The 71,727-nt window shown below is 42.8% G+C and overlaps 1 protein-coding gene and 13 non-coding genes across 14 annotated transcripts; 1 reads left to right on the top strand and 13 right to left on the bottom strand.

Moving 5' to 3' along the window:
* Nucleotides 1-25,312: 25,312 nt before the first annotated feature.
* Nucleotides 25,313-25,388, bottom strand: TRNAT-UGU (transfer RNA threonine (anticodon UGU)). The gene has a single exon. It is a non-coding gene; the product is annotated as a tRNA-Thr (tRNA).
* A 4,982-nt stretch (nucleotides 25,389-30,370) lies between these two features.
* TRNAT-UGU (transfer RNA threonine (anticodon UGU)) lies at nucleotides 30,371-30,446 on the bottom strand. The gene has a single exon. It is a non-coding gene; the product is annotated as a tRNA-Thr (tRNA).
* Nucleotides 30,447-32,639: 2,193 nt separating this feature from the next.
* TRNAT-UGU (transfer RNA threonine (anticodon UGU)) lies at nucleotides 32,640-32,715 on the bottom strand. The gene has a single exon. It is a non-coding gene; the product is annotated as a tRNA-Thr (tRNA).
* Nucleotides 32,716-34,903: 2,188 nt separating this feature from the next.
* Nucleotides 34,904-34,979, bottom strand: TRNAT-UGU (transfer RNA threonine (anticodon UGU)). Its single transcript has one exon. It is a non-coding gene; the product is annotated as a tRNA-Thr (tRNA).
* Nucleotides 34,980-38,533: 3,554 nt separating this feature from the next.
* TRNAT-UGU (transfer RNA threonine (anticodon UGU)) lies at nucleotides 38,534-38,609 on the bottom strand. Its single transcript has one exon. It is a non-coding gene; the product is annotated as a tRNA-Thr (tRNA).
* A 2,193-nt stretch (nucleotides 38,610-40,802) lies between these two features.
* Nucleotides 40,803-40,878, bottom strand: TRNAT-UGU (transfer RNA threonine (anticodon UGU)). The gene has a single exon. It is a non-coding gene; the product is annotated as a tRNA-Thr (tRNA).
* A 2,188-nt stretch (nucleotides 40,879-43,066) lies between these two features.
* On the bottom strand, nucleotides 43,067-43,142 carry TRNAT-UGU (transfer RNA threonine (anticodon UGU)). Its single transcript has one exon. It is a non-coding gene; the product is annotated as a tRNA-Thr (tRNA).
* A 2,649-nt stretch (nucleotides 43,143-45,791) lies between these two features.
* Nucleotides 45,792-45,867, bottom strand: TRNAT-UGU (transfer RNA threonine (anticodon UGU)). The gene has a single exon. It is a non-coding gene; the product is annotated as a tRNA-Thr (tRNA).
* An 829-nt stretch (nucleotides 45,868-46,696) lies between these two features.
* On the bottom strand, nucleotides 46,697-46,772 carry TRNAT-UGU (transfer RNA threonine (anticodon UGU)). Its single transcript has one exon. It is a non-coding gene; the product is annotated as a tRNA-Thr (tRNA).
* Nucleotides 46,773-48,965: 2,193 nt separating this feature from the next.
* On the bottom strand, nucleotides 48,966-49,041 carry TRNAT-UGU (transfer RNA threonine (anticodon UGU)). Its single transcript has one exon. It is a non-coding gene; the product is annotated as a tRNA-Thr (tRNA).
* A 2,187-nt stretch (nucleotides 49,042-51,228) lies between these two features.
* TRNAT-UGU (transfer RNA threonine (anticodon UGU)) lies at nucleotides 51,229-51,304 on the bottom strand. The gene has a single exon. It is a non-coding gene; the product is annotated as a tRNA-Thr (tRNA).
* A 2,188-nt stretch (nucleotides 51,305-53,492) lies between these two features.
* Nucleotides 53,493-53,568, bottom strand: TRNAT-UGU (transfer RNA threonine (anticodon UGU)). The gene has a single exon. It is a non-coding gene; the product is annotated as a tRNA-Thr (tRNA).
* Nucleotides 53,569-54,850: 1,282 nt separating this feature from the next.
* Nucleotides 54,851-54,926, bottom strand: TRNAT-UGU (transfer RNA threonine (anticodon UGU)). Its single transcript has one exon. It is a non-coding gene; the product is annotated as a tRNA-Thr (tRNA).
* Nucleotides 54,927-66,898: 11,972 nt separating this feature from the next.
* On the top strand, nucleotides 66,899-68,447 carry LOC119184056 (uncharacterized). Its single transcript, XM_075865740.1, has 2 exons — nucleotides 66,899-68,283; nucleotides 68,421-68,447. The coding sequence occupies exons 1-2, from the start codon at nucleotides 67,141-67,143 to the stop codon at nucleotides 68,445-68,447; spliced, it is 1,170 nt and encodes a 389-aa protein (XP_075721855.1). The 5' UTR covers nucleotides 66,899-67,140.
* Nucleotides 68,448-71,727: the final 3,280 nt, after the last annotated feature.

Raw genomic sequence — 71,727 nt, 5'->3', positions numbered from 1 at the left:
CGGGCGGCTGACTAATAGTCCCTCGTATACAACCTAATGACACTAAGTCTGCAAGTTGGAGACCCTTGTTAATGGATAATGGAAAATAGTGTATACCTAAGGGCTTGTTTTTTTGTGTTTTGACACAATAATAATGAAATCTAACAGACAGTAATAACAAGGAATGTAAACGGGAAGTTATTAGAACAAGTGGAGTGTCGATGAGAAAAAAGAAGTGGGTGAAAAAACAACCAGCCGTGTGCAGGAATCGAACCTGCGACCTTCCACTACCGCGTTCGGTGCTCTGACCACTGATGTATTACAGCGGCCTTCCCTCACCCCACTTTTTTGTGTTAATATGTAAATTTAGAAGTAGGAGTGTCGTTCAGCGCCATCTATAAGCCAAGCAGCGAGTGTGAAACACTCTTTTATGCGTATGTGTGGCGTCACATAGCACGTGAAATTATTGAGAGCGGGAAACTGACTAATAGTCTCTCGTATACAACCTAATGACACCAGGTCTGCCAGTACGAGACCCTCGTTAATTGATTGATTGATATGTGAGGTTTAACGTCCCAAAACCACTATATGATTATGAGAGACGCCGAAGTGGAGGGCTCCGGAAATTTAGACCACCTGGGGTTCTTTAACGTGCACCCAAATCTGAGCACACGGGCCTACAACATTTCCACCTCCATCGGAAATGCAGCCGCCGCAGCCGGGATTCGAACCCGTGCCCTGCGGGTCAGCAGCCGAGTACCTTAGCCACTAGACCACCGCGGCGGGGCCAGAGACCCTCGTTAATGAATAAGAGAAAGAAGTGTATGCATGAGGGCTCGTTTTTCGTGTTTTGACACAATAATATTGAGAATTAACACACAGTAAAGCCAAAGAATGTATAGGTGAAGCTTTTAAAACAAATATAATGTATTAAGAGAAAGCAAAGTGTGAGAAAAAATAACCAGCCGTGAGCAGGAATCAAACCTACGACCTTCGAATAACGCGTTCGATGTTCTATTCACTGTGCGATCACAGCGGCCTTCCCTCACCCCACCTTCTTTTGAGTTTATATGTAAACTTAGAAGTAGGAGTGTCGGTCAGTGCCATTTATAAGCCAAGCAGCGAGTGTAACACACTCTTTTATGCGCATGTGTGGCGTCACGTAGCACGTGAACGTATTACGAGCGGGCAGCTGACTAACAGTCCTTCGTATACAACCAATGATACCATGTTTGCCAGTACGAGACAATCGTTAATGAATAAGAGAAAGAACTGTATACCGAAGGGCTTGTTTTTTGTGTTTTGACAAAATATTATTGAGATCTAACAGACAGTAATGCCAAGGATTGTATAGGGGAAGTTATTAGAACAAATGGAATGTCAATAAAAAGAAAGAAACGTGGGTGCAAAAATAATCAGCCGTGAGCAGAAGTCGAACCTACGACCTTCCAGTAATGCATTCGATGCTCTAACCTCAGAGCTAACACACCGGCCTTCCCTCACCGCACTTTTTTGGGTTTATATGTAAATTTCGAAGTAGGCGTGTCGGTCAGCGCCGTCTATAAGCCAAGCAGCGAGCGTGAAACACTCTTTCATGCGCATGTGTTGCGTCACGTAGCACGTGAACCTAATATAAGTGGGCAGCTGACTAATTGTTCCTCGAATACAACCTAATGACACCAAGTCTGGCAGTACGAGACCCTCGCTAATAAATAAGGGAAAGAGGTGTATACCTAAAATCTCGTTTTTTGGTGTTTTGACACAATAATAATGAGAACTAACAAACAGTAATGTCAAGGAATGTATAGAGGAAGTCATTAGAACAAATGGAATGTCAATGAGAAGAAAGAAATGTGGGTGAAAAAATAACAAGCCATGAGCAGGAATTGAATCTTCGACCTTCAAATAAGATGTTCGATGCTCTAACCACTGAGCTATCACAACGGCTTTCCCTCACCCCACTTTTTTGGGTTTATATGTAAATTTAGAAGTAGAAGTGCCGTTCAGCGCCATCTATAAGCCAAGCAGCGAGTGTGAAACACTCTTTTATGCGCAAGTGTGGCGTCACGTATCACGTGAACTTATTACGAGCGGGCAGCTGACTAATAGTACCTCGTATTTAACCTAATGACCCCAAGTCTACCAGTACGAGACCCTCATTATTGAATAAGGGAAGAAGTGTACACCTGAGGGCTCGTTTTTTCGTGTTTTGACACAATAATAATGCGATCAAACAGACAGTAATGCCAAAGAATGTATAGGGGGAATTATAAAACAAATTGAAGGTCAATAAGAAGAAAGAAAAGTGCGTAAAAAATAACCAGCTACGGGCAGAAATCAAACCTATGACCTTCGAATAACGCGTGCGATGCTTTAACCACTGAGCTATCAGAGCAGCCTTTCCTCACCCCACTTTTTGGGTGTATATGTATTTTAGAAGTAGGAGTGTCGGTCAGCGCCATCTACAAGACAAGCAGCTAGCTTGAGACACTCTTTTATGTGCATGTGTTGCGTCATGTAGCACGTGAACTTAATATGAGCGGGCAGCTGACTAATAGTTCCTCGAATGCAACCTAACGACACCAAGTCTGCCAGTACGAGACCCTCGTTAATGAATAAGGGAAAGAGGTGTATACCTAAGATCTCATTTTTTTGGTGTTTTGACACAATAATATTGAGATCTAACAGACAGTAATGCCAAGGAGTATATAGCGAGAATTATAAAACAAATGGAATGTCAATAAGAAGAAAAGTGCGCAAAAAATAACCAGCCGTGTGCAGAAATAAAACCTACGACCTTCGAATAAATCGTGCGATGCTTCAACCACTGAGATAACACAGCAGCCTTTCCTCACCCCACTTTTTTGGGTGTACATGTAAATTTAGAAGTAGCAGTGTCAGTCAGCGCCATCTATAAGAAAAGCAGAAAGTGTGAAACACTCTTTTATGTGCATGCGTGGCCTCACGTAGCACGTGTACTTAGTACGAGCAGGCGGCTGACTAATAATCCCTGGTATAACCCCTAATGACACTAAGACTGCCAGTACGAGACCCTCGTTAATGAATAAGGGAAAAAATGTATAAATAAGGGCTCGTTTTTTCTTGTTTTGACACAATAATAATGAGATCTAACAGACAGTAATACCAAGGATTGTAGAGAGGAAGTTATTATAACAAATGAAATGTCAATGAGAAAAAAGGAAAGTGGGTGAAAAAATAGCAAGCCATGAGCAGGAATTTAACATACGATCTTCGAATAACACGTTCGATTCTCTAACCACTGAGGTATTACAGAGGCCTTCCCTCACCCTACTTTTTGGGGTTTATATGTAAATTTAGATGTAGGAGGGTCGGTCAGCGCCATCTATAAGCCAAGCAGCGAGTGTGAAACACTCTTTCATGCGCATGTGTTGCGTCACGTAGCACGTGAACTTAATATGAGCGTGCAGCTGACGAATAGTCTCTCGTATACAACCTAATGACAACATGTCTGCCAGTACGAGACACTCATTAATGAATAGGGGAAAGAAGTGTACACCTAAGGGCTCGTTTTTTCGTGTTTTAACACAATAATAATGAGATCAAACAGACAGTAATTCCAAGGAATATAACGGGGGAATTAAGAACAAATGGAATATCAATAAGAGCAAACAAAAGTGCGCAAAAAATAACCAGCCTTGGGCAGAAATCAAACCTACGACCTTCGAATACCGCGTGCGATGCTTTAACCACTGAGCTATCACAGCAGCCTTTCCTCACCCCACTTTTTGGGGGTTTATATGTAAATTTAGAAGTAAGAGTGTCGGTCAGCGCCATCTATAAGCCAAGCAGCGAGTGTGGAACACCCTTTCATGCGCATGTGTGGTGTCACGTAGCACGTCAACTCATTACGAGTGGCGGCTGACTAATAGTCCCTTGTATACAACCTAATGACACTAAGTCTGCCAGTACGAGACCATTGTTAATGAATAATGAAAAAAATTGTATACCTAAGGGCTCATTTTTTCGTGTTTTGACCCAATACTAATGAGATTTACCAGACAGTAATACCAAGGAAAGTAAAAGGGAGGGAATGTCGCTGAGAAAAAAGAAGTCGGTGAAAAAATAACCATCCATAAGCAGGAATCGAACCTACGACCTTCGACACCCGCGTTCGATGCTCTAACCACTGAGGTATTACAGCGGCCTCCCCTCACCCCACCTTTCGGGGTTTATATGTAAATTTAGAAGTAGGAGTGTCGGTCAGCGCCATCTATAAGCCTAGCAGCGAGTGTGAAACACTCTTTCATGCGGATGTGTTGCGTCACGTAGCACGTGAACTTAATATGAGCGGGCAGCTTACTAATAGTTCCCCGAATGCAACCTAATGACACCAAGTCTGACAGTACGAGACCCTCGTTAATGAATAAGGGAAAGAGGTGTATACCTAAGATCTCGTTTTTTGGTGTTTTGACACAATAATAATGAGATCTAACAAACAGTAATCTCAAGGAATGTATAGGGAAAGTTATTAGAACAAATGAAATGTCAATAGGAAGAAAGAAAAGTGGGTGAAAAAATAGCAAGCCATGAGCAGGAATTTAACCTACGATCTTCGAATAACACGTTCGATTCTCTATCCACTGAGATATTACAGAGGCCTTCTCTCACCCTACGTTTTGGGGTTTATATGTAAATTTAGATGTAGGAGGGTCGGTCAGAGCCATCTATAAGCCAAGCAGCGAGTGTGAAACACTCTTTCATGCGCATGGGGGATTTGCAGCCAAAGCCTCAAGCTAATAACGTGCTGTTTTCTAGGTCATCGGACGCAGTTGCCACCGGACGCAGTTGCCACCGGACACGTGGCGTCCCCCTTTACCTTGCACCGTGACTGGCAATCACCACTTCATCTGAGGCAATCAGCACCACACCGGCGCTGCCATTGCTTACCGCTTCGACTGCTCATCGCTTCAAGCACCCTCAGTTCAGCCCCGCCGTAAAAAGGATCGCTCACGCCGACCGAGTGGGGATTTGCAGCCAAAGCCTCAAGCTAATAACGTGCTGTTTTCTAGGTCATCGGACGCAGTTGCCACCGGACGCAGTTGCCACCGGACACGTGGCGTCCCCCTTTACCTTGCACCGTGACTGGCAATCACCACTTCATCTGAGGCAATCAGCACCACACCGGCGCTGCCATTGCTTACCGCTTCGACTGCTCATCGCTTCAAGCACCCTCAGTTCAGCCCCGCCGTAAAAAGGATCGCTCACGCCGACCGAGTGGGGATTTGCAGCCAAAGCCTCAAGCTAATAACGTGCTGTTTTCTAGGTCATCGGACGCAGTTGCCACCGGACGCAGTTGCCACCGGACACGTGGCGTCCCCCTTTACCTTGCACCGTGACTGGCAATCACCACTTCATCTGAGGCAATCAGCACCACACCGGCGCTGCCATTGCTTACCGCTTCGACTGCTCATCGCTTCAAGCACCCTCAGTTCAGCCCCGCCGTAAAAAGGATCGCTCACGCCGACCGAGTGGGGATTTGCAGCCAAAGCCTCAAGCTAATAACGTGCTGTTTTCTAGGTGAGTGTGTAGCTACTTGCTTGCCCTTGCTGAACTTCTAACTGGCTGCATATCCCCCAATTGCACACTGTCTATGTATGACTAAGTATGGGTATTGATTTGTGCACTTACCGCGCCCGCATCGGCTGTTTCACCCAGCCGAGAAAAAATACGGGATCATGTAATCTTTTGTGGCTCCGTCCGTGTTCATTAGGTCGCCGTCACTTGCTGGGTGGACGCCTAGTGCTTGTGTTTTTTTCGCTTGCTCATTTGCTCATTTGTGCGGGCGACGTTGAGCGTAATCCAGGTCCTGACAAGGTTGACCAAGTGGTGGCACTGGTAAAGGAATTCACTGCTTCAAATGAACGTTTTCAAAAGGAAGTGACGAACAAGCTAAAAGACATTCACACTACTGTAACAGACCTCAAAAGGCGGCTCTCCAAAATAGAGGAGCGTCTTGAGAGCGTTGACAACTTAAGTGAAAGAGTCAAGGCTGTCGGCTCTGTTGTGCAAGAGTCTCAGGAACAGTTGAAAACCATTGAGCAAAAACAGACCCATCAAGCCAACCTTGTTGTAGATGACCTGAACAATCGAATGAGGCGCAATAATCTCGTGTTCAAGGGTGTTCCTGAGCAAGCCGCTGAAAAATGGAGCGATACAGAAAAACTCATTCATGAATTCGTCACGGAAAACTTGGGAATTCAACCAGGTGAAATTGAGCGAGCCCATCGGGTCGGGCAACGCAAACCCGATCGCACTCGACCTGTTGTTGTCAAATTCCTAAACTTCAAGGACAAAAGCAATATTCTGAAAAATGCGTTCAAGCTGAAAGACCTGGCAACCCCGCGAGTGTGGATCGAGGAGGATTTTTCACCTCGTGTGCAGCTAATTAGAAAAACGCTTCGTGATTTCGCGCGTGCGAAGCGACAGAAAAATGAGAAGTATAAGTTGCAGTTTGACAAGCTTATAATGGGCAACGTAATTTTCACCGTCGATTCCTCGAGCAATAAAGTGGTCCCCATCCCGAGACAAGACGCTCCCGCGATTTATGAATGACGCCCCATTGAAACCGAAGTTAAAAAGCTATCTATTATTATAGCTAATTTTAGAAGTATTTTTCGAAAACAAGATCACCTTTGTGCGTTTGTCGAATCCTGCTCGGCAGACATCATAGTGGGAACTGAAACATGGCTGACAAGTGACGTGTGTAACCATGAATTGTCTTTTACTAAAAACTTTATCCTGTTTCGAAAGGACAGAACGGAAACACGAGGAGGTGGTGTTATGATTGCAGTAAAAAAAGAACTTCAAGCGCGTCTGCTTGATACGGGTTCCTGTATTGAAATTTTGTGGGTATTGGTCCAGCTTTCATGTGTAACTTGTGCCGTTGGGGTTTGTTACCGTCCGCCTGACTCAAAAGAAACCTTCGTTAATTGCCTAAACGAATCATTGAGCCTCGTATATGACAGATTTCCTGGCTCTCCTGTGATTCTCGCGGGCGACTTTAACTATCCTGGAATAAACTGGCGGACGGGCACAGCCGATAGCGGCGCAAGGATAGCTGAATGTAAGGACTTTCTTGACGTGATTTCGTCTTACGGTTTAAGCCAAATAGTTTCTATGCCAACACGGGGGGATGCTATCTTGGATCTTGTGCTTACCACCGAACCGTCAAACATGTCTGTTAATGTGTTAGACTGCATCAGTGACCATAATGTCATCCATTGTGAATTCGAGTTAACGCGTAAAGAAAGCGTGAATGAAAAGAAAACAATTTATGATTACGCACGTGCAGATGTTGAAATGATCTATAGCGAACTCTCGTCCTTTTGCGTAGAATTTTTCAACGGCATGCAGCATCGCGACAGCAATGAGAACTGGATGATCGTCTGTCACAAGCTAATCGAACTCAAAGAAAAATACATTCCAAAAATACACATATCTGTGTCTACAGGGAGCGCTTGGTTTACCTCCCACGTGAAGCGATGCATTAACAAGAAGCGCTTTTATTCAAGAGCTAAAACCTTGCAATCTGACGATGCCTGGAAGGCTTATCGCGAACAGTCGCAGTTATGCAAAACCGAAATTGAGGCAGCAAAAGACAAATTTTTCAACCATGACATCTCCAACATGTTAACTGTCAACACAAAAAAATTCTGGAAAGTAATAAACCCCAAGCCGTCGTCTTCATGTTTCATATCGATAATGCAAGGCAACGAGTTCCTCCCGCCCTCTGAAGTCGCTACTGCGTTCAATTCCTTCTTTTGTTCTGTTTTTTCTCGTGAGCTTCCTATTACCGACAATATTCACCTCGGCTCCGTTACCTCCATCATGGAGGACATCGTGATCACTGAAAAGGGAATCGAAGCTGCTATTGATCGTCTTTCTAGCAGCTCTGCTCCTGGTCCAGATGGTATTTGTCCTAAACTGCTAAAGTTAACTAAACCTGTTATTTCTCCCATTTTTGCATGCCTTTTCCAGCAATCGATTCAGTCAGGATGCGTTCCTGACGGATGGAAAGTTTCTAAAATAGTGCCAATTTTTAAATCCGGAGACCCGTCATCTGTCACCAACTACAGACCAATCTCGCTGACCAGTATACCATGTAAATTATTAGAGCATATCATATCATCGGCAATCATGAAGTACCTAACAAAGCACAACCATCTTTTCAGCAACCAGCACGGCTTTCAACAGGGTCGCTCCTGCGAGACGCAGTTATTCGAGCTGGTCTCTGACATTTACGAAGCTGTAAATGACTCATCGCAAATAGATGCCATATTTATCGACTTCGCCAAGGCGTTCGATAAGGTTGCTCATAACCGTTTATTACAAAAACTTCGCTATTTTAATATACATAGTCAGGTTGTGAATTGGATAAGGAATTTCTTAACCGACAGGTACCAATTTGTAACTGCCAATAAATTTTCTTCCTCACGATCACTGGTCAAGTCAGGGGTGCCTCAGGGCTCTGTATTGGGGCCTATTTTATTCCTGTTGTATGTAAATGACATCAGCAATAGCATTTCATCTACAGTTCGATTATTCGCAGATGACTGCGTAATTTATAGACGAATAACTACCACCTCTGATAGTGACGCTTTGCAATCTGACCTTGCGAAAATTGCAGATTGGTGTGAACAGTGGCAAATGGAGATAAATACTTCGAAAACTAAGGCTGTAGCCTTCACTAGAGTGTCTAATCCTAAGCTTACTCATTATTTGATAAATGACTCAGTCATCGCGCGTGCGCATACAATAAAATACTTGGGAGTTCATTTATCTTCTAACATTTCATGGAGTGACCACATCGAAGCAATCTGTAGCAGTGCATGCAAAACTCTTGGTTTTATCAGGCGTAACCTTTATTTGGCAAACAAGTCTACTAAATTATTGGCCTATGCGACGTTGGTTCGCGCAAAACTAGAATATGCATCTTTTATTTGGAACCCGCACCAGTCTTATCTCATCAACAAACTCGAAGCAATTCAAAATAAAGCAACCCGCTTCATTACCAAAGATTATTCACGAACATCAAGCATAACTAACCTAAAAAAATCTCTGAATCTAAGCACCCTAGAGAATAGAAGAATCATAGCACTTCTATCTCATTTCCACAAACTTTATCACTCATCATCATTGTTCTGCGTACGCCACATCACGGCCGCCCATCGTATCTTTCCGCGCCTGGATCACCCCTTTAAAGTACAACCCGTTTTTGCTCGAACAAACTTCTTAAGTAAATCCCCCCTCTTTCTCGCAATATATCACTGGAACAAGCTACCTGCCGACGTCGTTTCTTCCCAAAATCATGAAGATTTCATGAATAAACTTAAAAGTTATTTTAATGAAAGTTAATATTGTTCCTGTGCATATCTGTTTTGTTGTAATTGTTGTCGTTGTTCTTGTACGCGGTATTTCAATGAACGTGAATTATCCTTTCTTTGCATCCTTTTGTTGTTTTGAACACTGCGAAAATTTTCCTTAGAGTTTTGTTGTCCTTTTTTTTTTTTTTTTTTTTAGTACTTTCTTTATTTTTCCACGTAGCATCTCTGTACTGTTAAGTAATAATATCTCTACATATGTATGTGCATATTTATATCAATCGTTTGTATTTGTTATTCAAATTATACACTGTAATTGTAACAGCTTTATTGTGCTACAACTCCCCTATGTAATGCCTACCCAGGCCTTTAGGGTACTTGAATAAAAAAAAAAAAAAAATGTGTTGCGTCACGTAGCACGTGAACTTAATATGAGCGTGCAGCTAACGAATAGTCCCTCGTATACAACCTAATGACAACATGTCTGCCAGTACGAGACCCTCATTAATGAATAGGGGAAAGAAGTGTACACTTAAGGGCTCGTTTTTCCGTGTTTTGACACAATAATATTTGAGATCAAACAGACAGTAATTTCAAGGAATATAACGGGGGAATTAAAAAACAAATGGATTATCAATAAGAACAAACAAAAGTGCGCAAAAAATAACCAGCCTTGGGCAGAAATCAAACCTACGACCTTCGAATAACGCGTTCGATGTTCTATTCACTGTGCGATCACAGCGGCCTTCCCTCACCCCACCTTCTTTTGAGTTTATATGTAAACTTAGAAGTAGGAGTGTCGGTCAGTGCCATTTATAAGCCAAGCAGCGAGTGTAACACACTCTTTTATGCGCATGTGTGGCGTCACGTAGCACGTGAACGTATTACGAGCGGGCAGCTGACTAACAGTCCTTCGTATACAACCAATGATACCATGTTTGCCAGTACGAGACAATCGTTAATGAATAAGAGAAAGAACTGTATACCGAAGGGCTTGTTTTTTGTGTTTTGACAAAATATTATTGAGATCTAACAGACAGTAATGCCAAGGATTGTATAGGGGAAGTTATTAGAACAAATGGAATGTCAATAAAAAGAAAGAAACGTGGGTGCAAAAATAATCAGCCGTGAGCAGAAGTCGAACCTACGACCTTCCAGTAATGCATTCGATGCTCTAACCTCAGAGCTAACACACCGGCCTTCCCTCACCGCACTTTTTTGGGTTTATATGTAAATTTCGAAGTAGGCGTGTCGGTCAGCGCCGTCTATAGGCCAAGCAGCGAGCGTGAAACACTCTTTCATGCGCATGTGTTGCGTCACGTAGCACGTGAACCTAATATAAGTGGGCAGCTGACTAATTGTTCCTCGAATACAACCTAATGACACCAAGTCTGGCAGTACGAGACCCTCGCTAATAAATAAGGGAAAGAGGTGTATACCTAAAATCTCGTTTTTTGGTGTTTTGACACAATAATAATGAGAACTAACAAACAGTAATGTCAAGGAATGTATAGAGGAAGTCATTAGAACAAATGGAATGTCAATGAGAAGAAAGAAATGTGGGTGAAAAAATAACAAGCCATGAGCAGGAATTGAATCTTCGACCTTCAAATAAGATGTTCGATGCTCTAACCACTGAGCTATCACAACGGCTTTCCCTCACCCCACTTTTTTGGGTTTATATGTAAATTTAGAAGTAGAAGTGCCGTTCAGCGCCATCTATAAGCCAAGCAGCGAGTGTGAAACACTCTTTTATGCGCAAGTGTGGCGTCACGTATCACGTGAACTTATTACGAGCGGGCAGCTGACTAATAGTACCTCGTATTTAACCTAATGACCCCAAGTCTACCAGTACGAGACCCTCATTATTGAATAAGGGAAGAAGTGTACACCTGAGGGCTCGTTTTTTCGTGTTTTGACACAATAATAATGCGATCAAACAGACAGTAATGCCAAAGAATGTATAGGGGGAATTATAAAACAAATTGAAGGTCAATAAGAAGAAAGAAAAGTGCGTAAAAAATAACCAGCTACGGGCAGAAATCAAACCTATGACCTTCGAATAACGCGTGCGATGCTTTAACCACTGAGCTATCAGAGCAGCCTTTCCTCACCCCACTTTTTGGGTGTATATGTATTTTAGAAGTAGGAGTGTCGGTCAGCGCCATCTACAAGACAAGCAGCTAGCTTGAGACACTCTTTTATGTGCATGTGTTGCGTCATGTAGCACGTGAACTTAATATGAGCGGGCAGCTGACTAATAGTTCCTCGAATGCAACCTAACGACACCAAGTCTGCCAGTACGAGACCCTCGTTAACGAATAAGGGAAAGAGGTGTATACCTAAGATCTCATTTTTTTGGTGTTTTGACACAATAATATTGAGATCTAACAGACAGTAATGCCAAGGAGTATATAGCGAGAATTATAAAACAAATGGAATGTCAATAAGAAGAAAAGTGCGCAAAAAATAACCAGCCGTGTGCAGAAATAAAACCTACGACCTTCGAATAAATCGTGCGATGCTTCAACCACTGAGATAACACAGCAGCCTTTCCTCACCCCACTTTTTTGGGTGTACATGTAAATTTAGAAGTAGCAGTGTCAGTCAGCGCCATCTATAAGAAAAGCAGAAAGTGTGAAACACTCTTTTATGTGCATGCGTGGCCTCACGTAGCACGTGTACTTAGTACGAGCAGGCGGCTGACTAATAATCCCTGGTATAACCCCTAATGACACTAAGACTGCCAGTACGAGACCCTCGTTAATGAATAAGGGAAAAAATGTATAAATAAGGGCTCGTTTTTTCTTGTTTTGACACAATAATAATGAGATCTAACAGACAGTAATACCAAGGATTGTAGAGAGGAAGTTATTATAACAAATGAAATGTCAATGAGAAAAAAGGAAAGTGGGTGAAAAAATAGCAAGCCATGAGCAGGAATTTAACATACGATCTTCGAATAACACGTTCGATTCTCTAACCACTGAGGTATTACAGAGGCCTTCCCTCACCCTACTTTTTGGGGTTTATATGTAAATTTAGATGTAGGAGGGTCGGTCAGCGCCATCTATAAGCCAAGCAGCGAGTGTGAAACACTCTTTCATGCGCATGTGTTGCGTCACGTAGCACGTGAACTTAATATGAGCGTGCAGCTGACGAATAGTCCCTCGTATACAACCTAACGACAACATGTCTGCCAGTACGAGACACTCATTAATGAATAGGGGAAAGAAGTGTACACCTAAGGGCTCGTTTTTTCGTGTTTTAACACAATAATAATGAGATCAAACAGACAGTAATTCCAAGGAATATAACGGGGGAATTAAGAACAAATGGAATATCAATAAGAGCAAACAAAAGTGCGCAAAAAATAACCAGCCTTGGGCAGAAATCAAACCTACGACCTTCGAATACCGCGTGCGATGCTTTAACCACTGAGCTATCACAGCAGCCTTTCCTCACCCCACTTTTTGGGGGTTTATATGTAAATTTAGAAGTAAGAGTGTCGGTCAGCGCCATCTATAAGCCAAGCAGCGAGTGTGGAACACCCTTTCATGCGCATGTGTGGTGTCACGTAGCACGTCAACTCATTACGAGTGGCGGCTGACTAATAGTCCCTTGTATACAACCTAATGACACTAAGTCTGCCAGTACGAGACCATTGTTAATGAATAATGAAAAAAATTGTATACCTAAGGGCTCATTTTTTCGTGTTTTGACCCAATACTAATGAGATTTACCAGACAGTAATACCAAGGAAAGTAAAAGGGAGGGAATGTCGCTGAGAAAAAAGAAGTCGGTGAAAAAATAACCATCCATAAGCAGGAATCGAACCTACGACCTTCGACACCCGCGTTCGATGCTCTAACCACTGAGGTATTACAGCGGCCTCCCCTCACCCCACCTTTCGGGGTTTATATGTAAATTTAGAAGTAGGAGTGTCGGTCAGCGCCATCTATAAGCCTAGCAGCGAGTGTGAAACACTCTTTCATGCGGATGTGTTGCGTCACGTAGCACGTGAACTTAATATGAGCGGGCAGCTTACTAATAGTTCCCCGAATGCAACCTAATGACACCAAGTCTGACAGTACGAGACCCTCGTTAATGAATAAGGGAAAGAGGTGTATACCTAAGATCTCGTTTTTTGGTGTTTTGACACAATAATAATGAGATCTAACAAACAGTAATCTCAAGGAATGTATAGGGAAAGTTATTAGAACAAATGAAATGTCAATAGGAAGAAAGAAAAGTGGGTGAAAAAATAGCAAGCCATGAGCAGGAATTTAACCTACGATCTTCGAATAACACGTTCGATTCTCTATCCACTGAGATATTACAGAGGCCTTCTCTCACCCTACGTTTTGGGGTTTATATGTAAATTTAGATGTAGGAGGGTCGGTCAGAGCCATCTATAAGCCAAGCAGCGAGTGTGAAACACTCTTTCATGCGCATGTGTTGCGTCACGTAGCACGTGAACTTAATATGAGCGTGCAGCTAACGAATAGTCCCTCGTATACAACCTAATGACAACATGTCTGCCAGTACGAGACCCTCATTAATGAATAGGGGAAAGAAGTGTACACTTAAGGGCTCGTTTTTCCGTGTTTTGACACAATAATATTTGAGATCAAACAGACAGTAATTTCAAGGAATATAACGGGGGAATTAAAAAACAAATGGATTATCAATAAGAACAAACAAAAGTGCGCAAAAAATAACCAGCCTTGGGCAGAAATCAAACCTACGACCTTCGAATAACGCGTGCCATGCTTTAACCACTGAGCTATCACAGCAGCCTTTCCTCACCCCACTTTTTGGGGGTTTATATGTAAATTTAGAAGTAGGAGTGTCGGTCAGCGCCATCTGTAAGCCAAGCAGCGAGTGTTAAACACCCTTTCAGGCGCATGTGTGGCGTCACGTAGCACGTGTACTTATTATGAGCGGGCGGCTGACTAATAATCCCTCGTATACAACCTAATAAACACTAAGTCTGCCAGTACGAGACCCTCGTTAATGAATAAGGGAAAAAGTGTATACCTAAGGGCTCGTTTTTTCGTGTTTTGACACAATAATAATGAGATCTAACAGACAGTAATGCCCAGGAGTGTAAACGGAAGTTATTAGAACAAATGGAATGTGAATAGGAAGAAAGAAAAGTGGGTGAAAAAATAACCAGGCGGGAGCAGTAATCGAACCTACAACCTTCGAATTACGCATTCGATGCTCTAACCACTGAGCTATCTCAGCGGCCTTTCCTCACCCCACTTTTTGTGGTTTATATGTAAACTTAGAAGTAGAAGTGTCAATCAGCATCATCTATAAGCCAAGCAGCGAGTGTGAAAACTCTTTCATGCGCGTGTGTTGCGTCACGTAGCACGTGAACTTAATATGAGAGGGCAGCTGACTAATAGTCCCTCGTATACAACCTAATGACACCAAGTCTGCCAGTACGAGACCCTCGTTAATGAATAAGGGAAAGAGGTGTATACCTAAGATCTCGTTTTTTTGGTGTTTTGACACAATAATAATGAGATCTAACAAACAGTAATGTCAAGGAATGTATAGGGAAAGTTATTAGAACAAATGAAATGTCAATAAGAAGAAAGAAAAGTGGGTAAAAAAATAACCAGCCATGAGCAGTAATCGAACCTACGACCTTCGAATATCGCGTTCGATGCTCTAACTACTGAGCTATCACAGCGGCCTTTCCTCACCCCACTTTTAGGGGGTTTATATGTAAATTTAGAAGTAGGAGTGTCAGTCAGCGCCATCTATAAGCCAAGCAGCGAGTGTTAAACACCCTTTCATGCGCATGTGTGGCGTCACGTAGCACGTGAACTTATTACGAGCGAGCAGCTGACTAATAGTCTTTGTATACAACCTAATGACACCATGTCTGCCAGTACGAGACCCTCATTAATGAAAAGGGGAAAGAAGTGTACACCTAAGGGCTCGTTTTTTCGTGTTTTGACACAATAATATGGAGATAAAACAGACAGTAATGCCAAGGAATATATAGCGAAAATTATAAAACAAATGGAATGTCAATAAGAAGAAAAGTGCGCAAAAAATAACCAGCCGTGTGCAGAAATCAAACATACGACCTTCGAATAAATCGTGCGATGCTTCAACCACTGAGATAACACAGCAGCCTTTCCTCACCCCACTTTTTTGGGTGTATATGTAAATTTAGAAGTAGGAGGGTCAGTCAGCGCCTTCTATAAGAAAAGCAGAAAGTGTGAAACACTCTTTTATGTGCATGCGTGGCCTCACGTAGCACGTGTACTTAGTACGAGCAGGCGGCTGACTAATAATTCCTCGTATACAACCTAATGACACTAAGTCTGCCAGTACGAGACCCTCGTTAATGAATAAGGGGAAAAAGTGTATACCTAAGGGCTCGTTTTTTCGTGTTTTGACACAATAAGAATGAGATCTAACAGACAGTAATACCAAGGAATGTAGAGAGGAGGTTATTATAACAAATGAAATGTCAATGAGAAAAAAGGAAAGTTGGTGAAAAAATAACCAGCCGTGTGCAGGAATCGAACCTACGACCTTCAAATACCAGGTTCGCTGCTCTACCCACTGAGGTATTACAGAGGCCTTCCCTAACCCCACTTTTTGGGGTTTATATGTAAATTTAGAAGTAGGAGTGTCGGTCAGCGCCATCTATAAGCCAAGCAGCGAGTGTGAAACACTCTTTCATGCACATGTGTTGCTTCACGTAGCACGTGAACTTAATATGAGCTTGCAGCTGACAAATGGTCCCTCGTATACAACCTAATGACACCAAGTCTGCCAGTACGAGACCCTCGTTAATGAATAAAGGAAAACGTGTATACCTAAGGGCTCGTTTTTTCGTGTTTTGACACAATAATAATGAGATCTAACAGACAGTAATACCAAGGAATGTGAAGGGGAAGTTATTAGAACAAATGTAATGTCAATAGGAAGAAAGAAAAGTGGGTGAAAAAATAGCAAGCCATGAGCAGGAATTTAACTTACGATCTTCGAATAACACGTTCGATTCTCTAACCACTGAGGTATTACAGAGGCCTTCCCGCACCCTACTTTTTGGGGTTTATATGTAAATTTAGATGTAGGAGGGTGGGTCAGCGCCATCTATAAGCCATGCAGCGAGTGTGAAACACTCTTTCATGCGCATGTGTTGCGTCACGTAGCACGTGAACTTAATATGAGCGTGCAGCTGACGAATAGTCCCTCGTATACAACCTAATGACAACATGTCTGCCAGTACGAGACCCTCATTAATGAATAGGGGAAAGAAGTGTACACCTATGGGCTCGTTTTTTCGTGTTTTGACACAATAATAATGAGATCAAACAGACAGTAGTTCCAAGGAATATAACGGGGGAATTAAAAAACAAATGGAATATCAATAAGAACAAACAAAAGTGCGCAAAAAATAACCAGCCTTGGGCAGAAATCAAACCTACGACCTTCGAATAACGCGTGCGATGCTTTAACCACTGAGCTATCACAGCAGCCTTTCCTCACCCCACTTTTTGGGGGTTTATATGTAAATTTAGAAGTAGGAGTGTCGGTCAGCGCCATCTGTAAGCCAAGCAGCGAGTGTTAAACACCCTTTCATGCGCATGTGTGGCTTCACGTAGCACGTGTACTTAGTATGAGCGGGCGGCTGACTAATAATGCCTCGTATACAACATAATGACACTAAGTCTGCCAGTACGAGACCCTCGTTAATGAATAGGGGAATAAGTGTATACCTAAGGGCTCGTTTTTTCGTGTTTTGCCACAATAATAATGAGATCTAACAGACAGTAATACCAAGGAATGTAGAGAGGAAGTTATTAGAACAAATGGAATGTCAATGAGAAAAAAAGGAAAGTTGGTGAAAAAATAACCAGCCGTGTGCAGGAATCGAACCTACGACCTTCAAATACCTGGTTCGATGCTCTACCCACTGAGGTATTACAGAGGCCTTCCCTCACCCCACTTTTTGGGGTTTATATGTACATTTAGAAGTAGGAGTGTCGGACAGCGCCATCTATAAGCCAAGCAGCGAGTGTGAAACACTCTTTCGTGCGCATGTGTTGCGTCACCTAGCACGTGAACTTATTACGATCGGGCAGTTCACTGATAGTCCCTCGTATACAACCTAATGACACCAAGTCTGCCTGTACGATACCTTTGTTAATAAATAACGGAAAGAAGTGTATACTTACAGCCTCAATTTTTCATTGTCTTGACACAATAATAATAAGATCTAACAGACAGTAATGCCCAGGAATGTAAACGGAAGTTATTAGAACAAATGGAATGTGAATAAGAAGAAAGAAAAGTGGGTGAAAAAATAACCAGGCGGGAGCAGTAATCGAACCTACAACCTTCGAATAACGCATTCGATGCTCTAACCACTGAGCTATCTCAGCGGCCTTTCCTCACCCCACTTTTTGTGGTTTATATGTAAACTTAGAAGTAGAAGTGTCAATCAGCATCATCTATAAGCCAAGCAGCGAGTGTGAAAACTTTTTCATGCGCGTGTGTTGCGTCACGTAGCACGTGAACTTAATATGAGAGGGCAGCTGACTAATAGTCCCTCGTATACAACCTAATGACACCAAGTCTGCCAGTACGAGACCCTCGTTATTGAATAAGGGAAAAAAGAGTGTACCTAAGTGCTCGTTTTTTTGTGTCAACAATATTAATGATATCCAACAGCGAGTAATGCCAAGGAATGTATAGGGGAAGTTATTAGAACAAACGGAATATCAATAGGAAGAAAAAAGAGTGGGTGAAAATATAACCAGCCGTGAGCAGGAATCAAACATACGAATTCGAAATAACGCATTCGATGCTCTAACCACTGAGGTATTACAGAGGCCTTCCCTCACCCCACTTTTTGGGGTTTATATGTAAATTTAGAAGTAGGAGTGTTGGTCAGCGCCATTTATACGCCAAGCAGTGAGTATGAAACACTCTTTCATTTATTTTCATTTTCATTTTCATTTATTTACTCTCAATGCCGTACGGCGTTACAGAGAGGTGGGGTACAATATTAAACAATCAAGAGAAAAGACAACAGCGGGGTGGTTACAAAAAATGATTGCTGACAGTGGACCTGAAGTGCGCAGTGGACCTGAAGTACTACTTGTTTCATGTTAGTGACACTAGATGACCGGGAATAATCAGAGAGAATGAAACGAGCAGCCCGTTTTTGGATAGGTTCAGCGTGGAGACAAGATTGGCAGATTGTGGATCCCATAAAGAAGAGGCATATTCAATCTTCGGCCGTACAAGGGTTTTGTAAAGCTGCAGTTTCAATGAAGTGGGAGCTCGAGAGAAATTTCGTAGAAGGAAGCCGAGCATGCGGTTCGCATTATTGCTAATATTTTCAATGTGCGAGTGCCACGAAAGATTATCTGAAATCTGAACGCCGAGGTATTTGTAGGTGGTAGCCGATAATAGAGGGGAGCCATTCAGGAAATGTGTGTTTACAGGGGTGTGCTTGATTGTTCGAGTTAACCTCGTATATTTGCACTTGTCGACGTTTAGTTTCATTGGCCAGGTGTTGCACCAGGCTGAAATTGTGTTAAGGTCGGTTTGAAGTTGCGAGGAATCAGAAAGTACACATATATTTCCATACATAACACAATCGCCAGCGAAAAGACGTATTGCTGAGGTTTTGGTATCAGGAAGATCATTAATATAAATTAGGAAGAGAAGAGGCCCCAATACTGATCCTTGAGGGACACCAGATGTAACAAGACATTGAGGAGATTCGTTATCATTAACGGCTACATATTGAAAGCGATTCTGCTGAAAACATTCAATCCACCTTAAAATGTTCGGGTCAGTGCTCAGTTTGCTAAGTGTTTAAAGTAGCAATGGGTGGGAGACGCAGTCAAATGCCTTCGCGAAATCTATGAAAATGCAATCGACTACTGACGCACGATCCAACAAAGAACAGAGATCATTTGTAAAGGTGATTAATTGAGTTTCACAGAAATGATTTTTGCAAAAAACCGTGTTGGTAGACTGTAAAAAATGAATTAGATTTTAAAAAGCTCAAGTTATTGTAAATGATGTGTTCGAGTAGTTTGCTTTGGATTGATGTAAGAGAGATGGGTCGATAGTTAAACGGGGAGAAACTTCACCATACTTGTACACTGGAATCACCTTTCCTCCCTTCCAGTCGTCGGGCAGTAAGGAACACTGTAAAGACTGTGAAAAAATATAGGAAAGGATCAATACGGAATACACATTGCTACTTTTCAGAAACTTATAGTTAATTCCATCTATTCCAGAAGTTGAAGAAATTTTAGCCCCCTGTATCAGCTTGAAAATTCCAGCACAGTCAATAAAAATGGGTTCTATTGGTTCAAGATGTAGGCTTTCTTTAACAGGAAAAGAAGAAGGAATTGTTTTAGTAAAAGATAAAGAAAACGTATTGTTGAGCAACACGCAGCACTGCTCTCGTGGAACAAGTGTTCCATCCGGTGTTTTTAATTTTACATCTTTAGATCTGCTCATATTAACAGCGCTCCAGAACTTGCGGGCATCAGTCGATAAGAGGGATGGGAGCGTTCGCTGATAAAACTCGGTTTTTGCACGAGAAAGGGCTTTTTTATATTCTGATGCGACGCGCGCATAAGCCGCCCACCTTTCAGCAGAACTTGATAGTCTACAGCGGTGAAAAATGCGCTTTTTTATTAAGCAGTCGTTTTAGTGAGACGTTGTACCACGGTTGGCGTTTATGACAGGGTAGTCATCTGAGCAGTATGTACTTATCAGTCAGCCATTGAACCTTGTTTCGAAATAAAGCCTATTTAACATTGAGCGGATGCTCCCAAAATTCAGGAAGGAAATAATCTATAAAAGCTTCCAGTTCCCTATTTATGGCTTGGAAATCAGCTTTAACGTACTCTCTAATTTGTTTATACTGTTTAGCGGGGCGCGATGAGGATGACGGTATAGTGAAATGGGCAACTAAGTGGTCACTCAAAGCAGGCAAAAGCGTTAAAGATGAAACAGACTCGGGAACAGTGGTCAGTAAAAGGTCGAGGGTGCTGGAAGACGACTGGGTAACGCGAGTAGGTCCTTTAACAAGTTGACTTAAGTTAAATATAGAGCAAACGTCAATAAAACTTGAGCATTCTTCAGAAGGACTGGTTGTTACAGGAAACGGCTCGTTCTACGAAATTGCCGGAAAGTTAAAATCAGCCAAAACAAACAAGGGGGCTCTAGGAAATTTAACGACGACTTGGTTGAGGCAATCGTGGAATTCATCGCAAAAAGTAGACAAACTGTTCGGCCGACGGTAGCAAGCACAGAACAACAAATCTGCGTAGTTTATCTTGATACAAACACAAAGAAATTCTAAATGTGATGCAATGCTGACGTCATAAGACGCAATCTCATCGGATACCGCAATAAGAATTCCACCTCCTTTCCGCTCAATTCTGTCGTGCCTGTATAGAGTGTAATCTTTTTTGCAATTCAGCAGTTCTTTATTATCCACTTGTTCATGCAGCCAAGTCCCTGCGAGCACAACAACATCAGCTGAGCACGCGTCAATCGCAGACGATAACTCATCACGTTTAGGAATCAAACTTCTGATGTTGGTGAACAGAAAAGAATAGTCGCGTTTGGATTTCGCCCGCACGGCTGAGGGTTGCTAGGTAGTGGTTTGGTGCGGTAACAGAGAGTTGGCTGTATCGCCAGTGGAAAGAGGGGCACTGTACATCCCAACTTCGCAGACACTATCGGTTACACTGCAATAAGCATAACATTGTTTGCCGACGTACAGCTTGTTATAGCGCAAACTGTGCTGTTTCCCTGTAGCCTTCCCAAAATCGTGAAGCTTTTTGCGCGAGTAGCGAGTGGCCTTACAAAAGTCTTCTTGGATTGTGATACCGGTGCCCTTAAGTTTAGCCCTTTGAGATAAAATTCGGTCTTTTGTTTTGGAAGACGCAACCTTGACAATTATAGGTCGGCACTTGTTCTCGACAAAGGAGCCTAATCTGTGTGCCCGAGCAATTCCATCAGTGGGCACTGGTTCAGAAAAGGTGGTGGATAAGAGCTTTTGTACTTTCTCTTCAGCTGACGCCCATGTATATGAATGACTATCGTCAAAGCCGTAAAAAAGGAAGTTGTCCCGCCGAGCCCTATCTTCTAAATCATCGAGGCGTGAGAGCACAGCCGAATTTTCGCAGTTGATAATTTCAGCTACTTTGCGGCAAGTGTCAGCGTCGTCAGTAAGGCGTTCCAGGATGGAAACCTTGATCTCAACCGCTGCTAATCTCTCGGTTACATCTGTTACTCAATCTTCGAGCAATTTCTGGCTGGCTCTTACTTCGTTCAGCGACGACATTACTTCGGCGTGGCGTGACTCCATTGTACCTGCGAGGGATTTTATAGCTTCCGTTACTTCACTATTGGTGATCTCGGCAACCGGTTTAGGAGGCCCAGGGTTAAGTTCTATATCCCCAGACATAATAAGCAATTGCATAGCATGAACACAGTGAATGCAAACCGTCAAAAGCACATGGGGGCATGGGACAAGCACCAGACAACGGTTGCTCGTTTTTTTTACAATGCAAGGAAGGTGAACAACTAACCTGTATGAAAAACAGGAAGGGCTTAAGCAACGCCATCTTTACTGCTGCTGCCACAAGCCCACTAATGGTAGCTTGTTCACGCTGGTTCTTTATATTGTCCGGATCCCCTGGAGGCTGTGATGCGGTGGTTCCTCCGGTGTAGGTGCGCAGTGGAGCAGCGTCCACGCATGGCCGCGCATAGTCGACTCGTTGAAGATAGCAGCTGGTCACCGGGGTTGACCAAGAACGCACAAAGCAGCCAGGCTGCGGCGTTGATTCCGAAGACGAGACAGCCAGTATCTGTATGAAAAACAGGAAGGGCTTAAGTAACGCCGTCTTTACTGCTGCTGCCACATGCCCACATGCGCATGTGGCAGCAGCAGGTTAGTTTCATGCGCATGTGTTGCGTCACGTAGCACGTGAACCTAATAGTGGGCAGCTGACTAATAGTCTTTGTATACAACTTAATGACACCAAGTCTGCCAGTACGAAGCCCTCATTAATGAATAAGGAAAAGAAGTGTACACCTAATGGCTCGTTTTTTTGTGTTTTGACACAATAATAATGAGATCAAACAGACAGTAATGCCAAGGAATATAGGGGGAATTATAAAACAAATGGAATGTCAATAAGAAGAAAGAAAAGTGCGTAAAAAATAAGCAGCCGTGGGCAGAAATCAAAGCTACGACCTTCGAATAACGCGTGCGATGCTTGTACCACTGAGCTATCATAGCAGCCTTTACTCACCCCAATTTTTCGGGTGTATATGTAAATTTGGAAGTAGGAGTGTCAGTCAGCGCCATCTATAGGAAAAGCAGGAAGTGTGAAACACTCTTTTATGTGCATGTGTGAGCTCACGTAGCACGTGTACTTAGTACGAGCGGGTGGCTGATGAATAGTCCCTCGTATACAACCTAATTTCACTAAGTCTGCCAGTACGAGACCCTTGGTAATGAATAAGGGAAAGAAGTGTATACCTAAGGGCTCATTGTTTCGTGTATTGACACAATAGTATTGAGATCGAACAGACAGTATTACCAAGGAATGTAAAGGGGAAGTTATTAGAACAAATGAAATGTCGATGAGAAAAAAGGAAAGTGGGTGAAAAAATAACAAGCCGTGTGCAGGAATCGAACCTACCACCTTCGACTACCGCGTTCGATGCTCTAACCACTGAGGTATTACAGCGGCCTTCCCTCACCCCACTTTTTGGGGTTTATATGTAAATTTAGAAGTAGGAGTGTCGGTCAGCGCCATGTATAAGCCAATCAGCGAGTGTGAAACACTCTTTTATGTCCATGTTTTGCGTCACGTAGCACGTGAACTTCTGACGAGCGGGCAGCTGACTAACAGTCCCTCGTACACAACCTAATGGCACCAAGTCTGCCAGTACGAGACCCTCGTAATGATTAAGGGAAAAAAGTGTATACCTAGGGGCTAGTTTTTTCGTGTTTTGACACAATAATAATGAGATCTAGCAAACAGTAATACCAAGGAATGTATAAGGGTTGGTATTAGAGCAAATGGAATGTCAATAGGAAGAAAGAAAAGTGGGTGGAAAAAATAACAAGGCATGAGCAGGAATTGAACCTACGACCTTCGAATAACACGTTCGATGCTCTAACCACTGAGCTATCAACGCGGCCTTCCCTAACCCCAATATTTGGGGTTGATATGTATATTCTTAAGTAGGAGTGCCAGTCAGCGCCATCTATAAGCCAAGCAGCGAGTGTGAAACACTCTATTATGCGCATGTGTGGCGGCACGTAACGCGTTAACTTCTAACGAGCGGGCAGCTGACTCATAGTCCATCGTATACAACGTAATTACACCTAGTCTGCCAGTGAGACACTCGTCAATGAATAAAGAAAAAAGTGTATACCGAAGGGCTTGTTTTTTCGAGATTTGACACAATAATAATGATATCTAACAGACAGTATTGTCAGGGAAAGTATAGGGGAAGTTATTAGAACAAATGGAATGTCAATAAAAAGAAATAAACGTGGGTGAAAAAATAACCAGCCGTGAGCAGAAGTCAATCCTACGACCTTGCAATAATGCATTCGATGCTCTAACCTCCGAGCTAACAGAGCGGCCTTTCCTCACCCCGCTTTTTTGTGTTTATATGTAAATTTAGAAGTAGGAGTGTCAATGTCAGCGCCATCTATAAGCCAAGCAGCGAGTGTGAAACACTCTTTTATGCGCATGTGTGGCGTCACGTAGCACGTGAACTTAATACGAGCGGCAAGCTGACTAATAGTCCCTCGTATACAACCTAATGACACCAAGTCTGCCAGTACGAGACCCTCGTTAATGAATCAGGGAAAGAAGTGTAAACCTAAGGGCTTAATTTTTCTTGTTTTGACACCATAGTAATGAGATTTCATAGACAGTAATGCCAAGGAATGTATAGAGGAAGTTATTAGAACAAATGGAATGTGAATAAGAAGAAAGAAAAGTGGGTTTAAAAATCACAAGCCATGAGCAGGAATCGATTCTACGACCTTCGAATAACGCGTTCGATGCTCTAACTACTGAGCTATCTCAGCGGCCTTTCTTCACCCCACGTTTTGGGGTTTATATGTAAACTTAGAAGTAGGAGTGTCACTCATCGCCATCTATAAGCCAAGCAGCGAGTGTGAAACACTTTTTCATGCGCATGTGTTGCGTCACGTAGCACGTGAACTTAATATGAGCGGGCAGCTGACTAATAGTCCCTCGTGTACAACCTAATGACACCTAGTCTGCCAGTACGAGACCCTCGTTAATGAATAAGGGAAAAAAGTGTATACCTAAGGGCTCGTTTTTTCGTGTTTTGACACAATAATAATGGGATATAACAAACAGTAATGCCAAGCAATGTATGGGGGAGGTTATTAGAATAAATAGAATGTCAATAGAAACAAAGAAAAGTGGGTGAAAAAATAACAAGCCATGAGCAGAACTTTAACGTACGACCTTGGTATAACACGTTCGATGCTCTAACCACTGAGCTATCAAAGCGGCCTCCCCTCACCCCCCTTTTTTGGGTTTATATGTAAATTTAGAAGTAGGAGTGTCGGTCAGCGCCATCTATAAGCCAATCAGCGAGTGTGAAACACTCTTTTATGTCCATGTTTTGCGTCACGTAGCACGTGAACTTTTGACGAGCGGGCAGCTGACTAACAGTCCCTCGTACACAACCTAATGACACCAAGTCTGCCAGTACGAGACCCTCGTAATGATTAAGGGAAAAAAGTGTATACCTAAGGGCTCGTTTTTTCGTGTTTTGACACAATAATAATGAGATCTAGCAAACAGTAATGCCAAGGATTGTATACGCGTTGGTATTAGAGCAAATGGAATGTCAATAGGAAGAAAGAAAAGTGGGTGGAAAAAATAACAAGCCATGAGCAGGAATTGAACCTACGACCTTCGAATAACACGTTCGATGCTCTAACCACTGAGCTATCAACGCGGCCTTCCCTAACCCCAATATTTGGGGTTGATATGTATATTCTTAAGTAGGAGTGCCAGTCAGCGCCATCTATAAGCCAAGCAGCGAGTGTGAAACACTCTATTATGCGCATGTGTGGCGGCACGTAACGCGTTAACATCTAACGAGCGGGCAGCTGACTCATAGTCTATCGTATACAACGTAATTACACCTAGTCTGCCAGTGAGACACTCGTCAATGAATAAAGAAAAAAGTGTATACCGAAGGGCTTGTTTTTTCGAGATTTGACACAATAATAATGATATCTAATAGACAGTATTGTCAGGGAAAGTATAGGGGAAGTTATTAGAACAAATGGAATGTCAATAAAAAGAAATAAACGTGGGTGAAAAAATAACCAGCCGTGAGCAGAAGTCAATCCTACGACCTTGCAATAATGCATTCGATGCTCTAACCTCCGAGCTAACAGAGCGGCCTTTCCTCACCCCGCTTTTTTGTGTTTATATGTAAATTTAGAAGTAGGAGTGTCAATGTCAGCGCCATCTATAAGCCAAGCAGCGAGTGTGAAACACTCTTTTATGCGCATGTGTGGCGTCACGTAGCACGTGAACTTAATACGAGCGGCAAGCTGACTAATAGTCCCTCGTATACAACCTAATGACACCAAGTCTGCCAGTACGAGACCCTCGTTAATGAATCAGGGAAAGAAGTGTAAACCTAAGGGCTTAATTTTTCTTGTTTTATTTATTTATTTATTTACATAGTTCCTGCAACGCCGTAGTGGCATTACTGCAGGGGGGTATACATAAGAAGTCATAGAAAACATTTCTGCGATAAGACGCCAAACATAGTGAAAAATTCAATTATAACAACATATAAAAATAAAAAATATTTTAGTACAATATTGCACATGACAACAGGTACCAAAAGAGAAGTACCTATGTCACAATTTCACAACGATGTGAAAAAAGCGCTGTTGTCACTCAAGTTCACTATACCTTCGGGAAGTTCATTCCAGTCTCTAATTGTTTTTAAAAAGAAGGAGTTGGCAAAAGTAGTGGTTTTGTATGCGTATTCTTGTATTTTATGTGAGTGTTGGCATCTTGTGGAACGATATGTTGGTGCTAGTAGGTATTCAGACTTATTAATTCCTGTTAGGTTATAATATATGCTATGCAGAAGTTTTAATCGAAGTTTCCGTCTTCTAGATTTTAGGGTTTCCCAGCCTAATATGGCCTTTATTTCTGACATACTAGCGAATGGGTCGTAGTTGTTGCTGACGAAACGGGCTGCCTGGTTTTGGACTTTTTCTATTGTTTTTGCAAGATACTTTTGAGCCGGGTCCCAGATAACACAAGCATATTCAAGTATAGACCTGACAAGAAGGAAGTAAAGAGTTTCTTTCACTTCTTTTGTTGCATAGTGAAAGTTTCTACGAATAAAAAACAACGTTCTACTAGCCTTTGAGATCATTTGGTCTATGTGTCTGTTCCAATGGAATGATTCTGTCAAGTAAATTCCTAAATATTTACACTCGGGCACTTTTTTGACTGCCTCACCATTAATACTGTATGTGCACTGGACTTTTGAAATGTTCTTTGCAAAGCTGATGTGGTTGCACTTCGAGATATTTAAGCACATATTCCACGTGGAGCACCAATGTGATACCGTGTTTAAGTCATCTTGCAATAATTCAGTGTCTGTGATTGAAGTAATGTGACGGTAGATGACGCAATCGTCTGCGAATAATTTTATGCAAGATTTTATGTTATATGCTATATCGTTTATATAAACCAAAAATAACAGCGGACCTAGAACGCTACCTTGTGGCACGCCTGAAGTCACGTTTACATATGAAGACGTTTTAGAATTTAAAACAACACACTGTTTACGACCACTTAAGTAATTCCGTAGCCAGGTTTGCAGCTTAGCATTAATATTCAGTGAAGCCAGTTTAATATCTAACAGATTATGTGGGACCGTATCAAATGCCTTGCGAAAATCGAGAAATAATGCATCAACAATGTTGTTACGGTCAAGCGCAGTCAGTACGTCATGCTGAAATTCAGTTAGTTGTGTGACGCATGAACGACCCTGCCGAAATCCATGCTGGGAGCGGGCAAAAAAATGAGTAGATTCGAGATATTTGAACAATGCGCTATAAATAACATGTTCTAATAATTTGCAACAGGTTGAAATTAAGGATATGGGACGATAATTTTGTACATGTTTTTTGCTTCCTGCCTTGTGTACAGGAACCACATTGGCTGTTTTCCAATCCCTTGGAATAACGCCGGTGTCTAGAGACAACTTGTACATTATGCATAAATATTGTGCAATAATAACGTGACACTTTTTAAGTACATGAGATGATATACCGTCAGGCCCTGTAGCCTTAGAGGTGTCCAGAGTACGCAGCAGACTATCCAAACCAGCGTAATCGATTTCAATTTCCGCCATTTCATTACCAATATTTTTTGAAGGTAGCATTGGAGAGTGTTCAGTTCTTTTTGAAAACACTGACTGAAAATAGGCGTTAAATGCTTCAGCTTTCTCCAAGTCATCCGTTATAGTTTTTTCCTGGGTTAAAAGGTCAGGGATAGCTGTGTCGTCTTTTCTGTTGCTCTTGACATACTTCCAAAAGAATTTTGGATTACACTTCAAGTCTGTGTTTAGCTTGTCAAAGAAGACACGCTTTGCCTGTTTTAGTTTTAACTTAAGTTCTTTGTTTACACTTTTGAGCTTTGTTTTATTTAGTGCTGTTCTCTTTTTAAGAAACCTTTTATGGGCATTCGCTGCTTTTCTAACAAGTTTGCGTATCTCAGAGTTGAACCAGGGTTTGTGCCTCTTTCTGCATCTTAGACACCTCTGAGGTACGTACATATTCACCAGCTCTGTAACCTTGTCACGGAAAATTTGCCACAATTCATCCATGCCGCATGACTCCGATATGCATAAAAAAGTGGGATAATACAAGACCAGCTCTTCGGAAATGGCATTAAAGTCCCCTCTGTCGTACATGAAAACATTTCGAGGGGTTTGCTTACACGCAGGTATTCTAGAAACGTTTAACTCTGCAACAACGCAACTATGATCACTAATTCCTGGACTTACGTTTGTGTGAACAATAACATTTTCGTCATTGCTTAGTAAAAGATCTAGTAAAGCGTTAAACCGAGTTGGTTCGTTCACATATTGTTGTAGCCCATAGACGCTCATTAGTTCTGAAAAGGCAGAACAATTTCGATTTTTTTGTGGGGCTACACAGTCGGAATCCCATTTCATATCGGGCAGATTGAAATCCCCTCCCAGTATTACGCAGTGAGATATTTGTGATAGTATGTCGGAAAGTTGAATCAAAGATTCATTATTGTGGTCAGGTGGGCGGTAAAACGATCCAAAAACGATGTTGTTTCCCTGGGGAAATTGGACGCGGCACCATACTGATTCAGTTTCATTATCAAAAACAACTTCTTCGCTGGCAAGGCTACTTGAAATTAAAAGAAACACGCCACCACCATGCCTGTTTCTGACACCATAGTAATGAGATTTCATAGACAGTAATGCCAAGGAATGTTTTGAGGAAGTTATTAGAACAAATGGAATGTGAATAAGAAGAAAGAAAAGTGGGTTTAATAATCACAAGCCGTGAGCAGGAATCGATTCTACGACCTTCGAATAACGCGTTCGATGCTCTAACTACTGAGCTATCTCAGCGGCCTTTCCTCACCCCACTTTTTGGGGTTTATATGTAAACTTAGAAGTAGGAGTGTCACTCAGCGCCATCTATAAGCCAAGCAGCGAGTGTGAAACACTTTTTCATGCGCATGTGTTGCGTCACGTAGCACGTGAACTTAATATGAGCGGGCAGCTGACTAGTAGTCCCTCGTGTACAACCTAATGACACCTAGTCTGCCAGTACGAGACCCTCGTTAATGAATAAGGGAAAAAAGTGTATACCTAAGGGCTCGTTTTTTCGTGTTTTGACACAATAATAATGGGATATAACAAACAGTAATGCCAAGCAATGTATGGGGGAGGTTATTAGAACAAATAGAATGTCAATAGAAACAAAGAAAAGTGGGTGAAAAAATAACAAGCCATGAGCAGAACTCTAACGTACGACCTTGGTATAACACGTTCGATGCTCTAACCACTGAGCTATCAAAGCGGCCTCCCCTCACCCCCCTTTTTTGGGTTTATATGTAAATTTAGAAGTAGGAGTGTCGGTCAGCGCCATCAATAGGCCAAAGAGCGAGTGTGAAATCTCTTTTATGCGCATGTGTGGCGTCACGTACCACGTGAACTTATTACGAGTGGGCAGGTGACTAATAGTCCCTGGTATATAGGCTAATGACACCAAGTTCGCCAGTACGAGACCCTCGTTAATGAATAAGAGAAGAAGTGTATACATAAGGGCTTGTTTTTTTCGTGTTTTGACACCATAAAAACGAGATCTAATAGACAGTAATGCCAAGGAATGTATAGCAGAAGTTATTAGAACAAATGCAATGTGAATAGGAACAAAGAAAAGTGGGTTTAAAAATAACTAGCCGTGAACAGTAATCGAACGTACTACCTTCGAATAACGTGTTCGACGCTCTAACAGCTCCGCTATCACAGCGGCCTTCCCTCACCCCACTTTGTTTGGGTTTATATGTAAATTTAGAAGTAGGAGTGTCGGTCAGCGCCATGTATAAGACAAGCAGCGAGTGTGAAACACTCTTTTATGCCCATGTTTTGCGTCACGTAGCACGTGAACTTCTGACGAGCGGGCAGCTGACTAACAGTCCCTCGTACACAACCTAATGGCACCAAGTCTGCCAGTACGAGACCCTCGTAATGATTAAGGGAAAAAAGTGTATACCTAGGGGCTAGTTTTTTCGTGTTTTGACACAATAATAATGAGATCTAGCAAACAGTAATGCCAAGGAATGTATAAGGGTTGGTATTAGAGCAAATGGAATGTCAATAGGAAGAAAGAAAAGTGGGTGGAAAAAATAACAAGCCATGAGCAGGAATTGAACCTACGACCTTCGAATAACACGTTCGATGCTCTAACCACTGAGCTATCAACGCGGCCTTCCCTAACCCCAATATTTGGGGTTGATATGTATATTCTTAAGTAGGAGTGCCAGTCAGCGCCATCTATAAGCCAAGCAGCGAGTGTGAAACACTCTATTATGCGCATGTGTGGCGGCACGTAACGCGTGAACTTCTAACGAGCGGGCAGCTGACTCATAGTCCATCGTATACAACGTAATTACACCTAGTCTGCCAGTGAGACACTCGTCAATGAATAAAGAAAAAAGTGTATACCGAAGGGCTTGTTTTTTCGTGTATTGACACAATAATAATGATATCTAACAGACAGTATTGTCAGGGAAAGTATAGAGGAAGTTATTAGAACAAATGGAATGTCAATAAAAAGAAATAAACGTGGGTGAAAAAATAACCAGCCGTGAGCAGAAGTCAATCCTACGACCTTGCAATAATGCATTCGATGCTCTAACCTCCGAGCTAACACAGCGGCCTTTCCTCACCCCGCTTTTTTGTGTTTATATGTAAATTTAGAAGTAGGAGTGTCAATGTCAGCGCCATCTATAAGCCAAGCAGCGAGTGTGAAACACTCTTTTATGCGCATGTGTGGCGTCACGTAGCACGTGAACTTAATACGAGCGGCAAGCTGACTAATAGTCCCTCGTATACAACCTAATGACACCAAGTCTGCCAGTACGAGACCCTCGTTAATGAATCAGGGAAAGAAGTGAATACCTAAGGGCTTACTTTTTCTTGTTTTGACACCATAGTAATGAGAATTCATAGACAGTAATGCCAAGGAATGTATAGAGAAAGTTATTAGAACAAATGGAATGTGAATAAGAAGAAAGAAAAGTGGGTTTAAAAATCACAAGCCATGAGCAGGAATCGATTCTACGACCTTCGAATAACGCGTTCGATGCTCTAACTACTGAGCTATCTCAGCGGCCTTTCTTCACCCCACGTTTTGGGGTTTATATGTAAACTTAGAAGTAGGAGTGTCACTCATCGCCATCTATAAGCCAAGCAGCGAGTGTGAAACACTTTTTCATGCGCATGTGTTGCGTCACGTAGCACGTGAACTTAATATGAGCGGGCAGCTGACTAATAGTCCCTCGTGTACAACCTAATGACACCTAGTCTGCCAGTACGAGACCCTCGTTAATGAATAAGGGAAAAAAGTGTATACCTAAGGGCTCGTTTTTTCGTGTTTTGACACAATAATAATGGGATATAACAAACAGTAATGCCAAGCAATGTATGGGGGAGGTTATTAGAACAAATAGAATGTCAATAGAAACAAAGAAAAGTGGGTGAAAAAATAACAAGCCATGAGCAGAACTTTAACGTACGACCTTGGTATAACACGTTCGATGCTCTAACCACTGAGCTATCAAAGCGGCCTCCCCTCACCCCCCTTTTTTGGGTTTATATGTAAATTTAGAAGTAGGAGTGTCGGTCAGCGCCATCTATAAGCCAAAGAGCGAGTGTGAAATCTCTTTTATGCGCATGTGTGGCGTCACGTAGCACGTGAACTTACTACGAGCGGGCAGGTGACTAATAGTCCCTGGTATATAGGCTAATGACACCAAGTTCGCCAGTACGAGACCCTCGTTAATGAATAAGAGAAGAAGTGTATACCTAAGGGCTTGTTTTTTTCGTGTTGTGACACCATAATAACGAGATCTAATAGACAGTAATGCCAAGGAATGTATAGCAGAAGTTATTAGAACAAATGCAATGTGAAAAGGAAGAAAGAAAAGTGGGTTTAAAAATAACTAGCCGTGAACAGTAATCGAACGTACTACCTTCGAATAACGTGTTCGACGCTCTAAGAGCTCCGGTATCACAGCGGCCTTCCCTCACCCCACTTTGTTTGGGTTTATATGTAAATTTAGAAGTAGGAGTGTCGGTCAGCGCCATGTATAAGCCAAGCAGCGAGTGTGAAACACTCTTTTATGCCCATGTTTTGCGTCACGTGGCACGTGAACTTCTGATGAGCGGGCAGCTGACTAACAGTCCCTCGTACACAACCTAATGACACCAAGTCTGCCAGTACGAGACCCTCGTAATGATTAAGGGAAAAAAGTGTATACCTAAGGGCTAGTTTTTTCGTGTTTTGACACAATATTAATGAGATCTAGCAAACAGTAATGCCAAGGAATGTATAAGGGTTGGTATGAGAGCAAATGGAATGTCAATAGGAAGAAAGAGAAGTGGGTGGAAAAAATAACAAGCCATGAGCAGGAATTGAACCTACGACCTTCGAATAACACGTTCGATGCTCTAACCACTGAGCTATCAACGCGGCCTTCCCTAACCCCAATATTTGGGGTTGATATGTATATTCTTAAGTAGGAGTGCCAGTCAGCGCCATCTATAAGCCAAGCAGCGAGTGTGAAACACTCTATTATGCGCATGTATGGCGGCACGTAGCGCGTGAACTTCTAACGAGCGGGCAGCTGACTCATAGTATCGTATACAACGTAATTACACCTAGTCTGCCAGTGAGACAGTCGTCAATGAATAAAGAAAAAAGTGTATACCGAAGGGCTTGTTTTTTCGAGTTTTGACACAATAATAATGAGATCTAACAGACAGTATTGCCAGGGAAAGTATAGGCGAAGTTATTAGAACAAATGGAATGTCAATAAAAAGAAATAAACGTGGGTGAAAAAATAACCAGCCGTGAGCAGAAGTCAATCCTACGACCTTGCAATAATGCATTCGATGCTCTAACCTCCGAGCTAACACAGCGGCCTTTCCTCACTCCGCTTTTTTGTGTTTATATGTAAATTTAGAAGTAGGAGTGTCAATGTCAGCGCCATCTATAAGCCAAGCAGCGAGTGTGAAACACTCTTTTATGCGCATGTGTGGCGTCACGTAGCACGTGAACTTAATACGAGCGGCAAGCTGACTAATAGTCCCTCGTATACAACCTAATGACACCAAGTCTGCCAGTACGAGACCCTCGTTAATGAATCAGGGAAAGAAGTGTATACCTAAGGGCTTACTTTTTCTTGTTTTGACACCATAGTAATGAGATTTCATAGACAGTAATGCCAAGGAATGTATAGAGCAAGTTATTAGAACAAATGGAATGTGAATAGGAAGAAAGAAAAGTGGGTTTAAAAATCACAAGCCGTGAGCAGGAATCGATTCTACGACCTTCGAATAACGCGTTCGATGCTCTAACTACTGAGCTATCTCAGCGGCCTTTCTTCACCCCACGTTTTGGGGTTTATATGTAAACTTAGAAGTAGGAGTGTCACTCAGCGCCATCTATAAACCAAGCAGCGAGTGTGAAACACTTTTTCATGCGCATGTGTTGCGTCACGTAGCACGTGAACTTAATATGAGCGGGCAGCTGACTAATAGTCCCTCGTGTACAACCTAATGACACCTAGTCTGCCAGTACGAGACCCTCGTTAATGATTAAGGGAAAAAAGTGTATACCTAAGGGCTCGTTTTTTCGTGTTTTGACACAATAATAATGGGATATAACAAACAGTAATGCCAAGCAATGTATGGGGGAGGTTATTAGAACAAATAGAATGTCAATAGGAAGAAAGAAAAGTGGGTGAATAAATAACAAGCCATGAACAGAAATTTAACGTACGACCTTTGAATAACACGTTCGATGCTCTAACCACTGAGCTATCACAGCGGCCTCCCCTCACCCTCCTTTTTTGGGTTCATATGTAAATTCAGAAGTAGGAGTGTCGGTCAGCGCCATCTATAAGCCAAAGAGCGAGTGTGAAATCTCTTTTATGCGCATGTGTGGCGTCACGTAGCACGTGAACTTATTACGAGCGGGCAGGTGACTAATAGTCCCTGGTATATAGGCTATTGACACCAAGTTCGCCAGTACGAGATCCTCGTTAATGAATAAGAGAAGTGTATACCTAAGGGCTTGTTTTTTTCGTGTTTTGACACCATAATAACGAGATCTAATAGACAGTAATGCCAAGGAATGTATAGCAGAAGTTATTAGAACAAATGCAATGTGAATAGGAACAAAGAAAAGTGGGTTTAAAAATAACTAGCCGTGAACAGTAATCGAACGTACTACCTTCGAATAACGTGTTCGATGCTCTAACAGCTCCGCTATCACAGCGGCCTTCCCTCACCCCACTTTGTTTGGGTTTATATGTAAATTTAGAAGTAGGAGTGTCGGTCAGCGCCATGTATAAGCCAAGCAGCGAGTGTGAAACACTCTTTTATGCCCATGTTTTGCGTCACGTAGCACGTGAACTTCTGACGAGCGGGCAGCTGACTAACAGTCCCTCGTACACAACCTAATGGCACCAAGTCTGCCAGTACGAGACCCTCGTAATGATTAAGGGAAAAAAGTGTATACCTAGGGGCTAGTTTTTTCGTGTTTTGACACAATAATAATGAGATCTAGCAAACAGTAATGCCAAGGAATGTATAAGGGTTGGTATTAGAGCAAATGGAATGTCAATAGGAAGAAAGAAAAGTGGGTGGAAAAAATAACAAGCCATGAGCAGGAATTGAACCTACGACCTTCGAATAACACGTTCGATGCTCTAACCACTGAGCTATCAACGCGGCCTTCCCTAACCCCAATATTTGGGGTTGATATGTATATTCTTAAGTAGGAGTGCCAGTCAGCGCCATCTATAAGCCAAGCAGCGAGTGTGAAACACTATATTATGCGCATGTGTGGCGGCACGTAACGCGTGAACTTCTAACGAGCGGGCAGCTGACTCATAGTCCATCGTATACAACGTAATTACACCTAGTCTGCCAGTGAGACACTCGTCAATGAATAAAGAAAAAAGTGTATACCGAAGGGCTTGTTTTTTCGTGTATTGACACAATAATAATGATATCTAACAGACAGTATTGTCAGGGAAAGTATAGAGGAAGTTATTAGAACAAATGGAATGTCAATAAAAAGAAATAAACGTGGGTGAAAAAATAACCAGCCGTGAGCAGAAGTCAATCCTACGACCTTGCAATAATGCATTCGATGCTCTAACCTCCGAGCTAACACGGCGGCCTTTCCTCACCCCGCTTTTTTGTGTTTATATGTAAATTTAGAAGTAGGAGTGTCAATGTCAGCGCCATCTATAAGCCAAGCAGCGAGTGTGAAACACTCTTTTATGCGCATGTGTGGCGTCACGTAGCACGTGAACTTAATACGAGCGGCAAGCTGACTAATAGTCCCTCGTATACAACCTTATGACACCAAGTCTGCCAGTACGAGACCCTCGTTAATGAATCAGGGAAAGAAGTGAATACCTAAGGGCTTACTTTTTCTTGTTTTGACACCATAGTAATGAGATTTCATAGACAGTAATGCCAAGGAATGTATAGGGGAAGTTATTAGAACAAATGGATTGTAAATAAAAAGAAATAAACGTGGGTGAAAAAATAACCAGCCGTGAGCAGAAGTCAATCCTACGACCTTGCAATAATGCATTCGATGCTCTAACCTCCGAGCTAACACAGCGGCCTTTCCTCACCCCGCTTTTTTGTGTTTATATGTAAATTTATAAGTAGGAGTGTCAATGTCAGCGCCATCTATAAGCCAAGCAGCGAGTGTGAAAGACTCTTTTATGCGCATGTGTGGCGTCACGTAGCACGTGAACTTAACACGAGCGGCAAGCTGACTAATAGTCCCTCGTATACAAACTAATGACACCAAGTCTGCCAGTACGAGACCCTCGTTAATGAATCAGGAAAAGAAGTGTATACCTAAGGGCTTAATTTTTCTTGTTTTGACACCATAGTAATGAGATTTCATAGACAGTAATGCCAAGGAATGTATAGAGGAAGTTATTAGAACAAATGGAATGTGAATAAGATGAAAGAAAAGTGGGTTTAAAAATCACAAGCCGTGAGCAGGAATCGATTCTACGACCTTCGAATAACGCGTTCGATGCTCTAACTACTGAGCTATCTCAGCGGCCTTTCCTCACCCCACTTTTTGGGGTTTATATGTAAACTTAGAAGTAGGAGTGTCACTCAGCGCCATCTATAAGCCAAGCAGCGAGTGTGAAACACTTTTTCATGCGCATGTGTTGCGTCACGTAGCACGTGAACTTAATATGAGCGGGCAGCTGACTAATAGTCCCTCGTGTACAACCTAATGACCCCTAGTCTGCCAGTACGAGACCCTCGTTAATGAATAAGGGAAAAAAGTGTATACCTAAGGGCTCGTTTTTTCGTGTTTTGACACAAAAATAATGGGATATAACAAACAGTAATGCCAAGCAATGTATGGGGGAGGTTATTAGAACAAATAGAATGTCAATAGAAACAAAGAAAAGTGGGTGAAAAAATAACAAGCCATGAGCAGAACTTTAACGTACGACCTTGGTATAACACGTTCGATGCTCTAACCACTGAGCTATCAAAGCGGCCTCCCCTCACCCCCCTTTTTTGGGTTTATATGTAAATTTAGAAGTAGGAGTGTCGGTCAGCGCCATCTATAAGCCAAAGAGCGAGTGTGAAATCTCTTTTATGCGCATGTGTGGCGTCACGTAGCACGTGAACTTACTACGAGCGGGCAGGTGACTAATAGTCCCTGGTATATAGGCTAATGACACCAAGTTCGCCAGTACGAGACCCTCGTTAATGAATAAGAGAAGAAGTGTATACCTAAGGGCTTGTTTTTTTCGTGTTTTGACACCATAATAACGAGATCTAATAGACAGTAATGCCAAGGAATGTATAGCAGAAGTTATTAGAACAAATGCAATGTGAATAGGAAGAAAGAAAAGTGGGTTTAAAAATAACTAGCCGTGAACAGTAATCGAACGTACTACCTTCGAATAACGTGTTCGACGCTCTAACAGCTCCGCTATCACAGCAGCCTTCCCTCACCCCACTTTGTTTGGGTTTATATGTAAATTTAGAAGTAGGAGTGTCGGTCAGCGCCATGTATAAGCCAAGCAGCGAGTGTGAAACACTCTTTTATGCCCATGTTTTGCGTCACGTGGCACGTGAACTTCTGACGAGCGGGCAGCTGACTAACAGTCCCTCGTACACAACCTAATGACACCAAGTCTGCCAGTACGAGACCCTCGTAATGATTAAAAGAAAAAAGTGTATACCTAAGGGCTAGTTTTTTCGTGTTTTGACACAATATTAATGAGATCTAGCAAACAGTAATGCCAAGGAATGTATAAGGGTTGGTATGAGAGCAAATGGAATGTCAATAGGAAGAAAGAAAAGTGGGTGGAAAAAATAACAAGCCATGAGCAGGAATTGAACCTACGACCTTCGAATAACACGTTCGATTCTCTAACCACTGAGCTATCAACGCGGCCTTCCCTAACCCCAATATTTGGGGTTGATATGTATATTCTTAGGTAGGAGTGCCAGTCAGCGCCATCTATAAGCCAAGCAGCGAGTGTGAAACACTCTATTATGCGCATGTATGGCGGCACGTAGCGCGTGAACTTCTAACGAGCGGGCAGCTGACTCATAGTATCGTATACAACGTAATTACACCTAGTCTGCCAGTGAGACAGTCGTCAATGAATAAAGAAAAAAGTGTATACCGAAGGGCTTGTTTTTTCGAGTTTTGACACAATAATAATGAGATCTAACAGACAGTATTGCCAGGGAAAGTATAGGCGAAGTTATTAGAACAAATGGAATGTCAATAAAAAGAAATAAACGTGGGTGAAAAAATAACCAGCCGTGAGCAGAAGTCAATCCTACGACCTTGCAATAATGCATTCGATGCTCTAACCTCCGAGCTAACACAGCGGCCTTTCCTCACCCCGCTTTTTTGTGTTTATATGTAAATTTAGAAGTAGGAGTGTCAATGTCAGCGCCATCTATAAGCCAAGCAGCGAGTGTGAAAACTCTTTTATGCGCATGTGTGGCGTCACGTAGCACGTGAACTTAATACGAGCGGCAAGCTGACTAATAGTCCCTCGTATACAACCTAATGACACCAAGTCTGCCAGTACGAGACCCTCGTAATGATTAAGGGAAAAAAAGTGTATACCTAAGGGCTCGTTTTTTCGTGTTTTGACACAATAATAATGACATCTAGCAAACAGTAATGCCAAGGAATGTATACGCGTTGGTATTAGAGCAAATGGAATGTCAATAGGAAGAAAGAAAAGTGGGTGGAAAAAATAACAAGCCATGAGCAGGAATTGAACCTACGACCTTCGAATAACACGTTCGATGCTCTAACCACTGAGCTATCAACGCGGCCTTCCCTAACCCCAATATTTGGGGTTGATATGTATATTCTTAAGTAGGAGTGCCAGTCAGCGCCATCTATAAGCCAAGCAGCGAGTGTGAAACACTCTATTATGCGCATGTGTGGCGGCACGTAACGCGTTAACTTCTAACGAGCGGGCAGCTGACTCATAGTCCATCGTATACAACGTAATTACACCTAGTCTGCCAGTGAGACACTCGTCAATGAATAAAGAAAAAAGTGTATACCGAAGGGCTTGTTTTTTCGAGATTTGACACAATAATAATGATATCTAACAGACAGTATTGTCAGGGAAAGTATAGGGGAAGTTATTAGAACAAATGGAATGTCAATAAAAAGAAATAAACGTGGGTGAAAAAATAACCAGCCGTGAGCAGAAGTCAATCCTACGACCTTGCAATAATGCATTCGATGCTCTAACCTCCGAGCTAACAGAGCGGCCTTTCCTCACCCCGCTTTTTTGTGTTTATATGTAAATTTAGAAGTAGGAGTGTCAATGTCAGCGCCATCTATAAGCCAAGCAGCGAGTGTGAAACACTCTTTTATGCGCATGTGTGGCGTCACGTAGCACGTGAACTTAATACGAGCGGCAAGCTGACTAATAGTCCCTCGTATACAACCTAATGACACCAAGTCTGCCAGTACGAGACCCTCGTTAATGAATCAGGGAAAGAAGTGAATACCTAAGGGCTTACTTTTTCTTGTTTTGACACCATAGTAATGAGAATTCATAGACAGTAATGCCAAGGAATGTATAGAGAAAGTTATTAGAACAAATGGAATGTGAATAAGAAGAAAGAAAAGTGGGTTTAAAAATCACAAGCCATGAGCAGGAATCGATTCTACGACCTTCGAATAACGCGTTCGATGCTCTAACTACTGAGGTATCTCAGCGGCCTTTCTTCACCCCACGTTTTGGGGTTTATATGTAAACTTAGAAGTAGGAGTGTCACTCATCGCCATCTATAAGCCAAGCAGCGAGTGTGAAACACTTTTTCATGCGCATGTGTTGCGTCACGTAGCACGTGAACTTAATATGAGCGGGCAGCTGACTAATAGTCCCTCGTGTACAACCTAATGACACCTAGTCTGCCAGTACGAGACCCTCGTTAATGAATAAGGGAAAAAAGTGTATACCTAAGGGCTCGTTTTTTCGTGTTTTGACACAATAATAATGGGATATAACAAACAGTAATGCCAAGCAATGTATGGGGGAGGTTATTAGAACAAATAGAATGTCAATAGAAACAAAGAAAAGTGGGTGAAAAAATAACAAGCCATGAGCAGAACTTTAACGTACGACCTTGGTATAACACGTTCGATGCTCTAACCACTGAGCTATCAAAGCGGCCTCCCCTCACCCCCCTTTTTTGGGTTTATATGTAAATTTAGAAGTAGGAGTGTCGGTCAGCGCCATCTATAAGCCAAAGAGCGAGTGTGAAATCTCTTTTATGCGCATGTGTGGCGTCACGTAGCACGTGAACTTACTACGAGCGGGCAGGTGACTAATAGTCCCTGGTATATAGGCTAATGACACCAAGTTCGCCAGTACGAGACCCTCGTTAATGAATAAGAGAAGAAGTGTATACCTAAGGGCTTGTTTTTTTCGTGTTGTGACACCATAATAACGAGATCTAATAGACAGTAATGCCAAGGAATGTATAGCAGAAGTTATTAGAACAAATGCAATGTGAAAAGGAAGAAAGAAAAGTGGGTTTAAAAATAACTAGCCGTGAACAGTAATCGAACGTACTACCTTCGAATAACGTGTTCGACGCTCTAAGAGCTCCGGTATCACAGCGGCCTTCCCTCACCCCACTTTGTTTGGGTTTATATGTAAATTTAGAAGTAGGAGTGTCGGTCAGCGCCATGTATAAGCCAAGCAGCGAGTGTGAAACACTCTTTTATGCCCATGTTTTGCGTCACGTGGCACGTGAACTTCTGATGAGCGGGCAGCTGACTAACAGTCCCTCGTACACAACCTAATGACACCAAGTCTGCCAGTACGAGACCCTCGTAATGATTAAGGGAAAAAAGTGTATACCTAAGGGCTAGTTTTTTCGTGTTTTGACACAATATTAATGAGATCTAGCAAACAGTAATGCCAAGGAATGTATAAGGGTTGGTATGAGAGCAAATGGAATGTCAATAGGAAGAAAGAGAAGTGGGTGGAAAAAATAACAAGCCATGAGCAGGAATTGAACCTACGACCTTCGAATAACACGTTCGATGCTCTAACCACTGAGCTATCAACGCGGCCTTCCCTAACCCCAATATTTGGGGTTGATATGTATATTCTTAAGTAGGAGTGCCAGTCAGCGCCATCTATAAGCCAAGCAGCGAGTGTGAAACACTCTATTATGCGCATGTATGGCGGCACGTAGCGCGTGAACTTCTAACGAGCGGGCAGCTGACTCATAGTATCGTATACAACGTAATTACACCTAGTCTGCCAGTGAGACAGTCGTCAATGAATAAAGAAAAAAGTGTATACCGAAGGGCTTGTTTTTTCGAGTTTTGACACAATAATAATGAGATCTAACAGACAGTATTGCCAGGGAAAGTATAGGCGAAGTTATTAGAACAAATGGAATGTCAATAAAAAGAAATAAACGTGGGTGAAAAAATAACCAGCCGTGAGCAGAAGTCAATCCTACGACCTTGCAATAATGCATTCGATGCTCTAACCTCCGAGCTAACACAGCGGCCTTTCCTCACTCCGCTTTTTTGTGTTTATATGTAAATTTAGAAGTAGGAGTGTCAATGTCAGCGCCATCTATAAGCCAAGCAGCGAGTGTGAAACACTCTTTTATGCGCATGTGTGGCGTCACGTAGCACGTGAACTTAATACGAGCGGCAAGCTGACTAATAGTCCCTCGTATACAACCTAATGACACCAAGTCTGCCAGTACGAGACCCTCGTTAATGAATCAGGGAAAGAAGTGTATACCTAAGGGCTTACTTTTTCTTGTTTTGACACCATAGTAATGAGATTTCATAGACAGTAATGCCAAGGAATGTATAGAGCAAGTTATTAGAACAAATGGAATGTGAATAGGAAGAAAGAAAAGTGGGTTTAAAAATCACAAGCCGTGAGCAGGAATCGATTCTACGACCTTCGAATAACGCGTTCGATGCTCTAACTACTGAGCTATCTCAGCGGCCTTTCTTCACCCCACGTTTTGGGGTTTATATGTAAACTTAGAAGTAGGAGTGTCACTCAGCGCCATCTATAAACCAAGCAGCGAGTGTGAAACACTTTTTCATGCGCATGTGTTGCGTCACGTAGCACGTGAACTTAATATGAGCGGGCAGCTGACTAATAGTCCCTCGTGTACAACCTAATGACACCTAGTCTGCCAGTACGAGACCCTCGTTAATGATTAAGGGAAAAAAGTGTATACCTAAGGGCTCGTTTTTTCGTGTTTTGACACAATAATAATGGGATATAACAAACAGTAATGCCAAGCAATGTATGGGGGAGGTTATTAGAACAAATAGAATGTCAATAGGAAGAAAGAAAAGTGGGTGAATAAATAACAAGCCATGAACAGAAATTTAACGTACGACCTTTGAATAACACGTTCGATGCTCTAACCACTGAGCTATCACAGCGGCCTCCCCTCACCCTCCTTTTTTGGGTTCATATGTAAATTCAGAAGTAGGAGTGTCGGTCAGCGCCATCTATAAGCCAAAGAGCGAGTGTGAAATCTCTTTTATGCGCATGTGTGGCGTCACGTAGCACGTGAACTTATTACGAGCGGGCAGGTGACTAATAGTCCCTGGTATATAGGCTATTGACACCAAGTTCGCCAGTACGAGATCCTCGTTAATGAATAAGAGAAGTGTATACCTAAGGGCTTGTTTTTTTCGTGTTTTGACACCATAATAACGAGATCTAATAGACAGTAATGCCAAGGAATGTATAGCAGAAGTTATTAGAACAAATGCAATGTGAATAGGAACAAAGAAAAGTGGGTTTAAAAATAACTAGCCGTGAACAGTAATCGAACGTACTACCTTCGAATAACGTGTTCGATGCTCTAACAGCTCCGCTATCACAGCGGCCTTCCCTCACCCCACTTTGTTTGGGTTTATATGTAAATTTAGAAGTAGGAGTGTCGGTCAGCGCCATGTATAAGCCAAGCAGCGAGTGTGAAACACTCTTTTATGCCCATGTTTTGCGTCACGTAGCACGTGAACTTCTGACGAGCGGGCAGCTGACTAACAGTCCCTCGTACACAACCTAATGGCACCAAGTCTGCCAGTACGAGACCCTCGTAATGATTAAGGGAAAAAAGTGTATACCTAGGGGCTAGTTTTTTCGTGTTTTGACACAATAATAATGAGATCTAGCAAACAGTAATGCCAAGGAATGTATAAGGGTTGGTATTAGAGCAAATGGAATGTCAATAGGAAGAAAGAAAAGTGGGTGGAAAAAATAACAAGCCATGAGCAGGAATTGAACCTACGACCTTCGAATAACACGTTCGATGCTCTAACCACTGAGCTATCAACGCGGCCTTCCCTAACCCCAATATTTGGGGTTGATATGTATATTCTTAAGTAGGAGTGCCAGTCAGCGCCATCTATAAGCCAAGCAGCGAGTGTGAAACACTATATTATGCGCATGTGTGGCGGCACGTAACGCGTGAACTTCTAACGAGCGGGCAGCTGACTCATAGTCCATCGTATACAACGTAATTACACCTAGTCTGCCAGTGAGACACTCGTCAATGAATAAAGAAAAAAGTGTATACCGAAGGGCTTGTTTTTTCGTGTATTGACACAATAATAATGATATCTAACAGACAGTATTGTCAGGGAAAGTATAGAGGAAGTTATTAGAACAAATGGAATGTCAATAAAAAGAAATAAACGTGGGTGAAAAAATAACCAGCCGTGAGCAGAAGTCAATCCTACGACCTTGCAATAATGCATTCGATGCTCTAACCTCCGAGCTAACACAGCGGCCTTTCCTCACCCCGCTTTTTTGTGTTTATATGTAAATTTAGAAGTAGGAGTGTCAATGTCAGCGCCATCTATAAGCCAAGCAGCGAGTGTGAAACACTCTTTTATGCGCATGTGTGGCGTCACGTAGCACGTGAACTTAATACGAGCGGCAAGCTGACTAATAGTCCCTCGTATACAACCTTATGACACCAAGTCTGCCAGTACGAGACCCTCGTTAATGAATCAGGGAAAGAAGTGAATACCTAAGGGCTTACTTTTTCTTGTTTTGACACCATAGTAATGAGATTTCATAGACAGTAATGCCAAGGAATGTATAGGGGAAGTTATTAGAACAAATGGATTGTAAATAAAAAGAAATAAACGTGGGTGAAAAAATAACCAGCCGTGAGCAGAAGTCAATCCTACGACCTTGCAATAATGCATTCGATGCTCTAACCTCCGAGCTAACACAGCGGCCTTTCCTCACCCCGCTTTTTTGTGTTTATATGTAAATTTATAAGTAGGAGTGTCAATGTCAGCGCCATCTATAAGCCAAGCAGCGAGTGTGAAAGACTCTTTTATGCGCATGTGTGGCGTCACGTAGCACGTGAACTTAACACGAGCGGCAAGCTGACTAATAGTCCCTCGTATACAAACTAATGACACCAAGTCTGCCAGTACGAGACCCTCGTTAATGAATCAGGAAAAGAAGTGTATACCTAAGGGCTTAATTTTTCTTGTTTTGACACCATAGTAATGAGATTTCATAGACAGTAATGCCAAGGAATGTATAGAGGAAGTTATTAGAACAAATGGAATGTGAATAAGATGAAAGAAAAGTGGGTTTAAAAATCACAAGCCGTGAGCAGGAATCGATTCTACGACCTTCGAATAACGCGTTCGATGCTCTAACTACTGAGCTATCTCAGCGGCCTTTCCTCACCCCACTTTTTGGGGTTTATATGTAAACTTAGAAGTAGGAGTGTCACTCAGCGCCATCTATAAGCCAAGCAGCGAGTGTGAAACACTTTTTCATGCGCATGTGTTGCGTCACGTAGCACGTGAACTTAATATGAGCGGGCAGCTGACTAATAGTCCCTCGTGTACAACCTAATGACCCCTAGTCTGCCAGTACGAGACCCTCGTTAATGAATAAGGGAAAAAAGTGTATACCTAAGGGCTCGTTTTTTCGTGTTTTGACACAAAAATAATGGGATATAACAAACAGTAATGCCAAGCAATGTATGGGGGAGGTTATTAGAACAAATAGAATGTCAATAGAAACAAAGAAAAGTGGGTGAAAAAATAACAAGCCATGAGCAGAACTTTAACGTACGACCTTGGTATAACACGTTCGATGCTCTAACCACTGAGCTATCAAAGCGGCCTCCCCTCACCCCCCTTTTTTGGGTTTATATGTAAATTTAGAAGTAGGAGTGTCGGTCAGCGCCTTCTATAAGCCAAAGAGCGAGTGTGAAATCTCTTTTATGCGCATGTGTGGCGTCACGTAGCACGTGAACTTACTACGAGCGGGCAGGTGACTAATAGTCCCTGGTATATAGGCTAATGACACCAAGTTCGCCAGTACGAGACCCTCGTTAATGAATAAGAGAAGAAGTGTATACCTAAGGGCTTGTTTTTTTCGTGTTTTGACACCATAATAACGAGATCTAATAGACAGTAATGCCAAGGAATGTATAGCAGAAGTTATTAGAACAAATGCAATGTGAATAGGAAGAAAGAAAAGTGGGTTTAAAAATAACTAGCCGTGAACAGTAATCGAACGTACTACCTTCGAATAACGTGTTCGACGCTCTAACAGCTCCGCTATCACAGCAGCCTTCCCTCACCCCACTTTGTTTGGGTTTATATGTAAATTTAGAAGTAGGAGTGTCGGTCAGCGCCATGTATAAGCCAAGCAGCGAGTGTGAAACACTCTTTTATGCCCATGTTTTGCGTCACGTGGCACGTGAACTTCTGACGAGCGGGCAGCTGACTAACAGTCCCTCGTACACAACCTAATGACACCAAGTCTGCCAGTACGAGACCCTCGTAATGATTAAAAGAAAAAAGTGTATACCTAAGGGCTAGTTTTTTCGTGTTTTGACACAATATTAATGAGATCTAGCAAACAGTAATGCCAAGGAATGTATAAGGGTTGGTATGAGAGCAAATGGAATGTCAATAGGAAGAAAGAAAAGTGGGTGGAAAAAATAACAAGCCATGAGCAGGAATTGAACCTACGACCTTCGAATAACACGTTCGATGCTCTAACCACTGAGCTATCAACGCGGCCTTCCCTAACCCCAATATTTGGGGTTGATATGTATATTCTTAGGTAGGAGTGCCAGTCAGCGCCATCTATAAGCCAAGCAGCGAGTGTGAAACACTCTATTATGCGCATGTATGGCGGCACGTAGCGCGTGAACTTCTAACGAGCGGGCAGCTGACTCATAGTATCGTATACAACGTAATTACACCTAGTCTGCCAGTGAGACAGTCGTCAATGAATAAAGAAAAAAGTGTATACCGAAGGGCTTGTTTTTTCGAGTTTTGACACAATAATAATGAGATCTAACAGACAGTATTGCCAGGGAAAGTATAGGCGAAGTTATTAGAACAAATGGAATGTCAATAAAAAGAAATAAACGTGGGTGAAAAAATAACCAGCCGTGAGCAGAAGTCAATCCTACGACCTTGCAATAATGCATTCGATGCTCTAACCTCCGAGCTAACACAGCGGCCTTTCCTCACCCCGCTTTTTTGTGTTTATATGTAAATTTAGAAGTAGGAGTGTCAATGTCAGCGCCATCTATAAGCCAAGCAGCGAGTGTGAAAACTCTTTTATGCGCATGTGTGGCGTCACGTAGCACGTGAACTTAATACGAGCGGCAAGCTGACTAATAGTCCCTCGTATACAACCTAATGACACCAAGTCTGCCAGTACGAGACCCTCGTAATGATTAAGGGAAAAAAAGTGTATACCTAAGGGCTCGTTTTTTCGTGTTTTGACACAATAATAATGACATCTAGCAAACAGTAATGCCAAGGAATGTATACGCGTTGGTATTAGAGCAAATGGAATGTCAATAGGAAGAAAGAAAAGTGGGTGGAAAAAATAACAAGCCATGAGCAGGAATTGAACCTACGACCTTCGAATAACACGTTCGATGCTCTAACCACTGAGCTATCAACGCGGCCTTCCCTAACCCCAATATTTGGGGTTGATATGTATATTCTTAAGTAGGAGTGCCAGTCAGCGCCATCTATAAGCCAAGCAGCGAGTGTGAAACACTCTATTATGCGCATGTGTGGCGGCACGTAACGCGTTAACTTCTAACGAGCGGGCAGCTGACTCATAGTCCATCGTATACAACGTAATTACACCTAGTCTGCCAGTGAGACACTCGTCAATGAATAAAGAAAAAAGTGTATACCGAAGGGCTTGTTTTTTCGAGATTTGACACAATAATAATGATATCTAACAGACAGTATTGTCAGGGAAAGTATAGGGGAAGTTATTAGAACAAATGGAATGTCAATAAAAAGAAATAAACGTGGGTGAAAAAATAACCAGCCGTGAGCAGAAGTCAATCCTACGACCTTGCAATAATGCATTCGATGCTCTAACCTCCGAGCTAACAGAGCGGCCTTTCCTCACCCCGCTTTTTTGTGTTTATATGTAAATTTAGAAGTAGGAGTGTCAATGTCAGCGCCATCTATAAGCCAAGCAGCGAGTGTGAAACACTCTTTTATGCGCATGTGTGGCGTCACGTAGCACGTGAACTTAATACGAGCGGCAAGCTGACTAATAGTCCCTCGTATACAACCTAATGACACCAAGTCTGCCAGTACGAGACCCTCGTTAATGAATCAGGGAAAGAAGTGTAAACCTAAGGGCTTAATTTTTCTTGTTTTGACACCATAGTAATGAGATTTCATAGACAGTAATGCCAAGGAAAGTTTTGAGGAAGTTATTAGAACAAATGAAATGTGAATAAGAAGAAAGAAAAGTGGGTTTAATAATCACAAGCCGTGAGCAGGAATCGATTCTACGACCTTCGAATAACGCGTTCGATGCTCTAACTACTGAGCTATCTCAGCGGCCTTTCCTCACCCCACTTTTTGGGGTTTATATGTAAACTTAGAAGTAGGAGTGTCACTCAGCGCCATCTATAAGCCAAGCAGCGAGTGTGAAACACTTTTTCATGCGCATGTGTTGCGTCACGTAGCACGTGAACTTAATATGAGCGGGCAGCTGACTAGTAGTCCCTCGTGTACAACCTAATGACACCTAGTCTGCCAGTACGAGACCCTCGTTAATGAATAAGGGAAAAAAGTGTATACCTAAGGGCTCGTTTTTTCGTGTTTTGACACAATAATAATGGGATATAACAAACAGTAATGCCAAGCAATGTATGGGGGAGGTTATTAGAACAAATAGAATGTCAATAGAAACAAAGAAAAGTGGGTGAAAAAATAACAAGCCATGAGCAGAACTCTAACGTACGACCTTGGTATAACACGTTCGATGCTCTAACCACTGAGCTATCAAAGCGGCCTCCCCTCACCCCCCTTTTTTGGGTTTATATGTAAATTTAGAAGTAGGAGTGTCGGTCAGCGCCATCAATAGGCCAAAGAGCGAGTGTGAAATCTCTTTTATGCGCATGTGTGGCGTCACGTACCACGTGAACTTATTACGAGTGGGCAGGTGACTAATAGTCCCTGGTATATAGGCTAATGACACCAAGTTCGCCAGTACGAGACCCTCGTTAATGAATAAGAGAAGAAGTGTATACCTAAGGGCTTGTTTTTTTCGTGTTTTGACACCATAAAAACGAGATCTAATAGACAGTAATGCCAAGGAATGTATAGCAGAAGTTATTAGAACAAATGCAATGTGAAAAGGAAGAAAGAAAAGTGGGTTTAAAAATAACTAGCCGTGAACAGTAATCGAACGTACTACCTTCGAATAACGTGTTCGACGCTCTAAGAGCTCCGGTATCACAGCGGCCTTCCCTCACCCCACTTTGTTTGGGTTTATATGTAAATTTAGAAGTAGGAGTGTCGGTCAGCGCCATGTATAAGCCAAGCAGCGAGTGTGAAACACTCTTTTATGCCCATGTTTTGCGTCACGTGGCACGTGAACTTCTGACGAGCGGGCAGCTGACTAACAGTCCCTCGTACACAACCTAATGACACCAAGTCTGCCAGTACGAGACCCTCGTAATGATTAAGGGAAAAAAGTGTATACCTAAGGGCTAGTTTTTTCGTGTTTTGACACAATATTAATGAGATCTAGCAAACAGTAATGCCAAGGAATGTATAAGGGTTGGTATGAGAGCAAATGGAATGTCAATAGGAAGAAAGAAAAGTGGGTGGAAAAAATAACAAGCCATGAGCAGGAATTGAACCTACGACCTTCGAATAACACGTTCGATGCTCTAACCACTGAGCTATCAACGCGGCCTTCCCTAACCCCAATATTTGGGGTTGATATGTATATTCTTAAGTAGGAGTGCCAGTCAGCGCCATCTATAAGCCAAGCAGCGAGTGTGAAACACTCTATTATGCGCATGTATGGCGGCACGTAGCGCGTGAACTTCTAACGAGCGGGCAGCTGACTCATAGTATCGTATACAACGTAATTACACCTAGTCTGCCAGTGAGACAGTCGTCAATGAATAAAGAAAAAAGTGTATACCGAAGGGCTTGTTTTTTCGAGTTTTGACACAATAATAATGAGATCTAACAGACAGTATTGCCAGGGAAAGTATAGGCGAAGTTATTAGAACAAATGGAATGTCAATAAAAAGAAATAAACGTGGGTGAAAAAATAACCAGCCGTGAGCAGAAGTCAATCCTACGACCTTGCAATAATGCATTCGATGCTCTAACCTCCGAGCTAACACAGCGGCCTTTCCTCACTCCGCTTTTTTGTGTTTATATGTAAATTTAGAAGTAGGAGTGTCAATGTCAGCGCCATCTATAAGCCAAGCAGCGAGTGTGAAACACTCTTTTATGCGCATGTGTGGCGTCACGTAGCACGTGAACTTAATACGAGCGGCAAGCTGACTAATAGTCCCTCGTATACAACCTAATGACACCAAGTCTGCCAGTACGAGACCCTCGTTAATGAATCAGGGAAAGAAGTGTATACCTAAGGGCTTACTTTTTCTTGTTTTGACACCATAGTAATGAGATTTCATAGACAGTAATGCCAAGGAATGTATAGAGCAAGTTATTAGAACAAATGGAATGTGAATAGGAAGAAAAAAAGTGGGTTTAAAAATCACAAGCCGTGAGCAGGAATCGATTCTACGACCTTCGAATAACGCGTTCGATGCTCTAACTACTGAGCTATCTCAGCGGCCTTTCTTCACCCCACGTTTTGGGGTTTATATGTAAACTTAGAAGTAGGAGTGTCACTCAGCGCCATCTATAAGCCAAGCAGCGAGTGTGAAACACTTTTTCATGCCAATGTGTTGCGTCACGTAGCACGTGAACTTAATATGAGCGGGCAGCTGAATAATAGTCCCTCGTGTACAACCTAATGACACCTAGTCTGCCAGTACGAGACCCTCGTTAATGATTAAGGGAAAAAAGTGTATACCTAAGGGCTCGTTTTTTCGTGTTTTGACACAATAATAATGGGATATAACAAACAGTAATGCCAAGCAATGTATGGGGGAGGTTATTAGAACAAATAGAATGTCAATAGGAAGAAAGAACAGTGGGTGAATAAATAACAAGCCATGAACAGAAATTTAACGTACGACCTTTGAATAACACGTTCGATGCTCTAACCACTGAGCTATCACAGCGGCCTCCCCTCACCCCCCTTTTTTGGGTTCATATGTAAATTCAGAAGTAGGAGTGTTGGTCAGCGCCATCTATAAACCAAGCAGCGAGTGTGAAATCTCTTTTATGCGCATGTGTGGCGTCACGTAGCACGTGAACTTATTACGAGCGGGCAGGTGACTAATAGTCCCTGGTATATAGGCTATTGACACCAAGTTCGCCAGTACGAGATCCTCGTTAATGAATAAGAGAAGTGTATACCTAAGCGCTTGTTTTTTTCGTGTTTTGACACCATAATAACGAGATCTAATAGACAGTAATGCCAAGGAATGTATAGCAGAAGTTATTAGAACAAATGCAATGTGAATAGGAAGAAAGAAAAGTGGGTTTAAAAATAACTAGCCGTGAACAGTAATCGAACGTACTACCTTCGAATAACGTGTTCGACGCTCTAACAGCTCCGCTATCACAGCGGCCTTTCCTCACCCCACTTTGTTTGGGTTTATATGTAAATTTAGAAGTAGGAGTGTCGGTCAGCGCCATGTATAAGCCAAGCAGCGAGTGTGAAACACTCTTTTATGCCCATGTTTTTCGTCACGTAGCACGTGAACTTCTGAGGAGCGGGCAGCTGACTAACAGTCCCTCGTACACAACCTAATGACACCAAGTCTGCCAGTACGAGACCCTCGTAATGATTAAGGGAAAAAAGTGTATACCTAAGGGCTCGTTTTTTCGTGTTTTGACACAATGATAATGAGATCTAGCAAACAGTAATGCCAAGGAATGTATAAGGGTTGGTATTAGAGCAAATGGAATGTCAATAGGAAGAAAGAAAAGTGGGAGGAAAAAATAACAAGCCATGAGCAGGAATTGAACCTACGACCTTCGAATAACACGTTCGATGCTCTAACCACTGAGCTATCAAAGCGGCCTTCCCTAACCCCAATTTTTGGGCTTGATATGTATATTCTTAGGTAGGAGTGCCAGTCAGCGCCATCTATAAGCCAAGCAGCGAGTGTGAAACACTCTATTATGCGCATGTGTGGCGGCACGTAGCGCGTGATCTTCTAACGAGCGGGCAGCTGACTCATAATCCATCGTATACAACGTAATTACACCTAGTCTGCCAGTGAGAGACTCGTCAATAAATAAAGAAAAAAGTGTATACCGAAGGGCTTGTTTTTCGTGTTTTGACACAATAATAATGAGATCTAACAGACAGTATTGCCAAGGAATGTATAGGGGAAGTTATTAGAACAAATGGATTGTAAATAAAAAGAAATAAACGTGGGTGAAAAAATAACCAGCCGTGAGCAGAAGTCAATCCTACGACCTTGCAATAATGCATTCGATGCTCTAACCTCCGAGCTAACACAGCGGCCTTTCCTCACCCCGCTTTTTTGTGTTTATATGTAAATTTAGAAGTAGGAGTGTCAATGTGAGCGCCATCTATAAGCCAAGCAGCGAGTGTGAAAACTCTTTTATGCGCATGTGTGGCGTCACGTAGCACGTGAACTTAATACGAGCGGCAAGCTGACTAATAGTCCCTCGTATACAACCTAATGACACCAAGTCTGCCAGTACGAGACCCTCGTTAATGAATCAGGGAAAGAAGTGTATACCTAAGGGCTTACTTTTTCTTGTTTTCACACCATAGTAATGAGATTTCATAGACAGTAATGCCAAGGAATGTATAGAGCAAGTTATTAGAACAAATGGAATGTGAATAGGAAGAAAGAAAAGTGGGTTTGAAAATCACAAGCCGTGAGCAGGAATCGATTCTACGACCTTCGAATAACGCGTTCGATGCTCTAACTACTGAGCTATCTCAGCGGCCTTTCTTCACCCCACGTTTTGAGGTTTATATGTAAACTTAGAAGTAGGAGTGTCACTCAGCGCCATCTATAAGCCAAGCAGCGAGTGTGAAACACTTTTTCATGCGCATGTGTTGCGTCACGTAGCACGTGAACTTAATATGAGCGGGCAGCTGACTAATAGTCCCTCGTGTACAACCTAATGACACCTAGTCTGCCAGTACGAGACCCTCGTTAATGATCAAGGGAAAAAAGTGTATACCTAAGGGCTCGTTTTTTCGTGTTTTGACACAATAATAATGGGATATAACAAACAGTAATGCCAAGCAATGTATGGGGGAGGTTATTAGAACAAATAGAATGTCAATAGGAAGAAAGAAAAGTGGGTGAATAAATAACAAGCCATGAACAGAAATTTAACGTACGACCTTTGAATAACACGTTCGATGCTCTAACCACTGAGCTATCACAGCGGCCTCCCCTCACCCCCCTTTTTTGGGTTCATTTGTAAATTCAGAAGTAGGAGTGTTGGTCAGCGCCATCTAAAAACCAAGCAGCGAGTGTGAAATCTCTTTTATGCGCATGTGTGGCGTCACGTAGCACGTGAACTTATTACGAGCGGGCAGGTGACTAATAGTCCCTGGTATATAGGCTAATGACACCAAGTTCGCCAGTACGAGATCCTCGTTAATGAATAAGAGAAGTGTATACCTAAGGGCTTGTTTTTTTCGTGTTTTGACACCATAATAACGAGATCTAATAGAGAGTAATGCCAAGGAATGTATAGCAGAAGTTATTAGAACAAATGCAATGTGAATAGGAAGAAAGAAAAGTGGGTTTAAAAATAACTAGCCGTGAACAGTAATCGAACGTACTACCTTCGAATAACGTGTTCGACGCTCTAACAGCTCCGCTATCACAGCGGCCTTCCCTCACCCCACTTTGTTTGGGTTTATATGTAAATTTAGAAGTTGGAGTGTCGGTCAGCGCCATGTATAAGCCAAGCAGCGAGTGTGAAACACTCTTTTATGCCCATGTTTTTCGTCACGTAGCACGTGATCTTCTGACGAGCGGGCAGCTGACTAACAGTCCCTCGTACACAACCTAATGACACCAAGTCTGCCAGTACGAGACCCTCGTAATGATTAAGGGAAAAAAGTGTATACCTAAGGGCTCGTTTTTTCGTGTTTTGACACAATGATAATGAGATCTAGCAAACAGTAATGCCAAGGAATGTATAAGGGTTGGTATTAGAGCAAATGGAACGTCAATAGGAAGAAAGAAAAGTGGGAGGAAAAAATAACAAGCCATGAGCAGGAATTGAACCTACGACCTTCGAATAACACGTTCGATGCTCTAACCACTGAGCTATCAAAGCGGCCTTCCCTAACCCCAATTTTTGGGGTTGATATGTAAATTCTTAAGTAGGAGAGCCAGTCAGCGCCATCTATAAGCCAAGCAGCGAGTGTGAAACACTCTATTATGCGCATGTGTGGCGGCACGTAGCGCGTGATCTTCTAACGAGCGGGCAGCTGACTCATAATCCATCGTATACAACGTAATTACACCTAGTCTGCCAGTGAGAGACTCGTCAATAAATAAAGAAAAAAGTGTATGCCGAAGGGCTTGTTTTTCGTGTTTTGACACAATAATAATGAGATCTAACAGACAGTATTGCCAAGGAATGTATAGGGGAAGTTATTAGAACAAATGGATTGTAAATAAAAAGAAATAAACGTGGGTGAAAAAATAACCAGCCGTGAGCAGAAGTCAATCCTACGACCTTGCAATAATGCATTCGATGCTCTAACCTCCGAGCTAACACAGCGGCCTTTCCTCACCCCCCTTTTTTGGGTTTATATGTAAATTTAGAAGTAGGAGTGTCGGTCAGCGCCATCTATAAGCCAAAGAGCGAGTGTGAAATCTCTTTTATGCGCATGTGTGGCGTCACGTAGCACGTGAACTTACTACGAGCGGGCAGGTGACTAATAGTCCCTGGTATATAGGCTAATGACACCAAGTTCGCCAGTACGAGACCCTCGTTAATGAATAAGAGAAGAAGTGTATACCTAAGGGCTTGTTTTTTTCGTGTTTTGACACCATAATAACGAGATCTAATAGACAGTAATGCCAAGGAATGTATAGCAGAAGTTATTAGAACAAATGCAATGTGAATAGGAAGAAAGAAAAGTGGGTTTAAAAATAACTAGCCGTGAACAGTAATCGAACGTACTACCTTCGAATAACGTGTTCGACGCTCTAACAGCTCCGCTATCACAGCAGCCTTCCCTCACCCCACTTTGTTTGGGTTTATATGTAAATTTAGAAGTAGGAGTGTCGGTCAGCGCCATGTATAAGCCAAGCAGCGAGTGTGAAACACTCTTTTATGCCCATGTTTTGCGTCACGTGGCACGTGAACTTCTGACGAGCGGGCAGCTGACTAACAGTCCCTCGTACACAACCTAATGACACCAAGTCTGCCAGTACGAGACCCTCGTAATGATTAAGGGAAAAAAGTGTATACCTAAGGGCTAGTTTTTTCGTGTTTTGACACAATATTAATGAGATCTAGCAAACAGTAATGCCAAGGAATGTATAAGGGTTGGTATGAGAGCAAATGGAATGTCAATAGGAAGAAAGAAAAGTGGGTGGAAAAAATAACAAGCCATGAGCAGGAATTGAACCTACGACCTTCGAATAACACGTTCGATGCTCTAACCACTGAGCTATCAACGCGGCCTTCCCTAACCCCAATATTTGGGGTTGATATGTATATTCATAGGTAGGAGTGCCAGTCAGCGCCATCTATAAGCCAAGCAGCGAGTGTGAAACACTCTATTATGCGCATGTATGGCGGCACGTAGCGCGTGAACTTCTAACGAGCGGGCAGCTGACTCATAGTATCGTATACAACGTAATTACACCTAGTCTGCCAGTGAGACAGTCGTCAATGAATAAAGAAAAAAGTGTATACCGAAGGGCTTGTTTTTTCGAGTTTTGACACAATAATAATGAGATCTAACAGACAGTATTGCCAGGGAAAGTATAGGCGAAGTTATTAGAACAAATGGAATGTCAATAAAAAGAAATAAACGTGGGTGAAAAAATAACCAGCCGTGAGCAGAAGTCAATCCTACGACCTTGCAATAATGCATTCGATGCTCTAACCTCCGAGCTAACACAGCGGCCTTTCCTCACCCCGCTTTTTTGTGTTTATATGTAAATTTAGAAGTAGGAGTGTCAATGTCAGCGCCATCTATAAGCCAAGCAGCGAGTGTGAAAACTCTTTTATGCGCATGTGTGGCGTCACGTAGCACGTGAACTTAATACGAGCGGCAAGCTGACTAATAGTCCCTCGTATACAACCTAATGACACCAAGTCTGCCAGTACGAGACCCTCGTTAATGAATCAGGGAAAGAAGTGTATACCTAAGGGCTTACTTTTTCTTGTTTTCACACCATAGTAATAAGATTTCATAGACAGTAATGCCAAGGAATGTATAGAGCAAGTTATTAGAACAAATGGAATGTGAATAGGAAGAAAGAAAAGTGGGTTTGAAAATCACAAGCCGTGAGCAGGAATCGATTCTACGACCTTCGAATAACGCGTTCGATGCTCTAACTACTGAGCTATCTCAGCGGCCTTTCTTCACCCCACGTTTTGGGGTTTATATGTAAACTTAGAAGTAGGAGTGTCACTCAGCGCCATCTATAAGCCAAGCAGCGAGTGTGAAACACTTTTTCATGCGCATGTGTTGCGTCACGTAGCACGTGAACTTAATATGAGCGGGCAGCTGACTAATAGTCCCTCGTGTACAACCTAATGACACCTAGTCTGCCAGTACGAGACCCTCGTTAATGATTAAGGGAAAAAAGTGTATACCTAAGGGCTCGTTTTTTCGTGTTTTGACACAATAATAATGGGATATAACAAACAGTAATGCCAAGCAATGTATGGGGGAGGTTATTAGAACAAATAGAATGTCAATAGGAAGAAAGAAAAGTGGGTGAATAAATAACAAGCCATGAACAGAAATTTAACGTACGACCTTTGAATAACACGTTCGATGCTCTAACCACTGAGCTATCACAGCGGCCTCCCCTCACCCCCCTTTTTTGGGTTCATATGTAAATTCAGAAGTAGGAGTGTTGGTCAGCGCCATCTAAAAACCAAGCAGCGAGTGTGAAATCTCTTTTATGCGCATGTGTGGCGTCACGTAGCACGTGAACTTATTACGAGCGGGCAGGTGACTAATAGTCCCTGGTATATAGGCTAATGACACCAAGTTCGCCAGTACGAGATCCTCGTTAATGAATAAGAGAAGTGTATACCTAAGGGCTTGTTTTTTTCGTGTTTTGACACCATAATAACGAGATCTAATAGACAGTAATGCCAAGGAATGTATAGCAGAAGTTATTAGAACAAATGCAATGTGAATAGGAAGAAAGAAAAGTGGGTTTAAAAATAACTAGCCGTGAACAGTAATCGAACGTACTACCTTCGAATAACGTGTTCGACGCTCTAACAGCTCCGCTATCACAGCGGCCTTCCCTCACCAAACTTTGTTTGGGTTTATATGTAAATTTAGAAGTAGGAGTGTCGGTCAGCGCCATGTATAAGCCAAGCAGCGAGTGTGAAACACTCTTTTATGCCCATGTTTTGCGTCACGTAGCACGTGAACTTCTGACGAGCGGGCAGCTGACTAACAGTCCCTCGTACACAACCTAATGACACCAAGTCTGCCAGTACGAGACCCTCGTAATGATTAAGGGAAAAAAGTGTATACCTAAGGGCTAGTTTTTTCGAGTAATGACACAATAATAATGAGATCTAGCAAACAGTAATGCCAAGGAATGTATAAGGGTTGGTATTAGAGCAAATGGAATGTCAAAAGGAAGAAAGAAAAGTGGGTGGAAAAAATAACAAGCCATGAGCAGGAATTGAACCTACGACCTTCGAATAACACGTTCGATGCTCTAACCACAGAGCTATCAACGCGGCCTTCCCTAACCCCAATATTTGGGGTTGATATGTATATTCTTAAGTAGGAGTGCCAGTCAGCGCCATCTATAAGCCAAGCAGCGAGTGTGAAACACTCTATTATGCGCATGTATGGCGGCACGTAGCGCGTGAACTTCTAACGAGCGGGCAGCTGACTCATAGTATCGTATACAACGTAATTACACCTAGTCTGCCAGTGAGACACTCGTCAATGAATAAAGAAAAAAGTGTATACCGAAGGGCTTGTTTTTTGGAGTTTTGACACAATAATAATGAGATCTAACAGACAGTATTGCCAAGGAATGTATAGGGGAAGTTATTAGAACAAATGGATTGTAAATAAAAAGAAATAAACGTGGGTGAAAAAATAACCAGCCGTGAGCAGAAGTCAATCCTACGACCTTGCAATAATGCATTCGATGCTCTAACCTCCGAGCTAACACAGCGGCCTTTCCTCACCCCGCTTTTTTGTGTCTATATGTAAATTTATAAGTAGGAGTGTCAATGTCAGCGCCATCTATAAGCCAAGCAGCGAGTGTGAAACACTCTTTTATGCGCATGTGTGGCGTCACGTAGCACGTGAACTTAATACGAGCGGCAAGCTGACTATAGTCCCTCGTAAACAAACTAATGACACCAAGTCTGCCAGTACGAGACCCTCGTTAATGAATCAGGGAAAGAAGTGTATACCTAAGGGCTTAATTTTTCTTGTTTTGACACCATAGTAATGAGATTTCATAGACAGTAATGCCAAGGAATGTATAGCAGAAGTTATTAGAACAAATGCAATGTGAATAGGAAGAAAGAAAAGTGGGTTTAAAAATCACTAGCCGTGAACAGTAATCGAACGTACGACCTTCGAATAACGCGTTCGACGCTATAACCGCTCAGCTATCACAGCGGCCTTTCCTCACTCCACTTTGTTTGGGTTTATATGTAAATTTAGAAGTAGGAGTGTCGGTCAGCGCCATCAATAAGCCAAGCAGCTAGTGTGAAACACTCTTTTATGCGCATGTTTTGCGTCACGTAGCACGTGAACTTCTAACAAGCGGCCAGCTGACTAACAGTTCCTCGTGCACAACCTAATGACACCAAGTCTGCCAGTACGAGACCCTCGTAATGAATAAGGGAAAAAAGTGTATACCCAAGGGCTCGTTTTTTTGTGTTTTGACACAATAATAATGAGATTTAACAAACAGTAATGCCAAGGAATGTATAGGGGAAGTTAATACAACAAATGGAATGTCAATAGGAAGAAAGAAATGTGGGTGAAAAAATAACCAACCGTGAACTGGAATCGAACCTACCACCTTCGAATAACGCGTTCGTTAATCTATACACTGAGCTATCACAGCGGACTTTCCTCACCCCACCTTTTTTGAGTTTATATGTAAATTTAGAAGTAGCAGCGTTGGTCAGTGCCATCTATAAGCCAAGCAGCGAGTGTGAAACACTCTTTTTTGAGCATGTGTGGTGGCACGTAGCACATGAACTTCTAACGAGCGGGCAGCTGACTATTAGTGTGCAGCAGCCCTCAACAGCACATTTGCTGCCCAGTTTACAAAAACATCTGATATTCCACTTCCTTCCACCTTTTGCTACAATCACCTCCTCATGCCATCAATTTTAGTAGAGATTTCTGGTATCGCTTCCCTTATCAACAAATTAAGCAACCATTCTTCCCCTGGTTATGATTCAATTAATAGTAATTTTTCAAGAAATACTGCAGAAATTAGTTCCATCATATTAGCCAAGATATTCCAACAATCACTCGACACTTCTACTCTCCCATCTGATTGAAAAATCGGGAAAATAGTTCCTATTCATAAATCTGGTAGTAAATGTTCCCCTGCTAATTATCGTCCCATTTTCCTTACCAGTACGTGCTGTAAGCTATTAGAGCACATCATATTCACAAACCTTGTAAATTTTCTTGAAAGTAATTCCTTCTTCACGTCATCTCAGCCCGGCTTTTGTAAATCATACTCCTGTGATACACAACTGGTATCATTTACTAACAGATACAACCGCATTTTGGACAACTCATCACAAGCTGATTGCATCTTTTTGGATTTTTCCAAAGCATTTGATAAGGTGTGTCTTAAACTATTACTTCACAAACTAAGCCAACTGAAACTTGATCATAACGTGTTTAAATGAATTGAATGTTTTCTCACAAATCGTTCACAATTTGTTTACGCTGACGAGTATAATTCTTGTTTTACTGAAGTACACTCCGGCGTTCCTCAGGGATCGGTTATTGGGCCTCTCTTATTTCTAATTTGTAATAATGGCCTCCCCTGCCACATTAAATCCAGAATTCGTTTATTTGCTGATGATTGCGTTATTTTTCGTGAGGTAAACAAAAAAATTGATTCGTGTACTCTTCAATCAGACCTTAACACTGTTGATAACTGGTGCCGTACATGGTTATTGGAACTGAACATAAACAAATGTAAAGTCATGCGCGTGTCCCGCAGTGTTTGCAGTAATTTGGTTACTACTTAAACGACATACCTCTTAAATTTACTAACTCGTACAAGTACTTAGGCGTCCACATAACATCCAATCTCTCTTGGGCAATGCACGTCGAACAAAGAATCAACAAAGCTAACCGTACGCTTGGGTTCCTACGCCGTAACTATTCCAAAGCTCCATCTTCATTGAAATTAGCCCTGTACTAAACATTAATACGACCTAAACTAGAATATGCTTCTTCGATTTGGGATCCCAGCCACAATAATTAAATTACATCGCTTGAGCTAGTTCAGAATAATTCCACACGCTTCATATTATCAAACGACAATCGCACCACCAGTGTATCTTCAATGAAAAATAATCTGTCCCTGCCTACCCTGTCACTTCGAAGAAAAGTTTCCCGCCTATCAACTTTTCATAAATTGTATCACCACCCCATCTTGCGCGACGAACTTATTTTGCAACGCCAGTATTTTTCCAACCGTGTCGATCACCATCACAAGGTTGGAATTATCACCTAACGTACTAACACAGCTGCGCAGTCGTTCCTGCCTCGTTCTTCTCGCGAGCAGAACCACCTTCCCCCTGAAATTGTTGCTATTAATGAAGACCATCTTTTTCGTGATACCGTAGCTAACATTGTATACGCAGGACCTATTTAATACATTTTTTTTTGTACGTTGACTTTTGCTTATATTCGTACTAACGCTGTATTTTTCCCTCCCCACCATGTACCATGTGTTATTCAATGTAATCCACTCCCCTCTGTAATGCCATTTGGCCCTGAGGGTATTATAAATAAAAAATTGATTGATATGTGGGGTTCAACGTCCCAAAACCACTCTATGATTATGAGAGACGCCGTAGTGGAGGGCTCCGGAAATTTAGACCACCTGGGGTTCTTTAACGTGCACCCAAATCTGAGCACACGGGCATACAACATTTCCGCCTCCATCGGAAATGCAGCCGCCGCAGCCGGGATTCGAACCCGCGCCCTGCGGGTCAATAGCCGAGTGCCTTAGCCACTAGACCACCGCGGCGGGGCTAATATAAATAAATAAAGAAAATAAATAAATAATAGTACCTCGTATAAAACCTAACGACACCAAGTCTGCCAGTACGAGACCCTCGCTAATGAATAAGGGAAAGAAGTGTATACCGAAGGGCTTGTTTTTCGTGTTTTGACAAAATATAATTGAGATCTAACAGACAGTAATGCCAAGGAATGTATAGGGGAAGTTTTTAGAACAAATGTAGTGTATAGGAAGAAAGAAAACTCTGTGAAAAAATAACCAGCCGTGAGCAGGAATCGAACCTACGAACTACGAATAACGCGTTCAATGCTCTATTCACTGAGCTATCACAGCGGCCTTCCCACACCCCACCTTTTTTGAGTTTATATGCAAATTTAGAATAGGAGTATCGGTCAGCGCCATCTATAAGCCAAGCAGCGAGTGTGAAACACTCTTTTTTGCGCATGTGTGGCGTAACGTAGCACGTGAACTTATTACGAGCGGACATCTGACTAATAGTCTCTCGTATACAACCTAATGACACCAAGTCTGCCAGTACGAGACCCTCGTTAATGATTCAGGAAAAGAAGTGTATACATAAAGGCTGGTTTTTTCGTGTCAACAATATTAATGAGATCTAACCAAGAGTAATGCCGAGGAATGTATAGGGTAAGTTATTAGAACAAATGGAATGTCAATAAGAAAAAAGAAAATTGGGTGGCAAAATGACCGGGGGTGAGCAGGAATCGAACCTATGAATTCCGAATGACGCATTCGATGCTCTAATCACTGAGATATCACAGCGGCCTTCCCTAGCCCAACTTTTTTTGGGGTTTATATGTAAATTTAGAAGTAGAAGTGTCGGTCAGCGCCATCTATAAGCCAAGCAGCGAGTGTGAAACACTCTTTTTTTCGCATGTGTAGCGTCACGTTGCACGTGAACTTCTCGCGAGTGGGCAGCTCACTAATCATTCCTCGTATACAACCTAATGACACCATGTCTGCCAGCACGAGACCCTCGTTAATGAATAAGGGAAAGAAGAGTGTACCTAAAGGCTCGTTTTTTCGTGTCAACAATATTACGAGATCTAACCGAAAGTAATGCCAATGAATTTAGAGAAGAAGTGATTAGAACAAATGGACTGTCAATAAGAAGAAAGAAAAGTGTGAAAAAATAACCAGCCGTGAGCAGGAATCGAACCTACAAACTTCGAATAACACTTTCGATACTCTATTCACTGAGCTATCACAGCGGCCTTTCCTCACCCAACCTTTTTTGAGTTTATATGTAAATTTAGAAGTAGGAGCGTCGGTCAGTATCATCTATAAGCCAAGCAGCGAGTGTAACACACTCTTTTATGCGCATGTGTGGCGTCACGTAGCACAATAACTTATTACGAGCAGGCAGCTGACTAATAGTCCCTCGTATACAACCTAATAACACCAAGTTTGCCAGTACAAGACACTCGTTTATGAATAAAGAAAAACGTGTATCCCTAAGGCTCGTTTTTTCGTGTTTTGACAAAATAATAATAAGATCTAACAAACAGTAATGCCAAGGAATGTATAGGGGTTGTTATTAGAGCAAATGGAATGTCAATAGAAAGAAAGAAAAGTTGCTGAAAAAAATAAAAAGCCATGAGCAGTAATTGAACCTACGACCTTCGGAGAACACGTTCGATGTTCTAACCACTGAGCTATCATAGCGGCATTCGCTGATCCCACTTTTTTGGGTTAATATGTAAATTTAGAAGTAGGATTGTCGGTCGGTGCCATCTATAAGCCAAGCTGCGAGCGTGAAACACTCCTTTATGCGCATGTGTGGTGTCACGTAGCACGTGAACTTACTACGAGCGGGCAGCTGACTAATAGTCCCTCGTAGACAACCTAAAGACGCCAAGTCTGCCAGTACGAGACCATCGTTAACGAATAAGGGAAAGAAGTGTATACCTAAGGGCTTGTTTTTTTGTGTTTTGACACAATAAATATGAGATCTAATGGACAGTATGCTAAGGAATGTATAGCGGAAGTTATTAGAACAATTGGAATGTCAATATGAAGAAAGAAAAGTGGGTTAAAAATAACTAGCCGTGAGAAGGAATTGAACCTCCGACCTTCGAAAAATGCGTTCGACGCTCTAACCGCTCAGCTATAACAGCGGCCTTCCCTCACCCCACTTTGTTTGGGTTTAAATGTAAATTTAGAAGTAGGAGTGTCGGTCAGCGCCATCTATAGGCCGAGCAGCGAGGGTGAATCACTCTTTTATGCGCATGTTTTTCGTCATGTAGCACGTGAACTTCTAACGAGCGGGCAGCTGACTAACAGTTCCTCGTACACAACCTAATAACACCAAGTCTGCCAGTACGAGACCTTCGTAATGAATAAGGGAAAAAAGTGTATACTTAAGGGCTCCTTTTCCGTGTTTTACACAATAATAATGAGATCTAACAAACAGTAATGCCAAGGAATGTATAGGGGTTGTTATTAGAGCAAATGGAATGTCAATAGGAAGAAAGAAATGTGGGTGAAAAAAATAACAAGCCTTGAGCAGGAATTGAACCTACGACCTTCGAATAACACGTTCTATGCTCTGACCACTGAGCTATCAAAGCAGCCTTCCCTCATCACACTTTTTTTGGGTTAATATGTAAATTTAGAAGTAGAAGTGTCGGTCAGCACCATCTATAAGCCAAGCAGCGAGTGTGAAACACCCTTTTATGCGCATGTGTGGCGTCACGTAGCACGTGAACTTCTAACGAGCGGGCAGCTGACTAATAGTACCTCGTATAAAACCTAATGACACCAAGTATGCCAGTACGAGACCCTCGTTATTGAATAAGGGAAAGACGTGTATACCGAAGGGCTTGTTTTTTCGTGTTTATACAAAATATAATTGAGAACTAACAGAGTAATCCCAAGGAATGTAATGGGGAAGTTATTAGAACGAATGGAATGTCAATAAAAAGAAAGAAACGTTGGTTAAAAAATAACCAGCCATGAGCAGAAGTCGGACCTACGACCTTCCAGTAAAGCATTCGATGCTCAAACCTCCAAGCTAACACACCGGCCTTCCCTCACCCCACTTTTTTGGGTATATATGTATATTTAGAAGTAGGAGTGTCGGTCAGCGCCATATATAAGCCAAGCAGTGAGTGTAACACACTCTTTTATGCGCATGTGTGGCGTCTCGTAGCACAATAACTTATTACGAGCGGGCAGCTGACTAATAGTCTCTAGTAAACAACCTAATGACCCCAAGTATGCCAGTACGAGACCCTCGTTAATGAATAAGGGAAAAAAGTGTATACCTAAGGGCTTGTTTTTTCGTGTTTTGACAAAATATTATTGAGATCTAACAGACAGTAATGCCAAGGATTGTAAAAGGGAAGTTATTAGAACAAATGGAATGTCAATAAAAAGAAAGAAACGTGGGTGAAAAAATAACCAGCAATGAGCAGAAGTCGAACCTACGACCTTCCAGTATTGCATTCCATGCTCTAACCTCCGAGCTAACACAGCGGCCTTTTCTCACCCCGCTTTTTTGGGTTTATATGTAAATTTAGAAGTAGAAGTGTCAGTGTCAGCGCCATCTATAAGCCAATCAGCAAGTGTGAAACACACTTTTATGCACATGTGTGGCTCACGTAGCACGTGAACTTCTAACGAGCAGGCAGCTGACTAAAAGTCCATCGTATACAACCTAATTACACCAAGTCTGCCAGTAAGACCCTCGTTAATGAATAAAGAAAAAGGTGTATACCTAAGGGCTCGTTTTTTCGTGTTTTGACAAAATAATAATGAGATCTAACAAACAGTAATGCCAAGGAATGTATAGGGGTTGTTATTAGAGCAAATGGAATGTCAATAGGAAGAAAAAAAAGTGGGTGAAAAAAGTTACAAGCCTTGAGCAGAAATTGAACCTACGACCTTCGAATAACACGTTTGATGCTCTGACCACTGAGCTATCAAAGCAGCCTTCCCTCATCAATCTTTTTTGGGTTAATATGTAAATTTAGAAGTAGAAGTGTCGGTCAGCACCATCTATAAGCCCAGCAGCGAGTGTGAAACACTCTTTTATGCGCATGTGTGGCGTCACGTAGCACGTGAAATTATTACGAGTGGGCAGCTGACTAATAGTCACTCGTATACAACCTAATGACACCATGTCTGCCAGTACGAGACCCTCGTTAATGAATAAGGGAAAGAAGTGTACACCTAAGGGCTCGTTTTTTCGTGTTTTGACACAATATTATTGAAAATTAACACACAGTAATGCCAAGGAATGTATAGGGGAAGTTTTTAGAACAAATGTAGTGTATAGGAAGAAAGAAAAGTGTGTGAAAAAATAACCAGCCGTGCGCAGGAATCGAACCTACGAATTCCGAATGACGCATTCGATGCTCTAACCACTGAGCTATCACAGCGGCCTTCCCTAACCCAACATTTTTGGGGTTTATATGTAAATTTAGAAGTAGGAGTGTCGGACAGCGCCATCTATAAGCCAAGCAGCGAGTGTGAAACACTCTTTTATGCGCATGTGTGGCGTCACGTAGCACGTGAAAATCTCGCGAGCGGGCAGCTGACTAATCATTCCTCGTATACAACGTAATGACACCATGTCTGCCAGCCCGAGACCCTCGTTAATGAATAAGGGAAAGAAGTGTGTACCTAAAGGCTCGTTTTTTCGTGTCAACAATATTACGAGATCTAACCGAAAGTAATGCCAATGAATTTAGAGAAGAAGTGATTAGAACAAATGGACTGTCAATAAGAAGAAAGAAATGTTGGTGAAAAAATAACAAGCCTTGAGCAGGAATTGAACCTACGACCTTCGAATAACACGTTCTATGCTCTGACCACTGAGCTATCAAAGCAGCCTTCCCTCATCACACTTTTTTTGGGTTAATATGTAAATTTAGAAGTAGAAGTGTCGGTCAGCACCATCTATAAGCCAAGCAGCGAGTGTGAAACACCCTTTTATGCGCATGTGTGGCGTCACGTAGCACGTGAACTTCTAACGAGCGGGCAGCTGACTAATAGTACCTCGTATAAAACCTAATGTCACCAAGTATGCCAGTACCACATCCTCGTAATGAATAAGGGAAAAAAGTGTATACCTAGGGGCTCGTTTTTTCGTGTTTTGACACAATAATAATGAGATCTAACAAACAGTTATGCCAAGGAATGTATAGAGGAAGGTATTGGAACGATTGGAATGTCAATAAAAAGAAAGAAACGTGGGTGAAAAAATAACTAGCCGTGAGCAGTAATCAATTGTACGACCTTCGAATAACGCGTTCGACGCTCTAACCGCTCAGCTATCGCAGCGGCCTTTCATCACCCCACAGTTTTGAGTTTATATGTAAATTTAGAAGTAGGAGCGTCGATCAGTGCCATCTATAAGCCAGGCAGCGAGTGTAACACACTCTTTTTTGCGCATTTGTGGCGTCTCGTAGCACAATAACGTATTACGAGCGGGCTGCTGACTAATAGTCCCTCGTATACAATCAATGATACCATGTTTGCCAGTACGAGACGCTCGTTAATGAATAAGGGAAAGAAGTGTATACTGAAGGGCTTATTTTTTCGTGTTTAGACAAACAATTATTGAGATCTAACAGACATTAATGCCAAGGATTGTATAGGGGAAGTTATTAGAACAAATGGAATGTCAATAAAAAGAAAGAAACATGGGTGAAAAAATAAGCAGCAATAAGCAGAAGTTGAACCTACGACCTTCCAGTAATGCATTCGATGCTCTAACCTCCGAGCTAACACAGCGGCCTTTCCTCCCCCCGCTTTTTTGGGTTTATATGTAAATTTCGAAGTAGGAGTGTCAGTGTCAGCGCCATCTATAAGCCAAGCAGCGAGTGTGAAAGACTCCTTTATGCGCATGTGTGGCGTCACGTAGCGCGCGAACTTATTACGAAGGGCAGCTGACTAATAGTCTCTAGTATACAACCTAATGACCCCAAGTATGCCAGTACGAGACCCTCGTTAATGAATAAGGGAAAAAAGTGTATACCTAAGGGCTTGTTTTTTCGTGTTTTGACACAATAATAATGAGATCTAACAAACAGTATTGCCAAGGAATGTATAGGGGAAGGTGTTGTAGCGTGACGTCACTTATCACTGCGCACCCAGTGCGCGCATTCCTGTGCGACCGATCACGTGGTTCTGCGCCTATACATGGTGCGTCTTCTAATAAACTTATCAGTTGCTTCTTGGTATGCTGTCTGCTGCTCACGTTATTACACTGGCGACGAGGATGGGATCCGCCCCCTTGTACTAGCTCAGTACGAAGCAGTAGTGCGGGCGATCGGCGGTCGACAGCCATGGACCAGAAAACAACGGCAGCCAGGGCCTGGGACGGTTGAACTCGGCGGCACTACCTTCGGCAAGAGGCAACGCAGTCGTCGGGGAAAGCAACCCGATAAGTATACTGCACTTTTACTGAACAATGGCGCGACTAGGCAAGCTAGACGAGTTCGACGAGAAGGATCAGAATTTTGAATCCTATCTGGAGCGTTTTGAGCACTTCGTCACCGCAAATGACATCAGAGAGGAAAAGAAGCTGGCAGTATTCTTGAGTGTGATAGGACCACGAACGTACGAGGTGCTCAAAAGTTTGGTAGTACCCGCTGTTCCTGGGGACAAGTCCTTTGAAGAGGTCACAGTGCTGTTGAAGAAACACTATAGCCCACAGTGCTCGGTCATTGCCGAACGTTGCAAATTTAACAAGCGAGCACAAGAAGAGCAGGAAAGCGTCGAGGACTTCATAGTGGCCTTAAAACAGTTAGCAAGGAAGTGCGATTTCGGTCAGTTTCTGCAAGACGCGCTGCGAGACAGAATAGTGGCAGGCATAAGACGCGAGGAAACGCAACTCGCCCTATTTGCTGAAGAAGATTTAACCTTCGAAAAGGCGTGCAAGATAGCCCGGGACCGAGAGCAGGCTGCGCGACAGACAGCGTTACTTCATGCAGAAGGCAAGGAAGCGGCTTTTTATGCAATGGCGATAAGAGGAAAAGGAAGCGAAAAGAAATCGAAGCTTCGGAAGCTCAAGGAAGCCAAGCGAGTTTGCGAAAGATGTGGCAAGGCGCATGCGGCTAGTGTTTGCTGGTATAAGAACGTCCCGTGTCACAGCTGTTCTCAAATCGGTCATCTACAGAAGATGTGTCCAAGTAATCGCAGAGAACTCAAGACTGCAAACGTGGTGGGCTGCTCTGATAGTGACTCTGAATTAGATGTGTACCATGTTATCAATACCGTGCGTTCTGGGTATGAAGTGCAGCTAAACGTAGAAGGGCAAGACCTCTGCATGCAGATTGATACGGGAGCAGCTGTGACACTAATTCCTGAGAGTGTGAGGCTGAACGCATTTTCTCATGTCAAGTGCGAGCCATCTCGAGTCACCCTAAAAACGTACACTGGGGAACCTGTTCCAGTAAAAGGGCAATGCAACGTTTCCGTTACGGTGGGAAAACAGTCTTTGCGGCTACCCGCTATTATCGTCAAGGATAACGGCAAGCAGCTACCATTGCTGATGGGGCGAAGTTGGCTTGAAGGGCTCGGGCTTGACTGGAAAAGCGTGTTTGCTATAAATGTAAGCGACTCTCGCAAGGTAGAGGCGGTTAAAAAGAAGTTCCCAGGGGTGTTTTCTAAGCAACCTGGAAAAGTAAAAAACTATCAAGCAAGGATAGTTTTAAGCCAGAATTGTACGGCTATTTTTGGCAAGGCCAGAAACGTCCCATTTGCGCTTCGAGATAAAGTGGAAGGCGAGCTAGAAAGGCTAGAGAAAAGCGGTGTTATACGCCCCGTAAATCGGAGCGATTGGGCCACGCCAGTAGTCGTAATCCAAAAGAAAGATGGTTCACTGAGGCTGTGCGGGGACTACAAAGTCACCATTAATCCTGTTTTAAAGACCGACCACTACCCATTGCCTAGACCGGAAGATTTGTTCTCTGCCATAGCTGGCGGCAGAGTGTTTTGTGTGTTGGATCTTTCGGCCGCGTATCAGCAGATTCCGCTCACTGCCGAGTCCCGACCACTGCTAACTATTAATACGCACAGGGGGCTGTTCGAGTTCCAGCGCTTACCATTTGGGGTAGCCAGTGCGCCAGCCATTTTTCAGTCCTTCATGGAGGAGGTGCTCAAAGGCATACCGCACGTGGGATGTTACATAGACGACGTCATTGTGTCGGGAAAAGACTTAGCCGACTGTCAAAAAACGTTGGAACTAGTCCTGCAGCGGCTGAGTGACTACAACGTGACACTGAAAGAGGAAAAGTGTCGGTTTTTTCAGAGCACTGTGACTTATCTCGGTCACACTGTGTGCGCTGAAGGTATATATCCTACAGAAGAAAAGATAAAGGCGATCACAGAAGCGCCAGAGCCCACTTGCCAAACAGAGCTAAAGGCTTATCTCGGCATGTTAACCTTTTATGCAAAGTTCTTAAGTAACCTTGCCTGCGTGGCAGAGCCATTGTACCGTCTGTTGCGCAAGGGCGAAAGGTGGTCGTGGACACGGGAGTGTAGCGAAGCATTTGCTTCTACGAAACTGTTACTTGTCAAGAGTAATGTGCTCACTTTTTACGATGTGGCGAAACCAATGGCTATGACATGTGACGCTTCGTCGTATGGATTGGGGGCTGTCATTTTTCATGAGACCGCAGAGGGACACGAAAGGCCAGTGGCATTTGCTTCTAGAACACTTACAGCCGCAGAGAAAAACTATGCTCAGTGCGAACGCGAAGCATTAGCACTGATGTTTGGGTTAAGAAAATTCCACCGCTACTCTTATGGACGAGAGTTCACTCTTTATACAGATCATCAGCCATTGCTCGGAATATTAGGCCACGACAAGCCGGTGCCTGCGCTTGCTGCAGCTCGAATGCAAAGATGGGCAATTACCCTGGCAGCGTACCAGTATAAACTAAAATACCGAAAGGGAAGAAATGTTGAAGTGGCTGACGCTCTGTCTCGGCTTCCACGGCCTATTGTAGCGGCCGATGAACCTTCCGAGTGTCTCTTGCTATTTGACAGCATGCCCCTCAAAGCGGATGACGTAGCGCGAGCCACACGACGTGATCCCACCTTGTCTCGCGTGACGCACTTCATCTTAAATGGATGGCCTTCAGAGTGCTCTGAAGCATTTAGACCATTTTATTCCCGGCGCGACGAGCTATCAGTAGAGCAAGAATGCATAACGTGGGGATCAAGGGTGATCATACCTGATAAGCTCCAGCTACAGGTCTTGCAGCTATTGCATGAGGACCACCCGGGATCTAGTCGCATGAAAGCGTTAGCAAGAAGCTTTGTGTGGTGGCCTGGCCTCGACCTTTCGGTTGAGAGCTACGTTCGACAATGTCAGGTTTGTCAGGCCGTCCAAAAAGCTGCTTCACCGGTTCCTTTGCAACCATGGAATTATCCCACAAGGCCCTGGCAACGCGTGCACGTCGATTATGCGGTAAAGGGCTCTCAGGCGTTCTTGGTTCTCGTCGACGCGTTCTCTAAATGGATCGAGGTCTCGCCTATGTCATCCACTACTGCTAACAAAACCATTGAGAAGCTACGTAGTATGTTTGCCGCGTATGGTCTGCCAGAGGTACTGGTGAGTGATAATGGACCGCAGTTCATTTCCGAAGAGTTCGCGGCCTTCTTGAGTGTAAACGGTGTAAGGCATGTCAAGACACCTCCTTATCACGCGGCTTCTAACGGAGCGGCCGAGCGTTTAGTGCAGACTACCAAACAAGCACTGTCAAAGCATGTCTTGCAGGACAAAGCTAGCCACCACAAACATTCATTTCGGGAACGCTTGGACAGCTATCTAATGAGTTACAGGACTACTCCGCACAGTACCACTCGCCAGACCCCGGCAGAATTATTCTTGAAAAGACAGCCACGGGTAAAGCTGTCATTGCTAAAACCAGATTTCGAGCTCTCCATGCGGGAGCAGCAGCAACGTACCAAAGTGCAAAAGGACATGTCTAGGGGGGTTCCGCGATGTTTTGCTGTGGGGGACGCTGTGTGGGTGAAGACTGTGCGAGGTGAAACAATGTCGTGGGAAGATGGGGTCGTGACACAGGTTATCAGTCCCGTAACCTATCTGGTGAAAGTCTCGCAGGCGGTGCGATTTACGCATTCGGACCACATCAGAGCCCGCCACGGAAGCCAGGATTCTTCAAGTTATCCGCAGGCACAACCTGCTCCAACGGCATCCGTAGACACGACTCCACCGACGGTTCCGATGGCGTGTGGGCCAGTCGCCGGGTCGCCTCTCGTAAATCCACACGCAACCGACTCTGCGACGTCTCTCCTTCCGGCAACTGCATCGCCCACGGCCGGAGCAGCTGCCTCCGGCTCGCCGGACCAGCCCAGTGCCGACGACGCGCCACCTGCAGCCGAACTTCCAACTCGGCGTCGTAGTGCACGTGTACGACATGCCCCGAACAGATACCAGTCCAGTGACTTTCGGAAGTAATCTGAAGGGGAAGGAGTGTTGTAGCGTGACGTCACTTATCACTGCGCACCCAGTGCGCGCATTCCTGTGCGACCGATCACGTGGTTCTGCGCCTATATATGGTGCGTCTTCTAATAAACTTATCAGTTGCTTCTTGGTATGCTGTCTGCTGCTCACGTTATTACAGAAGGTAATACAACAAATGTTATGTCAATAGGAAAAAAGAAAAGCGTGTGAAAAATAACCAGCCGTGAGCAGGAATCGAGCCTACGACCTTCGATTAACGCGTTCGATGCTCTATCCAGTGAGCTATCACAGCGGCCTTCTCACACCCCGCCTTTTTTGAGTTTATATGCAAATTTAGAAGTAGGAGTATCGGTCAGTGCCATCCATAAGCCAAGCAGCGAGTGTGCAACAGTCTTTTTTGCGCATGTGTGGCGTCACGTAGCACGTGAACTTATTACGAGCGGACAGCTGACTAATAGTCCTTCGTATACAACCTAATGACACCAAGTGTGCCAGTACGAGACCCTCGTTAATGAATAAGCGAAAGAAGTGTATACCCAAGGGCTCGTTTTTTGTGTCAAC

The sequence above is a fragment of the Rhipicephalus microplus genome, chromosome 6 (genome assembly GCF_043290135.1).
Source record: "Rhipicephalus microplus isolate Deutch F79 chromosome 6, USDA_Rmic, whole genome shotgun sequence".
Taxonomy (NCBI): domain Eukaryota; kingdom Metazoa; phylum Arthropoda; class Arachnida; order Ixodida; family Ixodidae; genus Rhipicephalus; species Rhipicephalus microplus.
This window is presented reverse-complemented; position numbering and strand designations above follow the sequence as displayed.

Bases quoted from the DNA above. Each gene is read 5' to 3' on its own strand.
- LOC119184056 (XM_075865740.1), top strand. From the start codon at position 67,141: ATGGCGCGACTAGGCAAGCTAGACGAGTTCGACGAGAAGGATCAGAAT. The intron at 68,284-68,420 runs GTAAGCGACTCT...TGGCAAGGCCAG, and splicing joins AAAGCGTGTTTGCTATAAAT to AAACGTCCCATTTGCGCTTC.